Raw genomic sequence first — 60,948 nt, forward strand, 5'->3', positions numbered from 1 at the left:
AGTCCTGACGTCTGATTGAGGCATTTCCATCAGTTCGCAACAATATTGTCATTTTTCCCCAAATTGCACAGACACCTGGACACATCACTGTGGGCAGATTAGCTCCCTTGCATTAAGATGGAAGCTCCAGAATGAATCACTGCATAGGTGCTGAGTATCACATGGCCACATGCCTGGGCATAAAGATGTTCCAGCAAAAACCAGGGAAATGCAAATTGGCACATGTGATGTGTTCAGTGATGAATCATGGCTCAGTCTGCTCTGGCACAAACAGATTGGCTTAGAGTGCATGGCAGATGATGGCGGAGCACAGTGTACAGGTGGTCTGTTTCGGAGGTGGAGGTGTAATGGTACAGTATGGGCTGTAATACAGTAAGAATGCAGAATGCGATTATGGCTTATTGGTGGTTTCTTGACAGCGCAACATTACAGACACCAAGATTTTGACTCACACATTGCACCTCACAGTGTATAGTGAATAATATAGTGTACCTCTGGCATTACTGAATTGGTGTGTGCCTTGTCAGAATCCATTTAAGCCATGTAGATCTACTGAGCTGCGTGCAACACTACTCTCTGTCTGGTGTATGATTTTCCAGAGAGAACTAAATTCTCCCGCGATATTGATGCCACACTGGGTGCACGTTTTGCTAGCTCCAAATTGAGGACACACAAGATATTGAACTGGTTCATTTAAACTTCCCCCTGTTGGTTTTTGACCTCTTCTGCATTCAATTTTTTTCTTCGAAAACCCTTACATGCTAGGTGAAATGTGTTAAAGATGACAACGCATAAATGTTGTGTTTGTTTTGCTAGTTAATTCTGTTAAACTGGAAGGCTAAGAGCCACTTTTTAAAACGTTAAGGGCTATCAAATAGTGCGTTCCATGATTGGTTGGCTCCAATGCCTGTCAGCTTTAGCAAGGACCATAACACCTGCTGAACATGTGGAACCAGCAACACTACATGTAGAGCACCATTAATCAATATGGCTTAAAAACATACCCAGCTTGTCAGGAAATGTAAACGTTCTGTATATGCAGTACTGTAGTTTTATTAGATATAAATATTCAGAGCAGATACTAACACAATGTGCTTTCATAGAAGAAAGAGAATGATATGCATTTTTTGCATTATATTAATGTTTTGCCTAAGCGTGCTTTAGCAAATGACTAGCCAATGGTTAAACAAAAATCTTCCCATTCCCATTACAATTATTACAATAATCATAAATAATCACACAATCACCAAAAGTAAAATCCATGGTGAACAATTTACAGTATTGTTAGAGAGTGCTGTGAATGAATCCTAGTTTCCTGCACCAAAATATACTGTATGGTGCCAGTCTACATAATTTTATGTTCTAATTTTAAGTTTAAGTAGTTTAGTGATTCTAATTCGACATTAGCCAGCAATCAATGGATTAGAGAAGAAAGTGTTGTTTCAATACAGACAGAGATAATCTACAGGGATTACCTCAGGTACGCTCAAAGGCTGCCTGCTTTGACCCTTTAAGCATGTAGGACTATAAATCAAAGACACAATGTTTTTTTTTTCTGGTGAAACATCCTACAAGCATTTTCATTTTTACTGTAACCCCATTTGAAATTGAGTAGGACTTCATTTTTTAAAGTAACAGCTCAGCGGTTTTACTCTTTTTGTTCTTTTGACTTCATTTCAAATCAGTACATATATATATATATCCGGTGACCCCTATCTCAACCCTTCTCTTAAATTTTCTTGTCAGCTCTCCACATCTACCAATGGGAACCCTGACACTGGTTTCTGAGAGTCAGTGTTCGCAAGGAATGCCAGGAGAATGGTGCCAGTACAGCTAAAAGACCCCAGATTAGTCTATCTGATGCCAGAATACTCCTGGTGCATTACATAGATAATGCTTACAGTAGAACAGGCAGATGTCAATAGATATTACATCAGCACAATGCTGTCAAAATGCTGTTCTTCAAAGTGTTGTGCATGTGTATCTGTCCTAGATGCATGAAACTGTTCGCCTCCCAAAATGAAAGATTCTCTTCCTCGGCTCTTACAAAGATTTTGAGGAATGTTGTCTGTGAGAAGATCCAGCGAATGACCAATACAATTAATAAACTTGGAAAAAGTGCCTTCTGTGACTGCTCTGAGGCACTTGTTCTGTAACAGAATTAAAGCTGATACAGTTTGGAAGATAATAGAATAGGGAAGAATATGGAGTCAGATTTGGACTGGAAGAATGGCTGAAGAATGGAGATGAGTCTTTAAAATAATTTAGCTTTGTGTCTCTTTCCAGAGCATGATGCGGAATCTTTGACGTTTTTGTACAGTAGGGTCTCAACATCTGCGTGCTCCAACTTCGGGGAGCTCTGTCTCCTCTCACAGTCCAAAAACAAACTGGTAGGCCAATAGGCTTCTGGGAAAATTTTCCCTAGGTGTGAGTGTGTGTGTGTCCTGTGATAGAATAATAAGCATAAGCATAAGCATAAGAATATTCTACACCAGAAGATACAAAGGAGATTTAATGAAGGGAATCTTCATTTCTGCTGTGAAGGAGATGCCTGTCCATAGAAGATTGTGTTCTTATAGTATGTTCATATTCTATAGCAGAAAAACAAGTTACATGATAGTTGTGAAATTAACTGAATTACTGCTGAAATAAAGGAAACTGGGAACCAGCTGAAGATGTCTCATTTACGTTTTTCTCAAATAGATTTAAAGAGCAACAACTGACTCAGTTCTTAAATGTTTCAGGCAAGTTCTTTGACAAGTCACTGAGAGATGAGCAAAGGAGCCCAGGTTACGCTCAAATGGATTCAGACACTGGCAAGAAGTTATCATGAATCTGCAGAAGCAAAGCAGGCACACTAGCAAATTCTGTCATTCTGTTTCTTTTTTCACAATTATGCTGTCAGCCTAATGCCACTTGTGATTTTGAACAAAAAAATACATATCTTGATGTGCTCCACTAAAAAAAAGTATTGTAAACAGAAAGACTATAATAAGCCATTCTAGTTTTTTTTTTATCTTATTGTACATAGAATTACAGTAGGGAGTAGGGAGTCCCTTCTGAACTTTTCTGAGTTCTGAGTTCTGAGTTCTGAGGTAAAATTAGTCATCTTGGATTGAGACACTCTTCCCAAAATGATTGTTCATATGAGTTGTGGTTAATAACAGTGAACCTTGCATTTTACAGTTTGTGGTAAGGTGTTATTTTCTTTTGCTAAATTTAAATAGTGAAAACTACAAAAATGTACAAATTTGCGCACTGCTGTATTGGCTCTGTCTTACAAATTCTGTGCCTGGAATTACTGGCAATCTCAAAGACCAGGACTTGGTCTGATGTTTTCTACACAATGCATAAGTCTGATTTTTCATTGTGTGAGTCATGTATCATCCCCACTATGTATTAACCTCATCTTAGTGCCAGCGGTTCACCAGAACATTTTGTCGTAAAATATTTAACCTTTTTTCTAATCGGGCCAAATAATGATGTAAAAATAATAAAAAGTACCCCCATTTTGACAGACCTTTTGCTAACTATCCAAGCTATCAAGAAAAAAAAATTAGAAACACAGAAGACATGATCTGGTAACAAAGACGGTGTGGAAGTTTTTAAGGTGTCATCTTTTTCTTATTTTGAATGCTCCCACCATGAGCCCCATTTTGTGGACCAGTGTTGAAGAAACAGCATTATGCTCACATACCATTTTTCCAGTCTCAGAAAATGTGCTAAAAGTGCAAAAGAGAGAAGCAAACTATTTCAAAATTGTTTTTTCACATTTCCACTGGCTGGTATTTCTGAACATCACTTGAGCAGACATTATTGGATCTTCTCACCCACATCAGTTTTAGGTATCCAAAACAATGTTTTAAACCTTAATAAGAAATATATACATATTTACTGGAATAAATTCTTTCGCAGTTTGGATTTCCTTCTTTAACTCACACAAAACAAGCTCTGCAGTGATGTGCTTTGCTCCACTTATCTTAATCCTCTAAGAGTCAAGCAAGCTGGTAAGCTGTGATGCATTTTTTATTGTTCAGCAATAACTGTATAGGGCTTCAGCTTATGTCACTGTATTAATATCTACCAGCAAACACTAGAATGACACATTTGGGCAAGTGCACTGCTTTCAGCTTCATAGCTCAAAGGAGAGCATGATTTAGATTTCATTAAATGCTCAGTGTGTTCTTTCGCTTTATACTGTACTTTCTCAGTAAATTTGGCTTATGACACTTTATATTTCCATGTGATTGAGATGATCCAATCGAATGATTGAGATGACCACTAAAGTGGTTCACCAAGGTATGGCGTTAACTGCGAAGTGTGTGCAGTGTTCACAACCTGCTCAATGACCTACATTCATAAAATGGATGGATGGTTCTTTGGCAACTGTGTTTCACTGTCTGTTTTAGAAACAAATCAAAATCCAGGGTCTCAGTCATTGTGGCAGATCAGGTGCGGCCTCACCATTATTAGATACACATGGTTTACAGTGCGGTCACTAGTGAAGCTGTTTGGCTGGAGTTTTACGTCTACCTGTTTGTCACAGAAACCAGGAGAGAGTGTCTTGATAGATTCAGAGACAATACCTTTTCTCTGCATTAAGTTGTAATTTATGAATAATTAACTTCTGCTGTGAATTGTTTTTTGTTCTCTGTTCTTACATACGGAGACACAAGGGGGAAACACACACAGAGATAAATTATGCTGTAAAGTGGACGTAATGCTTGCCCAGTTATACATATTATGTCTGCAACTGAAACAAAAATATTTTTGGGAATATATATGAATTTCATGAAGGTAGACCTTTCAATTCAAACTCACTCACTAAGTTTTGAAACCATTCTGAGGTTGCACAAGGTTCAAAGAAAAATATGTCATTATTAATATATATATTAATATACAGTATATATTATGGATCCTTTTCTCTGTAGCTGCACATTATCTACAGACCTGTCACATTATATGAGTAGAAAACATCTGTGTATTACTTAGTTTGCAAGGCTTATGCATTTGAATACATTATTTCAAGACACCAAAGGACTGAAAATAATAATTTGATTTTTAAAAACATGTATTATATTTGTTGTATGTGGAAATGTCGTTGATATTTCTAGTAACCTCTTATGCAAAAACAGAAATCAAAACAAATTTAGAAAAGAACAAATAGGAGCAAATTGATTGTTAATGAGGTGAAGTCAGAACATCCACAGGCAATGCTTAGTTCTCACTGCCGGCTCTTCCTGCCTTTTTGCTGGATGTTGCCTTTCCTACAGAAATATTGGAATGAAAATTTCAACACATAGTGCAATTGTCAGTCATCTGAAGAGTCATTAATAATCATGTCGGGAAATGCATCACAGTATGACCTTTAAAGGAACGGATAGAGGTTAATTCCATGATTTCACAAGGAATGACAAACACCCAAGATGAAAGCATCATGGAGCGAAACTGTGGCTTAACCCACTTGGCTAAGGGCTGGCCTCCCGGCCAGAGGACAAGGAGACCAGGACCCCCATGTAGGGTGACCAAGGGGCAGCTGCAGAGGTGGAGGTGGGATGCAAGAGACGTGCAAGAGAGAGAGAGAGAGGGATCTCTTACAGTAGGTATTTATAGTGTTTGGGAGAGGAATGGATTGCCTGGAGCAATTGCTAATGACGGATGGCTGAGTCTGATTGAGCTTGGTTGTTGTCATCCCTCCCGAACTTTTGTTATAAACCCCATGAAATATAAAAAAACACTGCATTTCAACTGTGGAATCCTCTTCAGTTGTGTGACATAATTTTATGATATGCTTGAAAAAATACTTCCTCTTTTAACTTGAAATGGAACAAACGTTAGCATTCATTGTCATCAACAAGGTAATCTACCTGATATTTATTGTCTCAGTAGGAAAGGCTGAGCTACTTGCTTTTTTACAGATACTGTATCTGCTGCAAGATTCCTACTGCCAACTTCTTGTACCCTTCTTGTGGAGAGGGAATCCAAACGTCTCTATTATATACTCAAACAACTCCTGTTGCTAATCATCCAAAGTTTGTTTTCCTCAGGGTTCTCCAGTTTTCTCCCACCTTGCAAAGACACACTTGCTGGGTTAATTAGTGTCTTTAAATTGTTCCTTGAATGGACTGGTGTCCCATACAGGGTATATTCCCATCTTGCTATAGCAAGCATCTCTAACAGGTTTCCATGACCCTCATTAAAAAGTAGCTTCCAGATAATGGGTGATGATGATAATGAGGTTTTTTTTTTTTAAACAAAGAACAATATTCCACAGTTACAGTTAATTAAAGCATACTGGTGAACTCTGTAAATCGGAAAAATAAAAAGACAATGTTAGATTAGAAGGTGTATTTTTTTGTGATTTGAGAGAGTCGTATTTTTAAAATTGGTTCAGGCATTGGCTTGAACTTTTAAAGTTTCATTTTAGATAATACAACACCTCTTTAAATGGGCTTTGACCCAGTTCTATTTCTGTAAACTGTTCTCAGCTTTCTATCTAAATTTGAGGCTTTAATGCTGTTTCACCTTATTTTGAACCCAAATGCAGAGGTGACAAAAATGTTAATTGGTCTTCCCTAATCCTTTAATTTGCATCTAGTTCTTGAAGTTGCATAATTTATTTTCACAAAAAAAGATAAACTGGTGGAATCTAATTATTGTCCACACTAGGTTAAAAAGAAGTCTTCAAAAATGTTATATTTATTATTTCATAGTCAGAGTGTAGATTGATTGCACTGCAGTGACCTGCCTGATCATCTGCTTCTTCTGTGACATGAAATAAGATAATATCTAACAAACACATTGAGGTCTATCAAACTTTTTAGAAAGGGTTTCAGATTTTCAGGATGGAGTAATCCTGTTTAAGTGTGTTTATGTAACTGCACTTATACATTTTATAGGTATCCCTAAATAGGAAATTTAATTTAGAAGTGTCCTGTAAATGGAGGTTCTTAAGGTTAGAACAAAATCACTGAATATGGTCCAAGCAAACTTGATCTACTCCCCTGTTCATTACAAAAAGTACAGACACTATCTCGCAATTTAACTCGCATAACACAAGAAATGAACATTTTCTAAATAGAAAAAAAGGTTAAGTTTTTCATTTTCATTTTAATAATGACTTCAGCAGGCCCATCACATCTTGACTTAAATGCCCGTTTCTTCTCTGTCCTAAAACATTTGGAAATGAGTGTAGGGCCCTGAATTTTCTATGGCCCAAGGTCGATGTTGACTTTTAATAAGAGTTTAGTCCTAAATCCAAGATGACCATCTTCAATGAAATTCACTTAGTAAGTAGTAAGACAGCACATACTGTATTGAAGGCCCTTCAAATGATCTAAATAGCATTGTATCTAAGAAATGTTAAGTTATTTATACTTTGGCTTCCTCTCTTTTAAAAAAAAAAATACTTTCCCAAGAAAGCAGACCCTGGAGATGATGGTGTTTGAGGGTCTGGTACAGGTCATTAATGACTTCATGGTTCACAGTGTTGGATATTTGTCAAAATAATTACTGCATGTGAGAGACCTCCATGCATTTATACTGTACAGCATACCCTTAACAAGTAGTTTTACTACCAATCATGATCCCACACTGACAAAGCATAGAGCACCTTCTTTCTCCCATTCCACCTAAGCACTTATCTATGTAAATGAGCTAATCAGCCACATTCCTGATCCAGTTGAACTGGTAAGGGACTTTAGCACCCAGTGGATTGTAATCCATGAGGCTTCCAAGCATAAAATGTGCCTGTAGATAAATTCACTGTTTAACTTTCTATGTCCGTACCAATAATGACAAATGATAACTACAAATTATTCTGTAATTTAGTTTTAGCACTCTATATTACACATATTACTATATTACTTCACAGCAGGTTCATGCATTCTTACAGTTTTTTATAATTGCTTTGACACATTTCACGATGACTGTGCTGACTCTGTGTGACTATTCTTAACACAAAAGCTCAAACTACTTAATCCTGCCTCAAAATGTAAAATGCCAAAATGCATTTTTTTGAGTGAACTGAAAAAGAAAATTCCCTAAAATGTCAAATATTTTGATTTTAATAATATTGCAGTATGAAACAATGAGAAATTCAGGATACTGAACTTCTAAACTCAAAGTTATCTAAATGACTTTAAATAAATTTTAAAGACGATATAATGTTACTTTAATTATACAAAGTCAAGGATTATATACTGTATATGCATAATTTTTGCCCCATGTCAGTCATGATTAATTAGGTTTGTCTTTATCATTAAATTTTTATCACAGATTTTCATTGACATAGCATTGGAAGACTTCATTAGCAAGGCACTGTGGATACAAAATCTCTTTGAATGCCTTATCCACCCTTGGCACTGCTGCATGAATGCTCTGAGATTACTGATGCTTTAATCACTGAATCACTCACACCACTACTTTGTAGCAAACATCTCCTCACTTTGAAGCCCCTGAGACATGGTGCTTCAGAAATACTGACAGTAGCCAGGTGCTACCCACTGGATCTAGATTCTTAAAGACACGTCAATAGTCACAACAGCTCTAACAATACTTTCTATATAAATGTATATAACTGACCTAAGAGGCCCATTCTATCTAAAAAAATACTCTTAACCAAAAAAATCATGCATCATGAACACATGAGCACACTCTAATGATACAAGCTATGGAGAACATAAGAATAATTACAAACAAAAGGAGACCATTCAGCCAATCCAGCCAATTTCATAACTAATTGATCCAAGGATCTCATCCAGCGATTTCTTTAGAGGCCACTGTACTCGTTTGAAAACATGGCTGTGCTGCTTGTTCCATAGTCAAAAATAAATGCAGCATGTTTTTATAATAATAATAATATAATAATTGCTTACACTTATATAGCGCTTTTTCTGGACACTCCACTCAAAGCGCTTTTACAGGTAATGGGGACTCCCTTCCACCACCACCAATGTGCAGCATCCACCTGGATGATGCGACGGCAGCCATAGTGCGCCAGAACGCTCACCACACATCAGCTATCACTGGGGAGGAGAGCAGAGTAATGTAGCCAATTCATAGAGGGGGATTATTAGGAGGCCATGATTGGTAAGGGCCAATGGGAAATTTGGCCAGGACACCGGGGTTACACCCCTACTCTTTTCGAGAAGCGCCCTGGGGTTTTTAATGACCACAGAGAGTCAGGACCTCGGTTTTACGTCTCATCCGAAGGACGGCGCCTGTTTACAGTATAGTGTCCCCGTCACTATACTGGGGCATTAGGACCCACATGGACCACAGGGTGAGCGCCCCCTGCTGGCCCCACTAACACCTCTTCCTCTATACGAATGTAAGGAAGGCTTAAATGCACCTGTGTGCATTTAAGGAAGTGATACTAATGTTCTTATGAATGTCTGAATACACAGGCAGCTCTATATTAAGATTACTTTATTGTCCATATACAATTTCTTATATTAGGAATTTGTCTTTTCACATACCCAAACAGACAGGTAGAGAAGCTTGGGGTCAGAGGGCAGGGTCAGCCATTTATACAGCACCCCTGGAGCAGCTGGGGTTAAGGGCCTTGCTCAGGAGCCCAACGGAGTAGGATTCCTCTGCCGGCCGCGGGATATGAACTGGTAACCTTCCAACCACAGGCGCAGATCCTTAGCCACAGAGACACCGCACCGCCCGATTGCAGCTCTTGAGACATTTTGAATATTTCAAAATCCTTAGAATTCCCCGTCAGAATATAATATTTTACAAACAGATTATATGGTATTACCATAGGAAATATCGATATAGAATATCTGTTTGATATATACAATGCTAGTTTCTTAAAGGAAAACAATTTATAATCTCAGTAAAGCCTACACATACTCTATAGTAGTCTGAGATTAGTAAAGTTAACATTGGTACTGGTATGGGTATCTCTTCACATGAAAGATACTACTTAAGATGATTTCGGATTTCAACTATAGTACTCTTTCAAGGTTAAGTAATCATGTATCTCATTTGCAATATTGATATTTTAATGTTTTTTCTTCTCTCTTTGTTAGTTAAAAAATGTCTAATCCGTGAAAAACAATGTTCATTCAGAGTCTATTTTAACTACAGTATGTACTTGTAGCCAAAGGTAAAGTCTTCATGTTGATTTAATTGGGTTAAATCCTCTGTTGTGGGGAATCATCTGATATAATAATATTTGGTAGAGCCCTGAAAGAATAATTTGAAAATCTCTGCTTGCATATCCTATTAAGTACAGAGAGTTTTTTTTAAGTCTGAGCAGATGAAAGGTTTTAAATTCTTATCTGATTGATGGTGACAGCCCTTTCTCATCCTGTTTTCCAGAAGCATCAATGCAGAACTGTACAACATGTGAGAATGTACGACTTTGAACACTGCATCTCTCCCAAATGCGAGATGATCTGTAGGACATTTAATTTGCTTGTTTTGTCCTGAACTAATTATTCCTTACCTTTATATGGAGCTTTACTTCAGACAAAAAAACAAATGCTTTCATATGGGGGGTTCTCTGCGTCCACCGCTGCAGTGTATCACCCACTTGGGTGATGCACAACAGCCATTACATGCCAGCAGCCTCATCGCATCCACAGAGCAGGTGGAGAAAAGAGAAACTGCTTTGCCTGTTGAATTAGGGGAGAATTTTTTGGTGGGATAGATTGTTCAAGCCAAGAGAGGATTGTTCAACCAAAAGATCTATGACTTTTTGGCTGATCTTAACTAACCACATAACTGGGAACGAGCTTTCAAGGTAGATGGTACCTCATACTGCTCATAGTACTCATCTTAATGGGGCATTGCTTTAGAAATTCTGGCCCAGGGAGAACAGCACCACCTATTGATCTCTCAACTCCACCTACAGAAGGAGTGTCAGACAGACTTCCTGGAGGCCTTTGTCTTGGCTAGTTTTTCTTCCAACACGAGCAATTAAAGATTTAAGAAAACCTAATTATTTTGTAGTCGTGTATATTTTTCTTTTAAAAAGTACTGTATATTTTTTTTACAACATACCTGGTGTTATGTAAGTTTTCTTTTACAGTTGATTACTCAAAACATCCATTTCATTAGAGGTAAAGATACTTATGAAGTACTATGGAGCCAAGCTACAAATATTACACTTCCGCCATTGATTACTGTAAATACCTACTGTAGACCTTCTATATAACTGAGAGATCAAGCTGAACAAAAAAAAAAGAGGACACTTGCCTTTCAAAGAACTGAATCTGCCTCCGCTGACTCACAGCAACAACCTGATTTTTCTGGAGGTCTCCTGCTCAAGAACTGACCAGGCTTATCTTTCTAAAATCCCACCTTCACCAGCCTTACAGTATACAGTATATCAGGGGCCAACTTCAGTTCTTAAATTCCAGAATGCAGCAGGTTTTATTTGACATGAGGAAAACCTATTTAGTGTTCTGCACCCTTAACTGAAAGGTTGAAAAAAATGCTCAGCCATACAGATATTCAGTAAGTTGCTGTCAGCTGAATCAATTTGTAATTTCTCCTTAAATACTCAACACCTGGGAGATAGTTTAAATTGTTTATTGTTCTACTGGATCGGTTTATCCCTTATCCACAGCCTTAAGCTGTCGGCATTTGAAACAGACCACTCAAAGCCTGCTAGATATGCTACCAGTTTTGTACCAATAAACAAGCAAAGGGACATTAAATCTTTAATCTAATGTCCTGTATTTTCTTAAGAACGTTTTAAAATAATAATAATTCCTTGCACTTCTATAGCGCTTTCCTGGACACTCCACTCAAAGCGCTTTACAGGTAATGGGGACTCTCCTCCTCCACCACCAATGTGCCGCACCACCTGGATGTCTATGAAATTGTCTGTGGATGTCTATGAAATTCTTAAGGAGCTGGTAAATAATGTCTGAATAGGAAGAATAATATTCTAAATATCACAAAGTATTCTGGTAAACAAGCTCTCACTAACAGAAGATTGAAAAGATTGAAATTAGGAAGTTTTACAGTTCTTTTTACTGAAATTTTCCCCTTTAAAATGTTAGATGTTGCAGTTTCAATTCATCCTTTGGATGAGACGTAAAACTGAGGTCCTGACTCCCTGTGGTCATTAAAAATCCCAGGGCGTTTCTCAAAAAGAGTAGGGGTTTAACCCCGGTGTCTTGGCCAAATTTCCCATTGGCCCTTACGAATCATGGCCCCATCTATGAACTGGCTTCATTACTTTGTTCTCCTCCCCACTAATAGCTGATGTGTGGTGAGAGTACTGGTGCATCGTCCAGCTGGAGGGGAGTCCCCATTACCTGTAAAGCCCTTCAAGTGGAGTGTCCAGAAAAGTGCAATATAGATAGATAGATAATACTTTATTAATCCTGTAGGGAAATTGATTAAATATAAGTGTAAGCAATTATTATTTATTAATTATAATTATTATTATTAATTCACAAGAAGGGAAATGTCACTATTTATTTATCTTGTCCTTTCGGTAGTATGTTATATACTGTACAGTATATGTATATATGTACAGTATATATATATTATACAGTGTAAGAGGGTGGTAAGTTCAGACAAGATTCTCCAACTTATCTTATAAAACTACGGCAGTGTTTTTCCGTTTTTTTGACCTGATTGTACCATTATCTGGGATAGCTCTATATTAGGGAAAAGTGTTTGTGAATCAGATAATACAGTTCAGACCACAGGTAGGAAAGGCCTGAGAACCAGGCTGTCAGGTCTTTAACTGAAATAGGTGTATGTCTGCTTTAAAATAAAACCTCAGCTCCTTCAGCACATACAGTGTAGAGAAAAAGAAAATTATTACATTTCTATGTAGTATTTTTCAGTATGATCAGATACATCCTCTTGCAGGTTTTGACAAACACCATAAGCTATTACCATAATAAAAAGAAACTGGAGTGTCACATTGCTCGTGTAATCATTCCACTTAGCATGATATCTTATATGAGCTGGCAAGGTCTGTTTTAATTATGTTATTGTAATGCTAGGCAGTTATTATTTTACTAACTAATTTTGTGCAAATGTTATTAGTGAAAGCCAAAGTATTATTAAAGGCATTGCTTTAATTTTGCTTTGTGTCTGTATCAAAATGTAAAACATTTTAGCGTGTACTGTAACTACAGTAGGCCATCTACAATTGGTACAGCACCTTTAATGTTTGAAGTGAATACAATCTCGAGATTTAAGGTCCATGTTACACCTTTTGTTCCAGTTGAACAGCACTCACTTTCTAAGTAATCTTAATGTAACTGTATCTTGCAATGCTCATAACTACAGCAATTGTCTATATGGTAATTAATAATATGGTTTCTGCACCTTTACTTGTTGCAGTTTGAAATTGGCTTGGTATAGAACTGCCTTTCTCTTCATATGGACATAGCTTAATGCATTCCTCCTGGAAAATCAAAACCTTGTTTTAATAAGAGCTCAGACTTTTTTTTGCAGAAAACAGGGAAAATCTTTAAACATATCTGTCCATTTAAAGAACAGATACAGTCTATTTTTCTTTAACGTGAATATTATTACATTATGTATTACTTTAATCCAGGGAATCTCACATTGTTCTGTTTGGAAAGCTCATTCTCTAGCTATTTTTAATTGGACCTATCTAAATTCCACTGCAAAAAGCGTCATAACACGTTAATCACGCTTATGTGGATAATAAGAAATAGATCTGGTGCCAGAGATCTTCAGTAAACTCATTTAATCCAGATATAAACAGTAAATATAATTTCCTGAATGAAAACAGGTCAGGGAATTTGGCAATGATGTTGAAAAACATTATTTTTCCTTCCATTATCATTTATTGTTTTGGGGGAAGAAATACAACTTTCTCATATTTCCCCAAATATCCCCCTTTCCACAAAGGACCTCAAAGTTAGAGACAGTCCCAGTTAAAAAACAGAAGAAGATGAAGGTGAAGAATCTTAGAGCACTTCAACAGAGTCCTCCACAGTTCCCTGTTCTGTACAGTTCTCCCTGTGCTGTGGACAACCCCACATGGACCACACCCAGAGAGACTTTCTTGGAAGCAGTAACCAAACAAGCCACACTTGTCTCTGCTGCACAAACAGACCACAAGAAGAGTAGCTCTTCAACTACATCATTAGAGAGCAAGGAATGTTCCTGCAGTCATGAATGAGCAAACCACACCTTGACATACAGTACTGCACAATATAAGGAAAACAAGTTCTCTTTGCACCCATTGAAAAAAATCTGAAGAATAGGATGTCATTGAAACCCATTAATAATATAATATATTCAGTCAATAAAACTAATAAATCATCTGGTGGTTGCAGTTTCTTAAAGCACAACACAGATTAAAAACCCCATCAGTGTTCTTTAATAAAATAAATACCCTCTTCCCAATAGCACTAATCACCAGAGGATTATATAAATGTCTTAATAAATAGGTATAATGAGCAGACACCATAGCTGTTGTTCTTTACTTTCAGCATTTTGTGTAGGAGGTGAAGCGGGAGCTCTGTGTCCAGGGAACATCACCAGCACGCAATGCAGAGTGAAATAAAAGCACTGCCGGATACAGTGAATTATGCAAAGTGAAGCAGTAAATACAGAAAGAATTACCATGTGAATTGCATACATAAAATGCATTAAAGGTAGTTATCCTTTATGATATTTGTATAGGTGCAAATGTCTGTATTGGAAATACTGTATGAGGGGAAAGGAAGGGGCATCTGCCAGATAAAATACCTTCATTATGAATGCCACCTGGACCCAATTTTAGTGTGCTTTCCCATTTGATGCCATACTGTAATCGCGTAAGTACTAAAAGGGCAAAATCAAAGTTTCCAATGTCTCTGAGAAACACACCCCAGAAAACCAGGTCCTTTAGTTTGTAAGGAAGAACTTAATGTTTTGTGATTGTTGCATAGAAACAGGTGCCCCAGCCTTACAGTATACCTTGATATTGTATGAATGATCAGATATATGGTGAATTCGAAAATTTGATAGAAATAAATCTGAAGATTTCATGATGCGATATACAGTATGAAATGTAATACTCAGGGACTTCTGAATGAAATGAAACTGAGGCCAGATTGGTCCTATGTTCTGTAGGTGTAGAAAGTGAAAGAAAAAACTACTGAGATTTTCCTGGGACCACCTTGACGTGCTCCTGATTAATATTATTAATCTCACAACACATTTTACACATTTTCTGATATTAGATTCATTTTATATTCTCAGATATTATACATTGTGTTGTCATTTAAGATCAGTGTAGGTCAGTCCTTCCTGGGTTATTTTTTTGTTTGACTTTTTCTGCTTATTGGTATTATTGTTTAAAAAATATAATATATTTGCAAGCATAATGTTTATTGATAATTCCTTAAAAGACGTTGCCCATTTAAAAAAAACACCCATGGCTAAGGAACACAATTGTCTACATGACAGAAAAAACCCTGTATCGCAAAGAACCTGGCTTCCTTATCTTAAGCTGATGGAGACGCTAAAGTGTTAAGTTCATAAACATTTTTGGCACATTTCAAACATGTCTTTTGCAAATACAGTATATCAGAAAGTGCTGCTGCATTGCACCTGCTGTAAATAAACATTTTAAACCCTTTCTGTTGGGCTTTAAAGAATTACAGTACACAGCCCTAAAACTGCTCTTGTTAAAATTGCTAATGACTTCCTCATGGCAGTTGTTTTGGGTACATTATTTTAGTTCTCTTAGATCTCTACTGCATTCAATACTGCGAGTCATAACATTCTGCCTACAACATTACCTAGCTTAGCACTGGGGATTTGTTGCAGAGAATTGAATGCTGTAAGAATCAGTACTAAAAGAGGCAATTATACCATGTGTTCAAGGGGAATGCATTCCAAGGACTGTCTGCCAGGTACTGTACAGTATGTCTTCCATATAAGCGATATGTTGTATGAGGGCTTAATTGGGCTATCATCAATGGTATTACTGATCATTTTGCCACAGAGTGTAGTTACAAAATCAATGAGATATGTAGAGGAGTTTTCTTTTTAAATTGCCGTTTAGTTTAAAGAAGGCATATTTGGCTTATGCACCAAAGCATTCTGTCTGAGTTTGTATAGATAAACCATTGTCTGCCTTCACTCCTACATGTTAGGAAGAGGTAGGAAATGGATAAAATGAGCTAAAGTACTTCTGCTACAATGGCCAGGCTGTGGCTCACATGAACATTAATAAGGAAAAATAATCAAGATCACAGCAGAGCCCTGCACACACAGAGATACAGGAGAACGATTAAAATGACACTAGTCATACAATATACATACAGATCATGCCACACTGTCATTGGCTGAGAGCTCACATGCTGTTTTTCATTGCATTTTGCCTTTAGCACAAGTAAGAACACGATGCATAATTACAGCGTGTCCTGAGTGTGCTCTAGGTCACAGACGGACAAACAAGCATTCTCCTTTAAATCAAGTATATACAGTATGGAGTAATTAAAAAATGGCGAGGACATACAGTAGAGTGCTATGGTGAATCAGCACTAATAGAAACTGTGCTTAGTGAAGTATTGCTGTTTCATTGACGGTTTTATTTGTAATCCCTGTTATTGCCTTTAAATGATTATTAATCATACCTTGCTAAGTGCTTATTATTTATCTTGATGTTTTTTGTTCTGAGAGTGGGTGGGCTACACAGTCCTGGGTTACTCAGTACTTTACCATTTTACCATTTATCAAGTAACGATTACCATCACATAATTGTCATTTACTGTATATGCAGATAATACTGAGATCTATTTCCACAATAAATCCCTCACCAAGGTAACTGTTACAGTTCTCTTAGTTTGCATTTCTGAAATAAGACTTTGGATGACACAAAATTATCATTAATATCATTAATATAAAAGTCTTAATTGAGATGACAGAGATTTTAATGTAAACCTGCAGAAATTCATTATGATCCAAAAGAAGAATTTGGGAATGATTTTCAATCACTTTGCTTTTCTATGTTAGAAGTATTGCAAGGTTGTGTCCTATGGTGTCCGTGTCTTAAGTCTGGACTGTTTATAGCAATGCCTCACCTGCAAGAGTCTCATAAGCTATTCCTAACACAGTAAGTTACAAAAGTTTCTGATTTCAACTGTTATCCCAACTACAGTAGGTACAGCATCTCTCCTGTCTGGAAATCCTTCAATGGCTTTCTCTCAGGTTGGAAAGTTGATATTAACATATTTCTGCTTAGGTTTAAAGCTCTACATGTATCTAGCTGATATCCTGTATTTACTGTACTTCCCTGTGCATGACCTTTGCTGAATTGATTTTGTTTCACTATGTGTTTCCACGGTTAGTCCAAACTGTATAAGTGATAGGACTTTTTTTTTCTGTGCCCCAAAGTTTGTGAATGTCATTCGAAAAGAAATCAAAAATGCAAGTCACATTGCCTTACTAACCTTACTCATGTTACATTTGTATCTGCTTTATTGTAATGGCAATTTCCTTTAGTTTTATTTTTTGTGTTCTTTTATGCATTGTAAAAATGTTTTAGATGATTGGTTTTAAATGTGCTACCTGTATGTAAAATAAAGTTCAATATTATTCCATTAAGCAGCACAAAGATGATACAATACCTTAATCACATTCTGTTCATGTTTTACAATTTCCAGTTCCAATATTGAAGTGTCAGCAATCATTTTTAAGATATGACTAAAACACAGACACAAGCTTTAGGGCCTGACCTCCTTTTTGTTTGCCAGCAAAAGCACCACAAGCTAAGGAGTTTCTCCTGCAGTCTTTTGATGCTTTTTTTTCGGGATTTTGCAATACACTGCCCCACCAGAACAAAAATGATACCCCAGGAAGCAGCCACTAGAGGAACATTTACAAATTGTAGTGAATTGGTTGCCACGATATCCAGGTTTCTACAAGTCAAGATTGGAAGCATTTACTCCTTTAGATTAAGGAGGCAGCCTACTTGCCTAGATGAAATGCTGACAACCTGCCCCACTGCTGCCTGCAGTGGATACTAGTGTGAAGAGAGCAGCTCTGCTCTGCTCCTGGTGGGAAGCTGAAACTCATGAGCAGCTCCACTCCACTACTCAGAAAGACTGGGTTCTCTGCCACAGCAGAATTCCAGGCTCTGTTTCAGTGGGGTGACATGACTTCTATGGTAAGTTCTGTGCATATGACATAAAGTTTGGTTAAAACAAACAGCAGGGTGGGATGATGATAATCTGTTGAATTAAAGGGGTGGGAGTATGGGGCCATTACAGTAGCAGTGTTGAGCAAAATAACAAAAAGAATTTGCTGTCAGTGTTTGTCCAGTGAGCCTGAACCTGCCCACACTCACTCATAAGGGAGAGGAAAGGACAAGGGGACAGTGAGCTGGGTGTGTAGCCTTGAGGTGTCCCATAGTCAGGATGATACCAACATGGTCCAAGTGGCAGAAATACTGTATGTGTAACAGGGCTCATAATCTGTGAGATGTCACTCCCATCTGAAATCAAGGCACTGGAGAACCCTGCTGTGGCCGAAGACCTGGGCTTTTGGTGTGCTGGTATTATCCAATGTCGAGAGAAGTACTATGTGTACTCTAAGCTCACAACTGACTAAGAGCAAATCCTGTCAAGGGCAGGGAGAACAGCACTCACCACACAGGCAGTGACGTACAGTATTTGAGCAGTGGTACCTTTAGACAACAGAAGTCAACGTTTAAAAGAAGGTAATGAGATTTGTGACTCTTTTCGCATTATCACTGGGGCACACTTGGACTACGAATAATGAGCCACAAGGATTGTATCTGTGTTGGAGCTTGTGTGTATGAGATTGTATATACAATCCAAACATCTCTGTCATGTTAGCTCATAGAGATGGTTAGAGATATAAAGATATTTCTTAAAGACAGGGAGATAGTTGACTGTTTGCCAAAAGTCAATGATGTGCAATTTGAAAAGCAAATGAATGGCAGATAATCTACTGTAGACCATTGTATCTATGCAATAGGCACTCACATAAAGAAGCCTATAATATATCTACTGAATATAATGTACTGTATAAGCAATGATTCAATTTTAGTTGTAGTCGCGTTATAATGCAACAAGCTGAAATGAAAAGGCACTTAATAAAGCACACAAAACATTACTTTTTTGGAACATTCAACGTCTGAAATAAACTTGCCTTTGAAACTTTATTCTAGTCATGACATTGTGAACGATTCAGAAGACATGTATTGAAACAACTTTGAAACAACAGCTGTATTGGCTGAATGGAAAGACAGTGAATCGGTTTGTCTTCTGACCAGGGAGTCAGTCATTGACAGTGAACACGAAAGAGAATAGTATTGGTGAAAGTCTCAAGTGGAATGCAGTCTACGTGAAAGATTTTTTCTTTACACTTTTCGTCATAGCGAGGGCAATGTGCAAGCTGTTTTTACAAATATCAAAACATGCCACAGAAAAAAAGAAGACACTGTTAAAGGCCCCCGGAGATTTGATTGCACCTGTGTAATAAATGGCAAAAACACACCCAGTGCAACCCCGTGTTTGGTTTATGAGGTATAAAACTTCTATTCCTAGAATTCCTCCTTCTTCTGCGACGTACTGTACAACGCAGTTTACCTTCATGTGAACACATACTGTAACACATACGCTGAAATATACAATATATGTTTAGTCTGTTTAAAAATCACAGCCATTTATTCTCACTCTGAATAACATAAACATCAAGGCTTTTAGTTTAGTATCCGAGAAGGCGTTCAGGTTATTTTTCACTGGCATCCCTTTAAGAAGACCGAGAGAGAGGTTGTGCCTGAGGGGTGGGACAACATGAACTTATCAGTATCAGAGAGCGCTCCATCAGCCGCTCACCAAGCTTGCTACTGTACATCCCCGCCTGTATTCTCATCTGCTTCCAGCAAAATACTCTTTTGACTCATTCCACGCTAGATGAATTCTACGGGGAAATCAACTTTACTCCTTCTTTTTGTGTTTTTGATAACGAAAGGTAAGAAAACGGAATCGTTCGCCTTTTTTTTGTTTAAAGTGAGTCGTGAGCGCTGCAGTGCTTAACGATAATTGAAGTGAGAAGGTAAAAAAAAACAACAACTGGTAAAATATGGCCATTTTAACATCTTGTAAATTAAAAGGATTAAATATATAAAAGAAGTAAATGACGTCTTATTGTGTTACATTTATTTAAACCGAGCTGTAAGGTAGCATGCGCTTTGTGTCAAAACCTACGCCTCGTCAAATATTCTTACTGTCATTTCTTTACAACTTTTTTAACGAAATTAAAAATAATGAATTTGACATGCGTTGGACACACTGCGACCAAATACCGAGTTCCATTGTAAAAAACACTACTGGACCTGTTCATGTTGCATATTAATGGTAAATAAAATAAGGTAAATAAACAAAAAGTAATATCGCAACGAAATCAAAACATTCAATAAGAATTTGAAGTTGTACTGTATATTGATGTATCTTGCTGTATATCATGAGATGTTTACGTACATATTCAAATACAGTATGCCTTCGTTTTTTAGTTTACTGTTTATTGTTTGCTTTAGCAGTTTACTTATATTGAGCTCCGATTCTGGTTAAATATAGATCTGAATAATGTTTAACCAAACTTCTGATCCAAGATCCGCAACTAAGTTGCGTCTTGTTATTCTTACTTTTGATTTATCCACAATGTTTGGGGCTTTTACAGAATATTATTCGTTCACCTCGTGTGTGCTTTTCTCTCCTTTTATTATCCGTGAAAGATAATTGTTTAGAATTTAATATTAAATCGTCTTTAGGGCATCTTAACTTTTTTCAGAGGCCAAAAATATCGACGCTTAACAAGGCTCTATTCTCACTTCAGCAGGTATTTTATCAAAAGACAGAGTTCAAAAAGACTGGGGAAAGGACGAAGGTATTACAGTGACACCAGTGCATCTCTGTTTCTCTGTATATCATTGAATGCAGAGAGATGTTTTAAAGCATCGCATATTCACCTCACTACTGTATTTCATGGTGGAAACTTTTTTTTAATGAAACAACTATGCGTTTACTCTGTTCTCATTTCTCATACTACGACTATTTGTAATCTTACAATTACTACGGTTATCTTTACTCCTGTTTAAATACGGTATATTTGGTTTGGTGATATCGTAAGTTCAACTACTAGATAAAGCACAATTAAACATTGTTTATTGTCTGTGTTTTGTGATTATTGTTTTATGGATGAAAAAGCTTCTTCATTTTAGTCACAAAAATTTCATGCTTGAGGCAGTTAAACAGAAGAATTGTTAAGAGCATTTATGTTGACAAGGCGCATATGTGACATATTATGTTTCGCTGTGTATCAGTTGTTTTCTGTTTTTCTTGTCCTATTGTGTTAAACAAAAGCAGCCAAACCTTTTCTGGCTAAAAAAGTCACTGATCTGTTAAAATGCAGCTGCAAGCTCTACATCATAAATTACGTTTTAATTCAATGCATTAACAAACATAATTTTGGGCTTTTATCTGTTCCTCCAAATCTATGTTGTTCTTTGGGGAAAAAAAAGGTTTGGAGTAGCCACCTATTTTGAAATCTACAGTGTATGTCTTTAACCAGTAGTTTATTAGGTAACACGTTTCAAAATATGGCTGTGCTGCTCTTAAATTATTCCAACACTTGGCCTATTTTCAGTGCTATAATCACAACGTAAAGTATACCAAAATACTAAGACTAACTTTGAAAAATATAAAGTGTTGATCTCTACAATTATTTGCTGTTGCTTTTTTTAAAAAAATTGAAATGTGTTTGCTACAGTAACTTCAAATTGTGGCATAGATGTTTAGTGGAAAATATTATGCTGATTCTGTGTACTGTGGTGGCCTAAATTATTGGGTAACATGGAACTCCTGTTGAGGTACAACATTGAAGGGAGTAACCTGCATAAACTATTGATTTAAAATAAAAGTTATTTTCTGTGTTCTAAAGAGAGTGCAATATTATTCACTGGAATTATATTTTTCACTGAAAATATTGCTCCTCTTTGGTTGACTGGTGTCTTGTCCAGAGTATATCCTGCTTTGTGCCTGTAGCTTGCTGGGATGGGCTCTGGCCCGCGACCCTGTATTGAATAAAGTGGTTAGAAAATGGGTGGATGGAATATTACACCTTAATAGCAATCATAGGTACACATATTCAAGGCACTTTGACATATTTGTAACAGTACAGTATGTTAATGTCTATTTTGCTTCCCTCACCTGAATCTTCTCCTGAAGAATGTTCATGCTGCTTGTAAACATCATATTCATGGTGATGTTAAATGTATTCAGTATAATTTAAGTATGATGAAGATCTGTGAAGTGGCAAGAGCCCTTTAGGAGGAGTAGTCCATCTGTGTGTACAAGCGTTAAACTGTTGGCAATCTCTTGGTCCAAACATCATCGTTCTAAGTGTATTATGCGATGTTGAAGAATGAAATACTTTTTGCCCCTTAGAAATGCACTTTTTTTGTTTCTGATTATCTTCTGGTGATTTTACATCAGAAAACCTACAATCCTACACTTCACTTGCTTCATATTTTCCTGGTAGGTGCTTAAACTGTCTGTTTTTTATACAGTAGATGACTTCTTCTCAAAGCAGAGAAGTGAACAGTGTATCATCTAACTATACTTTCTTCACTTTCCTCCATTTACCTTTCTCACTTTTTCTCCTCTTTAGACCTTTGGTACTGATTTGTCCTATTCTAGTTGTTTTATGACAGCTCAACTTTTGAGGTATTTTTTCTTTTGAGATGTAACTTTCTATTATGTCAGTTTCTTACAAGTGTCATTTTCCTTTTTCTCTTTGATATGTAAATGAAATTATCAGCAAGTTGAGGGCTGATTAGGTGATCACTATGCCTGAAATTCTCTTCTAATTCCCCTCACAGAGCAGTCTTTCTTATGAGGGGTTATATTAAGACATGCCAGTCTCCTGACACGAGCCATGATAACATACAGTATTGCCTACATAAACCCAGCTCTCAATCTGACTCCCTGTTTTCACGAACTGGACAGTCATCTGCGGGTGTGTTACACATTTCTTTGCTTCTGTTCTCCTGTCTCAGACGAGCTGAAATTTGTCTCCTGGCTTCTGCCTGACAGTGGAATGCACACCCTTCTAGTTTCATTAGAGTGAAATTTAAATGACCAGTTAAACATATAAGCTTTTAAATATTTTTTTCATTTCAAATGGGGAATATAAGTTTGCATAAGACAACAAACATTAAACAGCATGTTCAGTATTAATTTTATAGTAGTACTTCTATGAAATGCACACATACTGTATACAGTACTATTTCTCCCTTGGTTAAAGTATATACCAATGAATGGGCACTATATAAAGGTGATTTGTTGAAATTTTACAATTTGTTACCAGTTTCAAGCTGTTTGATTTTTGTTGAGCCCTGTTTCCAATTGGATTCCCAGTTTATAGCCAGTTTAGAGCTAAAAAACAGTCCTGGAAAAATTAAATATAGTATACTCTCCAATGGTTTTAGATTTTGTCTTGAGTCTTTTGATTTATACTGTATGTTTATTTTCTGTTTTTAAATTTCAGGCCTGTAAATCATTTTCTTCTTCTGAGTGACAAAAAGTTTGTTAAAAAAACAGTTTTATAATTTGGGCAAATTATTTAATTAATATTTCCCTGATACATCTATAATAAATATGTTACGTTTATGGCTTCTCCGTTATATACTGTAGAATCATAGTGTGTTTTAGAGAAATGTGATGTTTAGAGAGAAAAGAGTTTAATTGTAGCTTCTTTTATATACCAAGTCACATTTTAACAGTGCTAAAAAGTCCTCCACCAAGATAATTTCTACCACGGAAATCCAGAGAAAGATTTTGGACAGTGATGGTCATGTTTAAAGTAATATTAAATGAAGTATTATTGGGACTTAAATTCTTAAAAGGAACAAACACTTTGTCGCTCAGTACTGGTCACTTGTGTCAGACTACAACAGTATATGGTTGTAAGACCCTACTGCATGTGAACCTCTTTAAAATCTGTAAGTTGTTTTCTGTTTTAGTTACCTGGCCTTCTCAGAAGAAAGTACAGGAGTTAGATATAATTAATAAAAACTGCCTGTTCCAAACTTGGCAACCTGTCTTAAATGAGGTGAGATATTACATAATCTGAAGGAAATAAAAGTGGGTTACAGTATTTGAATGTTGTTTTTTCTCAGTTCTGCTTCGATGGAACCTAACGAACTTAATGGCATGATACTGTGAAGATTTAAGTCCCAGACATTAGAGACTGTTTACAATCTCAATGACCTTATACTATTTCTATTATCTTTGTCCCGGCTTAGGTTACAGTTAGCTTGATACCAATTTTGAGGTCTTTGGTTGTGCTAGACAAAAATTTAATTTTTGTCAAAGCTAGGACTGTAAGCATGCATGCATTCACTAAGCAGAGCACTATGTAACATAAACACCATGTTAGCCTGTTAGATTATCTCAATTTTCCTACCACCATGAGGAGATGTCTCTCTAGATGTGTCCTTCAGAGGAGAAAGATAAAAGGCCTGTAGAATTGACTTATAATAATAATTAAAAATCGAATAAATTTGGCTTTTATGTTTTAAACACTCCTTCAATTTTGCTTTAATTTACCCTCATCCATGTAATCATTTTACATTATACAATACATTGCTGATAATACCATCACTCCAAGACCTTTGTCTACAATCTTTTGTAAAGCACACATGCAATTTTTTATTTTTACAGCCATCTGAAAAACCACGGTACACCACTTTTCCTAACACGCCCCAGCGTGACAGAAAGTGAATTTTCAGATTTTTCGAGTGAACTGTGAAAGTGTCCAGTTTGGGCTAGAATCCAAATTTGGTGTCTTTTACTCATAAGGAGTCAACGTGATCACAAACAGGGCTACGAAACTCTGCCTTTCTGGGTCTCATTGGTTTTCTTATTACTCTGGGAATTATAAATTGAGGGATATAGTTAAATATCTAAATACCTACGTAGTTCTTTCCTGCAAAGTAAAGTTGTTCTAATAATTTTTTTTTTTGCAGTTTAATTGTATGTATTACTCATGCATATTCCCTTTCATGAATTTTGTATGTATGTTTGCTAGGATTGTGTTCCAAAGTGTAATGGTTTATTCCCTAGCCAGAACTCACAGAAAGCACTTTGCCTTCAAAGCTTTGTTAGCCTTTTTGTTTTCATGCAGTTCTAAGGCATACGTACAGGCAATATCTCCCAACAGAATTCTCTCATACCTGCTTCTGGACAAAAACGTTTATATAAATAGAGCCTATATTTTTTTTATTTAATCATTTGACCAGGTATGTCAATTTAGAACAAATTCTCATTGACGAAGACGACCAAGAAACTCTTTTGTGTTTTACTGTATATTCACTGTACAGTATTCTAGTATTTAATCAATTTATTGACTGTGATATTTTAAAATGCCATAACAAATCACACATTCAGTGAGGAAACACAGTAACCAGATAAGGCGCTCCACAAAATAAACTGAGTTCTAGAGCCCAACTGGAGCTCTGCTTTGATGCTGTACCCTGTATGGGGCTTTATAATGAGGCTACACAGGCTATGCATCATTAGTTCACTGCCATTTGATGAATATGGTGCAGTGGTATTTGATCCTTACATGTGCTTTACAGATTGAGTGCAGTGACACCCATACTTCATATATTCTCCAAGTAGTATGCTCTGCCATATTGCATGTTTGTCACAGATGAAGGACCTAATTTCTTGTTTACCAACACGGAACATCTTGTTCATCACTCTGCATAATGCAAAATTGATTTAATCAACATTATATGTTAAATAAAACATATAAAAAGTTCCATTATATTTCATATACTGTATATTGAAATGATTAATCCATAAAAATATGCTATATAGCATTTACACAATAGCAATTAATTACTTATATTACCCAAGTGGATGCTACATTTCAGTTACAGTAAATATACAGTAGAATGGCACCATCCTTCAGATGAGACATAAATCCAAGGTCCTGACTCTCTGTGGTCTTTAAAAATCCCAGTGCGTTTCTTGAAAAAAGTAGGGGTTTTACCCTAGTCTCCTGGCCAAATTTCCCATTGGCCTTTACCAATCATGGCCTCCTAATAATCCCCATCTATGAGTTGGCCTCATCACTCTATTCTCCTCCCCAGTGATAGCTGGTTTGTGGTGAGTGTTCTGGAGCACCCTGGCTGCATCATCCAGGTGGGGCTGCACATTGGTGGTGGTGGAGGGGAGTCCCCATTACCTGTAAAGCGCTTTGAGTGGAGTGTCCAGAAAAGGGCTATATAAGTGTAAGGAATTCATTTTATTATTCTGGACTCCACACCAGGACTATGAATAAGATGAAGTTTATGCTTAAAAAGAATGCCATCCCCACTGTGAAGATTAGAAATGGATCAGTTCTGCTTAAGGATGGGTTTGCATCTTCTGGCCATGTTGTTCTAGTTAGAAATGAAATGGGTTGCAAAGCTTACCAGGATATGTAAGGCAAAAACTATTTCATCACAAAGCTCTCAGTAGTCAAATTTTCAGTAGGATAATACAAATCATGTTCTCCATGAGAAAGTGGTCAAATATCTCTCACCGGTTCTTTATCAACCTATTACAAATCTACTGGGAGCATCTCTTCGAGGCTATCAAAGGCAAAGTTGATCAAAACCAAAGCCACACAGTACTGATTAATGAGGTACAGGATGAATACATCTGAGCATCATGCATTCAGAAAACACATCCCACTTCTTTTGACAGGTATTCTATTTATACAGTACATACATGTCTCTATTTTTTTCCCATCAGGAATTGCTGAGTACACCTGGATTTTCATGCTAAATCAACTCTTAGTTCCAGCTCACCAAGAGTATGAATAAATTCAAAAGCTACTGTGTACAATATGTCATTATTCAGATCTCATTTTCCTCATGTTTTTCAAACCTGTATTCCCTGTGCATTACTTCAAATCCTGCAGTATGGCTGTGAATGCTGATGAAGTTGTACATCTAATTGTGTGCTAATGAGAAATATCAGCTTGGCTCTTAAGAATGACACTCTGACACTCTGGCCTTTTGTTTGTTTGGTGTGTGTACTGTGTGCACTTTGGCTGCTGTCGCATCATCTGGGGGGGGGGGTTGGGCTACACATTGGTGATGGTGGTGGAGGGGAGTCTCCATTACTTGTAAAGCACTTTGAGTGGAGTGTCCAGAACAGCACTATATAAGTGTAAGGAATTATTATTATAGATGTTCTATAATCATTATTAGATAGAGCACAACTAGCTAATTGGAAAATAAGTATCCAATGCAAAAAGCAGGAAGCCAGCTCTTTTCTTAGTTGAATGTGCACCTGCTAATGGATAAGTAGATCTAATTCCAAATCTACTAATCATTGGAAAACAAATCACAGTTGCCTGTACACGTATGTTTTTCTTTCTAATGTGGCCTGTGTGTGCCGATTTGAGCTTGAGAATTCAACTCAAATAAGCTGGGCACTCTCTTTTTTATGTGAAGAAATTGCAGGATTTTCTCCAGATTGTAAGTCATCGCAATGTGTTTCTCAGGGCCTGAAGCCTTCCACTAATGCAGTTCAGGTAAATGTTCTTGGTGAGATGCCACTGCTGTTAAATGCCATCTCAAAAAGCAGTCCCAGGTGATAACATGACTTTCAGAGGAGGCTGTAGAAAGTCAGTGATGACCTAGAACCATAAAATGGTTGTGCAACTTGCAAGTCAAGGATTCATTTTAATCCAATTTATAGAAAGATGTAATGAAAGACCTTTTTTCTTAACACATCTTACAGTTTCAAGGTAGCTGTAAGTAACAGATTGAGTCAGTTTGTTTGCTTTTCACTCTAAAGGTCCCGTAGGTGACACAGTATGGTGAAAACATATGCAGTATGCGATTCATCATTACAGATTCAGAAAAGCAGATCTGACCAGGATAAAGGTCATAATGAAGAATATCCCAAGGTATTAGACTAAAGTCCTCTTTCCGGGGTTTTCAAAATACTGTATGTACACAAGTCTGGTGTTTTGTTGATTCTATAATACATTCCTCCATTTCAAGGAGATGTTGAAATGAAAATGAAATTGAAGTGTGCTTTTCTGTGTGATTCTATTCTGTTGGATGAAGGGCTCATATGAGCATATTGAGCAGAATTCTGCTTGTGTAACAGGGCTCATGTGAGCCTGTTACAGTGACGTACTGTAATACCCAATAAACCTTGACAGGGGTGAACTGTCCCACAGAGGAGGATCCAGTCTAAATATGATGGATGCAGCTCTGCTCTGCCCTCAAATAAGCCCTATTACGCATGGAAAGGGAAGTCTTGAAATAAAGAGGGAACAAATTGGATACTGCTGGATTCCCACCAGATTCTACCATGGAATAATTTTAAATTAATTTCGTGTTACCCATGAGAAAATATTTAGGAGTATATCAGAATAGAATATTATTAAAACTGTTATATAGTACAATACAAATAATATCTCATAAAATTGTTTGTTGTGCTCAATATAATTGTAACCCAGGAAATGAATGAGGCCAGAAGCACGGTATTCTTAAAGCAAAGTTAGTCAAGTTACATGAGATCATAAGGATATTGCTTGGTCAGATCGGGATAGTGTGTAGTGTATACTTCTCTTCCAGGTAACTAGGAGAGTGCCAACGAGCTGTGTGGTTCTGACTGTACTTCATATAAAACTAATGAGCTCGGGGCTCAGTTTCTGTGGTGTGATTAATATAGACTAGGGTTAAGATAAGTCCCCCACAGGACTTTGTAAAGCCTAGTTTAACTGTCACAAAGGTTTCTTTGAAGAAGGCTCTAGAGATTCAGTTCATTATATGTTATAGTGTGCCTAACAGCCTGTGCACAGCTCCGGACTCTTTGTAGATGTATTTTGTGTTTCTCCAGTGGGAAGTAGTGTGGGCTGGTCATGGCAGGAGCAATCGGAAGTTTCGACTTCATGAACTTCCTGAAAAAACCCTGAATTTCACTTGACAAGGCCAAAAGAAAAACCTTTGTTTATGAAAATGGAATTGTCCATAATACCAATAATAATAATAATAATAATAATAATAATAATAATAATAATAACAACAACAACAACAACAACAACAACAACAACAACAACAACAACAATAATAATAATAATAATAATGTGGATTTGGATTAGACTCTCTTAATGTACATGCAGTTTACATTCTGTTAATACGGTGAGCCAGGAAGCTACAAAGCTCAGCTGAATGTGTACATCCAGTGGAATATTTTATATTAATGTGGATTGACCTAAATTTTATATTCATTTGCACAATTTAGGCAACTCAGCAACTACAGTTCTTCTCATTTACAAGGAGAACTTAGAATGTTCATACTGTATTTCGCATTTTGGGAACAATATAATGTTACTTTGAGAGAACTGAAGAGAAAATGTATTACTATATAACCTGAAAAGATCTATTTACATTATATTTCATCCAAGATATTATATTATTATTTATTTGGAGGGAGTAAACACTCATGATTCTTAGGAAAAATAACATTGTATGTTAAGGGTAAAGAAACTGGTCTTCTGAATGTCATTTCCAATCCTTTAGTACCAAACAAAACTCACATATCTACAGTGATTTCTTACTTTTTTCCAGTGCTTTGGTGCAGCACAGGTAAATGTTTACTGTTTAACTTTTAATACAAGACATTCTGCATATCTAGCATTACAAGTAAAATAAAAAAAACTATTATAGTGCTGGGCTATGCCCCCACAACAGCATGGTTATTCATTGCTTTGTATTAGTCCAATACTGTACAGACAAGCTGTGCTTTTAGTTTCCCCTGGGATGCAACTAAAAGCAAATAGAAAACAGTGTGGTCTGGCATCATCACTACACCAACAAACCCTTTCAGCTAGGATAGTATCAGGCACAATTAAATTTGGCAAAAGTTTTGACGCAGTGTCATCCGTGAAAAGGCTATTTATAGAACAATGTAGCCAATCAGAAACCATCAGAGTACCATATGTGTTCTATAGGTGAACAAAAATGTTTGATCGTGTCTCTGATGTATGATATGTTCTGGTACACTATCCTTGAAATGCTGTTTCATGCCATCAATACTTTTTTCTGAATACATTTGGGAACACAGGGCAGTTGAATTGATCCTTGGATACTGTTTTTTCACTTCTCAATACAGTACTAAGAAACCATGATTAAGATGTGTTTTTCTGTATTTCAAAAACAGTGGATTCTCTTGACCCCGTAAGGCAGTTACATATACGTCACACACAAGTAAATGTAATTTCAGGTTTTAAAATCCAGTTTGAAAGTTGTTTTTTAAATGTTGAAGACCTGGTTGAATTTACCTTTTACACTTAATGGGAAGAGGTTTGAGGAATAAAGTTATTCCTCTGGTTTATTAGAAATATAACAGTTTTTAATTTAAATAGCACAGCTTTAAAAAAAGTTTTTTCCCTGAGATCTTTTCCTTCCAATTTTTTATTTATTGTGATTTTACCACTTCTGGACTATTCATTCAGCACCTCACCACACAGTTGCTTAGGAAAGCACCAGGAGCTTCAGAGAGCAGACTCATTCAGATTTTTGGATGTCCAAGAGCAGAATAAGACCCAGCCTTGTCCTAGTTTTATGGTAGGAAATTACATCATCTTATAGCTTTCAGATTTTTTGTAGAGAATCATGAACTTTTGAAACTTGATAAAGTAGTCCAGTAATTAAATTAATTTTAATTTGCAAAAGAAAGTAAACTTAAAATGATTAATGGTGGCTGTGGAATGCATTGCAAGACAAGACTTTAATGTGCTAAATTCACACTTCATGCTTTGGACAGAGAGATATCTTGCAACTGCAATGCACAACCAGCGTTAAACATTATAAGTTTACTTCCTACATTCTGTTCTGAATGTAATTAATTATGTATCCCCCTGGAACATTGGTAAGTTTGGTCATGATGGTGGACAAAATAATTTGCAATCATTAAACTCATCCCATTATGTCGCACAGTTTAGTGAATTAAATGCCCTTAATTCAGAAGTAATTAAGGAGTGTGACGCTGTACACTGTACTGTTTTACATCTGTGTACATGTACAAAACCTTCAAAACTGATAAATTATCAATTCATACTATTCATAGATATTATTAAAAATGTATTTACTTTTTTAAGCGTATCTATCCATCCATTTTCTAAGCACTTTATCCAATACCAGGTTTCAGGGGAGTCAGAGCCTATCCCTGCAAGCACTGGGCACAGTTCAGGATGCACCCTGGATGGGACACCTACAGTATCCATCTCAGGGTGCATACACAGACAGAAAACAAATACACAATCACACAAGGACCAATTTTTCACCAGAAGCCAGTTAATACCAGGATATCTTTGGACTGTGGGTGGAAACATGCGTAGACATGGATCGAACATTCAAGCGTCACGGAGATAGCACCCCAGGAATTAGGTTCAGAGCCCCAGCATTGTGAAGCAGCAATGCAGATTACTGAACCACCGTGCTGCTCGTTGTTAAGCACCTCATTTTTGTAAATATATTACTGTATCACCTTGCTACAGTATGTGGGTCTCAGTGGGCACAGATAGTCTTAAGTTGCTAAGTACAGAGATAATATTGATTTTTTGTAAGTTTGTTTTTTGTTTAATGCTATGAAGTCTATATCCAGTGACTGATGTTCCATTAATTTTTCTTTTGCATGCAATATCCTGCCATCTCCAAACTATAGTACGTTTAAAGCACTCATTAAATCCTGCATTAGATTTTTACAGGAAGCTGTCTCTGCTGAGACTGGAAATGTCTTGTGGGCAGAAATATAATTTTAATCCATGTTGCAGTGCTGTTGTTCTTTTGGAAAATCCGTTAATATTGCTTATTTATTCTGAGTCCATTGTTTAATTTTCTAATTTTCTGTATGGCATCTCGTGCTGTCATGTCAAAAGTTTTCCAATATTATTCTGCTTTGTTAACATCTATTTACTGTCTTCCTCCTTTCATTTTACAAAACTGTCTGCTGTTTTCTAGACCAGATCAAGGAAACCTTTTTCCAGCTTTGAATTCAAGATCCCCACGTAATCACATTAGAATTGAGAGATACTGTAGTTGATGTGGAAGATATTTCTAAGCCGTATTTAAAATATATTACCAATAAAGAATATATTTACTACCTACTATATATGTTGTGTTGCAAAATAAGTATTCAAGACCACATCAAGCAATTTTGGATTTTTATATAGTATTTGTATTTTGATTTTTTTTATATTCAGGCTGTAAGAATATTTTAAGCATGGCATGGAATACGGAAGTTAGCGAAATTTTCCAAATAAACCACTTTTATGTTTACCACTCTTAGAAATACTGTTTCTTAGACGAAGCTACTTATAGCTATTAGTTTGAAAACAACTGGCAGTATTCTGTATTTTCTTCCTTGTAATCATAGAAAACTAAGAATAAGGGATGTACCAGTCTCCTTCCTTGCTATCATTTACAGTGCTTCATGCAAGATGGTGCACATCAGCAATTCTTGCAGAAGACTGTAAATAGTGAGCAACAATCTTAGCTTGAACACATCACCTGTCTGCTTATATTTATTATCCTGGCCTAAAAAAATAAAGACAATCCTTTGGAAGTGAAGTCTGCCTTTTGAGTTTTCAGCTCTGTATCTTTGAAAAAATATGATGACACACTCATTTTGGATGTTCTTAAGCATGCAGTCAAAGCAGATTATTAATTCATGAGGTTTCAGCCTCCATTAACTCCGGACAAGATCTGTAAAAAAATGTTCCGTACACACTGTGCATCTGAACATCGTTCCTGGAAAAATGGCACAGACCTTTTAAAATGAGTTAAGCATGCACAGGTAGCTTGGACAGGATTTCATGATGTTGTGGCATGGATGGAAAAGCAGTTGGAGATCTCAACCCTCCATTGTTGTTTTCAAGACGTAACTTTGTGATAAGGCCCACAGCACCTAAGAGGATAGGTAGTGCTGACTTGGAGGAGCAGCACTGACATCACAGGCAGCCTGCAGGTATCAGGTCAAGTCACAGAGGTCAAAGTCAAGAGAGCCAGCTAATACCAAGCATACTTTGGAGGTGCTCTCCTGATCAGATAGTACTCAGCTTGTGTTATGACCCGGCTTCGAACTCATGATTTCTGGATCATAGAGCTCAACCTCTACTTTGTTTGAAGCACTCAGGAGCTCACAATCACCCGATTTCTCTTCAAAACCTACACATTTTATTTTTAAATGACCAATTATTTCAGTTTTTAAATCCTTCCTCATTTGGAATCAGCATTGGCTAATCAGCTCGGTACAGCTCTGAGGCTTTTACCAGCATGGGGGAGAACGATCGAGAGTGCCCAGAAGAGACCTAACATTGATTACTTGATATTTCCAGGTCATAAATCACTGCTGCAGGACAGGCCAAGGATACTCAACCAACAGACTCAACCAACACCTACTGCTTTTCCAGTTGGTGGAAGTGCATCTGAATCTTGAGAACAGGAGACACCTTTTTACTCACAGGGCTGTCGGAATATGGAGCAAGTTACGCAGCCATGATACTGAATCCGAAACATTCAGATCCATTAGCTCCTAACTGCCGATTAGGCTAGATGGGTGGAATGGCCTTCTCTTATTTGGATCTGTGGCATTATGCGGGGGTGTGCTAAGTGTGTAGGCAGAGTCCTGGATAAAGGACGACGCGTTGCCTTAGCAACTACAACTGCCCGGGCTGATTAAGGACGAGCTGCAGCTGTTTAAAAACACACTTGTCTTGGAGGGACAAGCAGATCCCCGCAAGGGGAGAACCTTCCAGCAACAGCCCCAGAGGGGAGTGCGATGTGAGCGTAAGACTCGTTTCTTTTCTTCATTTCGTTTGCCCCACCCATCGTTTGCAGGCCGATCTTTTCCTCCCCCGTCCCGCCGTGGTGGACAGTTCTCTTTTTGTTTTGGCCTAGCGCTCCCTGTTCTTCCAGGCTGGACCACGTTACATAGGGTAAGTCCAGTCTGGACTCCGCGGTACACATCAGTGCGTTTTTCCTTTGCTTTTGTTTTTCCACTTTTCACTAACCTCACACCGGTGTTTGCTGTGGCTCCTCCCGCTACTGCACTGTTACAGTAACATTTTCTATGCTCTTTCACTGGAAGTGCCACTTCAACCAAAGTTCTTGAAGATGTAACATACTATAGCGTGACTAATTCAGGATTTATGCTGTCATAGCAGCAACATTTTAATAGTTACTGTATACACAAACACTGCCAATCATAATGTGCCAAACTAGAGCTCTTTATTTTGCTTGGTGAGGAAATAAATCAAATTCCTAAATCAATAGCGCAAAGTCTTCTTTGAGCTACTACTTCAAAGGTACCTAGACTTCAAGCCCCTTTCTATACACAGCAGGCAACTAAGCTGCTTACCTGTATCACAATTACAGTCGCTCTCCACCAATATCCTTCTGAAAACTAATTCTCTCTCTGAGACTTCCTCAGAACTCACAGTTCCACTCGGGTCTTCCCACTGTGTCATTCAGCAGGATGACTAATTATTATTGTTATTGTTGTATGGATGAGTTTTAATTGCCCTGAAATATATTAGTTTAATTACTGTACATTTAGGATAATTTTTTAAAAGGTTAAAGATTCTGAACATAATTATTTGGCACTTACAGTATACTGTATATACAGTATCTATATCAAATACAAACAGCCTTTGCTAATGCCAGCAAGACATTAAAAACCTGACACAGTCCACAAGTGCCCGTGTTTGCATGCACACGAGCACAAAATTGAAAACTTAATCGAAACAGTAATATTTGCTGTACAAGTGCAAACTATCATCGGAGGGACCTACTTTTTATGCCATTCAAAAAGAACAGCCTCCGGGGGTTGAGAAGAAGTGTAATGTCATCTAGGTCTAATGTCAAATCTACTGAACTGCTGTTATAATCCATAAATCTGGAAGTGCCATTAATTGAATAGTCTGTCAGTACCATGTTTGGCAAGTACTTTACAGTATCTTGCCCAGTCATGTTCAGTTTATGACATTTGTTGAGGTGGGGTATTAGGATGACAGGATGTTCATGATGCCAGAGCTTCTTGAGGGTTTTTACCAGAAGTGTCACCCTGGAATCCTTTCAGCGTTTATTACCTAAACCATCTCTTTTTCCGATGATTAAATTTGTGTTTTGTTTCTTCCTCCATCATGCATTACTTTGTTTTTCACTAGGGTCTTACAAAGCCTGGGTGTTTTACACACACGCCAAAGACTTAGAAACAGTTTGGTAAAAGAGGTTTAACTGAACGTGCTGTAAAGTGAGACTTTGCTGGGTGTTGATGATAGGTTGGACTGCAGCAGAGATTGATGAAGTTTCATGAAAGGCATTAGAAATCCCTGGCAGTCCATTGACAGCATCACCTGAAACAATCTTACATGGTAAGAATAAAGTGATTCTTGATTGAATCCCACAAAAGCATTCAGTAACGGTGTGCTGTAACATGGTGAGATCCATCATCAAATGCACTATTTTGGAATGCCCTTTGGATTGGGTGCCAGACAGATCTAAATTTTGTGTGATGCTAAACAGGTCAACCTTATTCAATAATGAGAGTGTCAAATATATCATTAAAATGACTGATATTCCTGTATTATGCCAAAACCCTAATCCCACTTTCTGGTTCCATTTAAAAAAAAACCCAACAAGATCATTCAACATGTCTTTCTCAGATAATAATTTTAAGGAGAGCATCTTTAGTCAACACATCAAAGTACTCTGACAATACTGTATACAGAAAAACTGCAATGTTACATAACATTTTTGAATTTATATTACTTTTGCTTAAATAAAATTAAGACAAATTACACAAGACATTATTATTTTATGCGTAGATGGCATGTGTCTTCTTTTATTTTTTTCTCTTCAACTACAGTTTTTTATAACAAGCTTTAAATATTCCATCTATATTCTAGCTCCATTTGGTCTATAAATAGGAACTGCATAAAGTGCTGTCAGATTAGTAGGGATTTGCACAGGAAAAAAAAAATCGATTTTGCTTGTGATTGGACAGGTGGAGTGGAATCAGGGCCACATGGTTCTTGTGTCTTGGGTTCAATTCTAGAGTGAGTCAAATTCTGTGTGGAGTTTGCATATTCTCCCTGCGTTTCCTCTTGTCTTCCGAAAACGTACTGGCTAGGGTAATTGATGTCTTTAAATTGTCTCTCAAGATGTGTGCCTTGTGAGGAATTGGCGTCCCATTGAGGGTGTAGCTTTGCCTTGTACCATATGCATCTGGGATGAGCTGAGAGTTGAAATAAACAGCTGTCTGATAATGGGTGTGTGAAACGAATCACTTTTAGCATCATGCTCTGGGTTGTCAAACACATTTGCTACGGTAGGCCAGATTTAATTTAAACACGCTTCAAATGGGCCAAATTTACCATAAATTAACAGAAGTCTGGGCACAGCCATTTCATAGTGTCATTTACATTGTTCCACATTTTGGGCGTTAGCAGGTAAGCATATTCACTTGATACCTATTTAACAAACTGACTCCTTGTCTTCTGAATAAGGGGATGTTTGTTTAGCATTATTAACTGTGATTATTTAAAGTCCCTAGGAATAAAAATAACGAATAATTAAGTGTACTGAAAGGAATATGGAGTGTTTAGTCTAAATTTGAATGAACCTGCTTGAGAGGTGGAGGAGGGATGCAAAATTATGTACAGTATGCAAAGGAGGGAAGGGGATTATGTACAGTATTTACTGTATAGTGTTTAGGAGAGGAAATGATGTCAGGAGTGATTGTTAATTACTGACAGTTAAATCTAATTGAACTTGGTTGTTGTTATCCATCCCGAACTTTCGTTATAAACTCATATATCATAAGTGTAATTTTTGCACACTATGATAAATCTCTGTCTGCGCATTTCATTCAATAACTGGTGAAAACTAGACACAGCCAATGTGTATATGCTTCATATATGTACAGTACATGCTCTGGGATTAGTGATCCACATAACCTGAAAAATGTAATACACAGAATTTGTGTGCATTTAAATGAAAAGCAGCTTGCATTTTTTATTTCTGCTAAACTGTTTTCTTTGTGTGCTGCTGTTTTTAACTGGAAAAGAATTTTAGCAATAGTTAAGGTTAAAGGGGCATCGTGTCACAAAAGCCACAAGGACACAAGTTGCTAGACATCCGTGATGTCAAAACAGCAATAAATTCCCTTCTATTCGATAGATTCACAACTACTGCTCTTGCCCTTGGGCAAAAGCCACCTGTTGCGTACAAATCAAACTTGTCATCTTTCCATTCATTTCAACATAGTAACAGAATTTTCTCCACGTCTCTTGAAACAGACAGCATTATTTTCAAGATTATGCTTTTGTCATTGTCAGGAAAAAGAAATATGTTTTGTTTCAGTAAGACCAGTAGTTAGTGGAGTCGCTGACATTGCTCCAAGCTTTGTCTCACTGTTGTGCACTTTTGTTTGTTCAAGGAAGACTAGACTTGCGACATCATTAAACACAGGCTTTGAGGTTGCACAGAAGTAGAGAGCCCTAACAACCCAGTATGTCATCACCTGACACAGCCTGAAGAATAGAGATTGAGTCTGTCTTACAATAATGTTTTATGTGATGTATGTAAATGTCCAATAGTGTGTTTGTACTGTAAATGTTGTGTTCATGGCATCTGCTTTGGCAACACGCTTAAGTCATCAGTCATGCCAATATACAGTAGCTCTTTGAATATGAAATTGAATTTGAATTTTAGAACCACAGGGACTGCTGTGTATGTGAGATTTAGCAACATCACCGATGGCGTCTGCAGACTCTGACATGGTGCCAGATGCATCCTGGCTGAGGCTTGGACCTCACCTGCTACACAAGCCCAACAAATGAGCTTGGCGCGCCAGACCTGGCCCACGGGCTGTATGTTTTGGCATTGGTCATATAGCTAGTGAAAAGCAAGAATAATCCTGTCACAGAAGTATAAAGCAAGGATACACAGGTGGGAGCTGTCAAAAAGGCAGCAGGCTTAGCTGTTTTTCCCAGCTCAGGTTCTAATTAACAGGTTGGTACTGAGCTACATTTTCCTAACCCAGTCACAGCAGTAGTCTCCAATAGGAGTAGAGTGGGAACGGTCACTTAACGATTGAATTTCATAGAATCCTTTCTTTGGTGGCACAATCAAGTAATGGGTCTTGAGAAACCACCTGGCTCGACAGTATTTAAGTTGTTAGCTTGGGCCTGTGCTGAGATGAGAAAATGTCGCCTTGGTCATATTAATTAGATGACCTTCCCTGAGGGATCTTGTCATGTGGCATACACAGTAATTGAAGTACTGTGTCAACCATGTTTATGGGTCTGTAAATGAGTACATGTCAGACATTATCAAGACATCTTTAGGGCAAATAATTTATGGGTACACTTCTCATGTATAAATCAGGCTTTGTTGTTTGTTTGTTCTTTATGGATATATATAATGCATCTCCTCAGTTTTGGTGAGATTTAGAAAGATGACACCAATCAGCCAGCGCTGATGTTACTTTTTTTTCCTTGAAAGATCCAGCTCCATATTGGCCATATCCAGGGAAACATAGTAAGTTCCAGAACTGATAGAGCTCCCATATTATTAAGAAAAACAGGTTTGTCGGAGAAGAATGGGAAAAAGATGAGGTCAAAGCTTGCCTATTATGTGGTCTTACGACAGGCCCTAGATAGACAGAAGTGAGGAATCCTTAGTTTGGCACAGCAGTAAAAGGCTTTTCCTTATTTCACTGGAGGAAAGGTCTATAAGGAAGTCTTGTGCTTGTCCTGAAGATGTTTCTCGATATTTAATATAATAAACATTTACTGTAAAGTACGTGCAGGTATCCCCTATACTGTCTGAAGAACATTTGCATTTTTCTGATATCGGGTATTTGTGAAATCTTTATTCACATCTCTGATTCTGATTCTGTATGGCATTCTCTTTACTCTTCGTAAGACCCATTCTGTTTCTCTTTCTAGAGGATGATCAGTTCTGCTTTAAAAGATTCCAACACTCAAATAACACTAGCTCCCTTCAAGCCTTTTAGATTTTGTGAGTGGTCTTTTAATATTTTACCAGCTACTGTATATCTGACATCATTTGCTTGTCTGCCTCTAACTGTAGCTGTGGCAGCCTACACATCTCTATGATGTTCTAGGGAATGGCTTATAGTGTGCATTGACTGGAAACGTCTTCTCTCCTGTGCGCACTGAGACAACATCTCCCGTGTGCTATGCACGTGACTAATCTGGAGATTTTCAGGCACTGACGGTGAGGTGGAAACACAGTTGGAAAATTTCATGTTAGACTTTGGCAAAAGTATTCTGGAAATATTTTATCAAGCTGAAAAACACCAACATTCTCAGTGGTCGGACTATTGAAAAAGTTGAAAGGGTTTTAAATGTACAATTATTGGATTTTCTGTTCCCTCTCTTTTTCTTGGAACACAGACTGCTTCTCATCCAAAGGTGAAGACAGGTTATTCAGGAGACTCTTCCGGCGCTACAACCAGTTCATAAGGCCAGTAGAAAATGTATCTGACCCAGTGACAGTGGAGTTCGAAGTATCCATTTCACAGCTGGTCAAAGTAGTAAGAACACATTTCTTACATACAAAATATATTGTAAACATGTTGCTTAATTATTATTCTAGTTTTAAATTGATAATGTGATTTATTGTAGTACATAAACTATGTACCTACAAGTGAAGAATGACAGTACAGTCATGGACATACAGTATAGTATAAAGCTAAAAAGTTATATAGCTCATAACATATCTTTTCGATTTAATTTGATATGATAACTTTTGTTATGTAAGGTTTTTGAGCAAAATTAAATGTGTATTACTAATTGACAATAATTATAGATAATATAATATATAGATAATTATAGATTATAGATAAGTCTGTAATGTTAATCCAAAAGATAAGGAAAGACCCTGAAAAAGACAATTTGTCTGCAAGCAATCTTGTAGAATTACAGTTTGAAGTCTCCTTGCATAATTTTCTTTGCATATCATTTTTTGTTTTTTAGGATGAAGTAAATCAGATAATGGAAACCAACCTATGGCTGCGACATGTAAGTTCTATTGATCTGCATCAATGTGAGGCACTTTGATTTCAAATAAATCAATGGGTCTTTGAGGATGCTGTCTAACCTAATTAACATTACAGCGATCAGTGCCAATATGCAGCTTTGGGAAATTCATTATATAAGGAAGATTGTAAGTGGGTGCTGTCATATATCAACAAGAATCTTAAGTCCTAAGAGAAGATAAGCTAATCTTCTCTTAGGAGTTGAAACTCACAAAATAAACTCTTACCCTAGATACTATATTCATGTCCTCCTCAACCTTTTGAAAACGAGTTGCCTCACTTTTTGAGACATTGGTGTTTTTCTTGTCTGTGTTATTTATCTTTGTGCAGAATCGGTTTGCAGCCTGATTGCAATAACAAGACTTCTATTTAAAAACAGTTGCGTCAAACATTGTTGGAGAACGTTGCTGCAGGCAAAATTGGTATTTTCTGCTCTTGGTTCATTCTGGTTGTTTGCATCGCTTGTCCACAACTTTAGAGCAATGTCTGTTAAAACTACCGCTTAACAAAGTAAAAAAGAGACCAGAAAATTATGGATTTTACTGACGACCAAGAGGAAAGGCAAAGATGGCAAGTATTTACTAGTTGTTTCGAAGTGTCCAGGGAAGATTAAGTCTATCATCTAGATGATTTGCACAAAGTGTGTTTAAGTTTTAAGGGTACCTATTGATATGTAGAAGTAGGTCAGCTTAAGGTCTAGGCACACACTAAACAGTGCAGAAAACATTAGTATGCTATTCAAGGACAAAGTCAGGGTGGCAGTGGACATATGATTGTCATTTTTTTGACAGCTGCCTCCAAAAGATGTTTTCATACTTGTGATTTTGCTGATAAGCAGATCTCCTTAACAGCTTGGAGGGAAGAAAGATTTAAAGGTTTTTAACAGAGCATTGTGGAGGCAACTTTGCTTTAGTCCTGCATCTCAAAACTACGCATATAACACAAGGACTGCACAAGAACAGGTTAAATGGCAAAAAAATCCTTAAAAATTATGTGTTTCACTGACGGCAGAATGTAACCACTAGGTGTCCATTATGAATGACATCAGAAATGCAAAATACCTTTGTGACAATTTCCCTTTATTGTTTATAATTTGGCATCATGCTGAAATAATGTTAAAAGAGATTCTTCCTAAAGGTGTTATATTTAAAAAAATGAAGCAATACTATATGTGACAGCAATAAGAAATGAGAGAACAATGTGTTCAGTGTTAATGATGAAGGTCAGTTTGTTTCTTGAAATAATGGTGTGGCTGTGCGTTTTCGAGACCTCTTTCAAACAGTAGCACCTGAATAGGGATAGTTGGGTAAATTAGTCCAATTAAGGCAATAATGAGGTGATTAAAGGCGTTAAGAGTTAAATTGTAATACAATCGTGCAGACACACTGGCACTGCAGGACCAGAGTGGGATCACCCTGAGGTAGGTCATTCTCAAAGTTCTCAAGGATGAAATTAGTGTCATTCAAAGGGTGATTCAAAGACTTTGGGACTATTTCCAAGAGACTGAATGTGTTAGTGAAGGTTGAGACCAAGTTCTTACTTGATCAGGCATGGCAAAAAGCAGGCAGGGTCCTTACACAGATGCAAAACCCTTCAGGGCCTTCTGCAGTATGTGTTCAACCTTAGACCAGCTAATGGAAGTGCTATTTCAAAACATACACCCTTTAGAAAAGTTTCATGTTGAACACCTGTTTGCAGGTATAAGCAGGGTAAAGTTGTGAAAATACCTTATCAGTGGGTGTTCTCATTCAGTTTGCTGATGACACAGCCCTGGTCAGCTAATTAAGGGACCCAGAAAACCCAGAGAGGGGTCACATGTGAGCTGAGTGCTATGCTGCCCCTTGGCCCTGGAGGAGGGTGGTGAAGGTCACAAGGTCAGCAGTGTCCCACTTATACATGGGGCAAACTACCAGGTGTGGCGTCAGTAGGAGGGGAATGGAACTGGAAAGGGGAGGGGTAGAGAAAAATACTTAAAGGGTCCTAGAAAGTTCTGGGCAGGGATGAGGGTAGCTGGGTTCCTCTGTAGTCCACAACCGGAGTGAAGCTGCCCGAGAGACAGCTTCAAAGTCTGTTTACTGTGTCTAAATAATTTACCTGTTTATGTTTGATGGGTTTATGCAGGAAAGTCCAACTGAGTTTTACCAAGGGCCATTTCTGATTTAATGGCTTATTCCAGGCCCATAGTATTGATTCTATATACACATGGGCTACAATGCATAAAGAATTTTCAAAGGTTACATATTTGCTTGGCCTCATCTTGGCCAACTTTTGCTGAGGCCATCTGACTATTTCAGTGAGACTAATGTGTGAATTTATGTAGGCAACCTTGTGAACAGAAGGTCATTGGCGCTGATCTTCCAGCCCTCTCCTCCATCTATCACTCACGTCAAGCAAAATCCATCGGCTATGATCCTTCACACCCCTTGTTTAATAATTTCCAGTTACTCCCATCAGAATGCAGATACCGACTCCCCAAGTTGTCATTTATACCTGTAGCCATATCGTTACTTAACTATTTTACCTTCAGTGTAAATATGTACAGTATATTGTTGTTCCATTTTTTTTTCTGTTTGAACACTGCTGCTATAAAAGAACTTGTCCCCCCCGGGGATAATAAAGACTCAGTAAAGAATGTAAATGTTCATCATGCTCCCAAGATATTGGTAGTGATGTATTGATCACAAGCGAGAACAGCTGTTCACACAATGTATCCTCCCAAACATTGACACAACCTGTGTAGACTGAAGGCAGAGCAGTGGAAATGTGACAGGGAGTTGGCAGTAAAACTATTCAATACTGACAAAGTCCAACTTGGTCTTCAGTGCACAACTGCCTGATAGCTCAATCAGAATGGTTTAGAAAAAAAGAGATGAAGTTGGAATTGCTGTTTGGTGAAAATCTCAAAAGCAGTTTTCAGATTTTCAGTGCAGCTTGTTTGATTTTGCAGCACTTGGTAAAGCTGCATTCATCATATAGTCGGAACTGGTTTGGCACACAGAAATATGTGTGACAGATTTCCTGCTAACATTTGCTTTTCTCAAATACATAATTTTTACACCTTTACACCCTCATACATTTCTGTAATGACCTATTTTCAGCTTTGTAGTTTAACATTCATAGTCTTGAGATATTCCAGTATACAGTATCACAGTTAAATCCAAAATTGCATAGCTATTTGATGTCTGATTTTCTCCTTTAACTGTGCATGAGCAGTTATATTTCTTTTTCCAGTTCAAAGGACCAATCGAGCAATGTCCCACAACTTAGTATACTGTACCTAGACAGTCACTAGATTGTTTGAGGTGCTATAGAAATACCTAAAATCACCTAAGATTCAGGCCTTTTTGTCAGTATGAACTTGATAAATTTCACAACCCATAGTCATAACATTTCCATTTTCAGGAATATTTCTCTCTCAGTACTTTTGGATGTATAATACAGGGGAAGGTTTTCCAGTATCATTCACCTTTCATAGTTTTTTTTGTGTCCTTTTACCACACAGGACTGGGCTCCATCAGCTGTTAAGACAACTGTCTTCTCCTCACTGTAGTGTCATGTTGTTGAAACCCATCTCCGACTCTTGCCATACAGTATGTTCATTCCTGTTGGGTTGCCATTTTGTAGGTGCGACATTCACAGATTTTTCTGTAATTTTAAGATCTGCTTCCACACCACAGAGGAAAAGTGGTAGCCGAGTTGCATCGGTAAAATCAAACCCATAATCTACAGAAAGACTAAATGCCACAAACAGAGATTGGTACAGTAGCTACAGTAGGTCATTCACGCTTTCAGCTACAGTGTTTTTGAAAAGACATGAGCAAGTCCCTGTATCTGAGACTTTGAGCTTACAATCTTTAACAAATGTCGCACGAGAAAACACCTTACGTGATTTGGCCGTTCATTTTGGAAATTGCCATAACTTGCCTTAACTGAGACAATGTTGTCTGTCACTGCTCATTAAACTTATCTTGCTGAATAGAAACATCCAATATTTTCCCACATACTGTATCTTGACCTTACAATTCCCTGTACTTTTTAAATAATAAAACCAAAGTATGAACATTTACATCACCAAAATGCTTTCTTTACAAACTAAGCAAATGGGTTTTTTCTTTGTGATAAAAAAAGACTGTTTTCCATATGTGTTGTTCCAACAGCATAGGACAGGGCCCATGTATTTTAGTTTCATTTAAGGTCCAAGTCATTGAGTCCTAATCATATTGTAGTTTAAGAACATGCTTGGATGCACCAGCTGTCACGATTATAGTCCCCCCTCCTTAAGGGTGCTCCAGCCCTTTCACTTTAGACTTTATTCTGTGCACCTGATCCCTATTCCCAGCCCACCTTAAAAGCCAGGCGCTGACGCTCATCCGGGCTCTGCATCTGGTTTCCGTACCGTGCGAGTCCGGGACCTGGAAGCGCCTGGTCCCGTTAAGGTTTTAACCTCTGTTCCTGTTCCTAGTCCGTCGGTTCCGACCCGGTTCGTGTTTTTAATTCTCTTGTTTGGATGGATCTCCTGGCTATGGACTTACTCTTGTGTTTTTGGATTCCCTCTATGGATTACTCTTGGATTGTTTGCCTCAGCCACACCTCCCCCGTGCACCAGCGCACTTTGGACACGCCCCCCTGTTTTCAGCCCCGTATTCCTACATGACGTTTTCCCAGTGTTTCCCCACTTCTTCGGATTGTGTCGTCCACATAGGGTCCGGAAAGAACTGTTCGTTACACCAGCATGTACTGCATTATGATAATCAATTCTGGGAAAATAATGCATGTATGAGCTTCTCTGCTTTTTGACTGGGAGAGACGTGAGATAAAAAGACATCTTGGCAACATTGCAAACATGAGCTTACTCTGGCCTGTGTACAAGGACAGATTTCATCACCATAATAGTCAAAGGGTGACAGCATGGCTTAAAAACAACAAAGAGGAGTGAAAAGTTTATGTATGGGTAATTGGACTGAATACAGAATTTCATCCAATGAAAAGAAAATATTCGACATGTGGACATTTTGAGTAGCTGTAACTGTTACATTTTATCCTGTTTCATGCTGGATCTTGTCACTGGGTGCAACTGAGCAGAATTCAGCAGAAATATGTGTTACTAGATTAAAGAAGATTTAAAGAACTGAATCCCACTGATGTCTTTCATCATGTTTGATGGATATCTGTGTGATTCCATATGCTCTCTAGTTCTCAAATGTGACCTGCTTTTCATAAGATTAATTAACTCCTTTTTATGGCACTGCATCATGAAGTGGTAGTTACACAGATTATGACAGATCTCACTTTCAAACACTGTGATGACAAGCCCGGGGGATTAATACATCTTTGAGAAGGACAATCTGGCCTGAGAAGTCAAAGGTTGCAGTTCTCCTACTTTTTCTTAGGCAAATTCATCTTGTATTTCAAATTATGTATTATACGTCTAATAAAAGGAAAAAAAATGCATCCAGTGTAATTTGTTTTTGGGGGAATCCCACATACAGGTAACGACTGGAGTGTTTGATTAAAATGATTAAACCAGCAGGTGGTTGACATCTTTTCTGTATAAAATACCCTTCCCCTTTTTAACAATTATTTAGTCTTCATAGGCACCTATTGAGAAAATACATTGTTCATTAGGATTGGGGCCAGTGTAGGTGCAACTGGTTGATGGGTTATCTCTTTGTGTGGGGCTCATATCCCTAGTTTGCAGTTGAGGGATGTCATTGTCTCCATGGCCGTTCTCTCAGCTAAATGATCACCTATCACAGTTTCAGTAGAGCGCACTGAATTATGTGGATACTCAGATTATATTTGAACAACTGTTGGAAATACAGTCTGCTTTTATCCAGTTTGAACTATACCAAGTTTATTATTTTAAGAGCTGATTACCACTCTTGATTAATTGCCTTTGTCACTCAGTCCATTTGTTTTGGTGTATTGTCTAAAATATAACATATCTTTTAGCATCTGTCTATAGAGTTTGCCGAGAGACAGGGTCATCACAGTCCCCTAATTAGGATACGACTGCATATACTGCTTTGGAAATCCCCATTATGACAACAGTGCTGATTCTGAGATTGCGTTTGAAAAGAGAATTCATATCATGTCCATAATAACATTGGTCGTTCAGATTGGAACCTTTTCTGCTTGTAACAAACTCACTGATGCCAGTGTTTTGATTATAAACTATTATTGATATGATTAAATTTCAATTATACTTAGCTTTTTCACATAGCAGTAAAACAAATGTATGCATATTGCTGAAAATGGTCACTTCTTTGTTTCAATAATATTCTTTATACGTTAGTTTGAATGATCTAATCTGGTTATTTCTTTCTGACTGTTAAGTGCACTTTCTATGAGAAAGTGTTGCTTTTTCAACATTTAAAAATGTATATTAAAAACAGATTTAGAAGAAATGATTACCAGCAGCATATCTGGGACATATTCTGCTTCTCGGATTGTAAGAGGCTCTCTCTCCTTTTTTCATCTTATTTTTGCTGTCTGATATTGTAAAAAATGTAAAAAATGATGCAGTTTTTTGCCCAAGAAAAAGCAACTTTCACTTTGCATGTTATGTTTCAAAGGAGAGTTAAGCCAGTTTGTGAAACCTGTGTATTTCAAACTGACAAGGTCACTAAGCTTATGCATAGATGTCGATGCATTCTATTTTAAAGCATGTTAGTCATCAACATTGTGGCTCAAATTGGTTTTAGCTTTGCTTGCCTGACATATGCACACAAAGTGCTTTCATTTCAAAAAGGCAGCTGTGATTGCATTAAAACATAATGTGCTGTATATGCAGCCGAGTCCATTTTCACACAGGGCAGTGTAAAAGTGTATTCTTTGTTCTGTTTACACATCCTCTGACATTTTCTTTCATTTATCTTTCATTCTGTTTTATATCAGCCTTTGATGTTAATGACTTATAAAAAATGTTTCAATTATACCATCTATTGCAAAATTATGTAAAGGGTAGCACATGGATTGCCGTGAATCTACTTATGATTATACGTATAGTACATACTGATGCACAATCACAGCCTTCTGAAAATATAAATATACCATATCGTATATGTATCAACATGTATTCATATGTGTATCCATTATTGACATTACTTGTTCGAAGAAGTCCAACAAATCTGTCAGCTGAGATCTACCTTTTCTAAATCCATGGTGACTATTCCCTGTGATATTACTTCCTTATAGGTGATCCTCTAGTTTTGATCTAGCAGTTGTTTCCTTAACTTTACATGTAATAGAACTCAGACTTTCAGTTTAGGCCTATTTGGACCAGTTTTGCCACTCTTCCCCAACACTGCTTGGGTGATATTTCCATCCATGGATTCTACCACCGTCTTTAGCTACTGTTGGAAGAGTTGCAAAATTGACTGTTATGTTAACTTCATGTTCAGATTCAAGACATTTAGACACCCTTTAAGAAACATCTTCACACATGATGTGTGCTTCAGAGATACTGAGACCTGTACAGGTAATGATTTCGATCTTCACTCCTACTGTATGTGCATTCACCTTTGTGAATGCAAACTTATTTTTTAAAATGTATTACGTGTCTGACAGAATAGTTCTTAAATGTGTCTTTTGTAGCCTTTTACTAAATCTCTATCAGTGAGGCCCACTGAATTTAAAGACACTCAGGTATACTACTATTTTCTTCTGTTTTCAGATTTGGAATGACTACAAGTTAAAATGGATTCCTGCAGAATTTGACGGAATTGAATACATACGTGTTCCATCCAATAAAATATGGAGGCCTGATATTGTGCTTTACAATAAGTAAGTAAAGAGAATTTTAGAGGCTGATACAAAAAATGTATGAGCAGTAACAGACTGAGACTTATATTACACTAACCTTTTACACTAACTACATATTACACTAACCATTTTTTTTGGAGGATCACAATATTTAATGAGTTGCTTATACTTCACCTCTTCCAAATAACATTTTGTTTTGCTCCTCTCTTATCAGTGCTGTTGGAGACTTTCTTGTAGAAGACAAAACAAAGGCTTTGTTGAAATATGATGGGACAGTGACCTGGGTGCCGCCCGCCATTTTTAAAAGTTCTTGCCCCATGGACATCACTTATTTCCCCTTTGACTACCAAAACTGCTCCATGAAATTTGGCTCCTGGACATACGACAAAGCTAAAATCGATTTGGTCTTGATTGGCTCTAAAGTCAACCTGAAAGATTTCTGGGAAAGCGGGGAGTGGGAGATTATCGATGCCCCGGGCTACAAACATGACATCAAGTACAACTGCTGTGAGGAAATCTACCCAGACATAACGTACTCCTTTTACATCCGGAGGCTGCCTCTCTTCTACACCATCAACCTGATCATCCCCTGCCTCCTCATCTCTTTCCTCACAGTGCTGGTCTTCTATCTTCCCTCAGACTGTGGCGAGAAAGTCACCTTGTGCATTTCCGTTCTGCTCTCCTTGACTGTGTTCCTACTTGTCATCACAGAAACCATCCCCTCCACGTCTTTGGTAATCCCACTCATAGGTGAATATCTGCTGTTCACCATGATATTTGTCACTCTTTCGATCGTGATCACCGTCTTCGTCCTGAACGTCCACTACAGGACACCCATGACGCACACCATGCCAGTCTGGGTGCGTTCGATTTTCCTCGGCATCCTGCCCAGGATAATGTTCATGAGACGACCCTTGGACCCGCAAACGCCAAAGGGCGTTTCTAAAAAGAGGAAAAACAGCGCATCTCAACAGGGGGCTATGAACTGCCTAGAATACGGAGAGAACAAACTGCCCAAAGATCAAAAGAAATGTCCGTGTCAGCATCCTAAAGAGCCCTCAGAGCCTGATACCAGTAAGCTGAGCCGACAGCTGAGCCCCCAGTCTATCAATACTGTGCTTGCGTTCTCTGTTGTCTCTCCAGAAATTAAACAGGCAATCGAAAGCGTCAAATACATTGCGGAGAACATGAGGAGCAGGAACAAAGCCAAAGAGGTAAGCTCTGTGCCGGCGCTGTTTTTACAGTACCTAACTGGCCTAATCGCTGCAATTGGTAAAATGATTTCTTTGAATGCACAGGTGAGAGTAAGAATTAAAAAAAATGCCGCACACATTCCCTGTAATGCTTTTATTTGAAAATCAGCCTGGCAATGTTTGTAGAATAAATTTTGTTTGCCTGGAACTACTCCACAATACTTCAGTATATATAACGATTGCTATTTTAATGCAGTCCCATTTCCGTAAAACTGTTCCCTACCAATTTTTATAAGACCATTGCTGGTTTTCTGAAATTAGGGAAAATGTTTAAATCAGTATATCTAACCCAACACAGAGTAACTTACAGCTAAAAACTAGTAGGAATATTAAAAAAGCACCAGCTTTACTTTGGGTCTTTTTTTTAGTACGTTTTCTAAGCTAAATTGTAGTAATTGGCCAAACACCAGTGGCTTTAAATGGTTTTTTCTCTCTTCCAAACCTCTTAAACACTTTATACTATCATAAAAAATCAAACATGAATAACTGTAGCTTTAACAATAAATGACACTTTAATGACATTTTAGTGTGATAATTTTGTATCTAGATGAACTGTGAGTTCACTTTACAATGCAGCATCTAATGAGGGTACCAGAGAGAGATCTATCTTTGTGGATAAATAGGTCTGACAGTCTTCTGCAAGCTGTCTTTATGTGATATGGAAGTCATATGCTTTGGCAGTATACTCTTAAGACTTAAAACTTGCTGATAACAGCTAAAACTTTGAGAGAAATCTACAAATGATAGGGTATCAGTCATACAGTTTCCACCCAGAGTACCTGTTACAGTGTACGTTTAAGAAAAAATAACGTAGTATACAATTTATATAATTTGTAATATTTGTGATTAAACTTCACATTTAAAAAGAAAAAAAATAGACTTTCAGGTATAAAATATTCACATTTATTTGGAATTTTCCTCACAAGCAAAAGGCAGTGACTTAATGAGATTAGACATATTATTAACGAGATATTAAATCAGTCAGAATTTCAAACATTTGTGTGAGTCTGTCCTTTATTTTGTGAATGTCTTTTGTCACTCCTAGGCAATATTTTTCAGAAGTGTGACAAATCCAATTTATTCCTGGGATATGTCATTTTACACTGTTTCCTGTAGTCAGTACAGTATGTACCAATCTGTACAGTCTCCTAATGTGACAGTGGTTTTTATCATCTGTCCTGTCTCAGATGTCCTGAGATTAGTGCCAAATTATACAGTACTTAACTGCATGAAAAACACAGCAAAAAATCTATCATCAGCAGAAAATAATTGTTTTCTAAATGTCTCTTACTAAATTGCCACAACCTCGTAGTCTGAAATAATACTTTCTAATGGGAATTCCATATGTAGAGAAGAGAAACAACCTTTCTGTTGTACATTTTACAGAAACATTAATGGAATTAGAACATAGCTCCATTCAAGAGCTTTAAAATAGCACCAAATTTCATTGCCAGTTTTTTTTTATAAACCTTGTGACCAGGTACAGTAAATGACAAGTGGGGGTCACTTAACTTAATGGTCTGTAGCTCAAGGGTGATTTATTTGAATGTTTACACTGTAGCCTTTTCTCACCATAGCTCTAATAACTGTTTCATATAATTCAAGGTGGACAGACAATGGGTGAAAGGTGGACAAACCATGTATAGGATACCAGTGTATCACAGGGCACAGACACGCTTACAGAGAGATTAGAGGTGCCAATTCCTAAACTGATTGTTTTTGGATTATGGAAGGAAACTAGAGCCATGTGATCACTTGAGATCATGCAAACTCTATGTAGAATGTGCGCAAAAGTGGACTCAAATCTAGGACCGAAAAACTGTGAAGGAGCAGAGCTCATTGACACTCCACAGTGACAGACGTTTTGGTTACTTATTTCATAAAAAGTGAGCCTGTTAGTTCCAGAATCCATAGGACAGCACCTAGCATTCGTGAGTCTTAATTCTAATTCATAATTAAGAAATTAGGAATATTTGAACATTTGGGATTACTCTGTGTAGTTTGTTACCCATCAGGATAAAGCAAGGATTGGATTTAGGAATAGAGTTTTACTATTAAAATGAATTTTTCTGTGAAATTAAATTACAAAAGCCATAGTTTGTTCCGAGTAATGAAAAAGCATCACCTCACTCACTTTACGTACCCTACTTTATTTAAAAGTCTTTATATTTAAAATGTTGAGACTTCCCAAGACTGCTATAAAGCCATTATTATCTGCACAAAAAACACAGCCAAAGCTTGTAATCAAGGTTCCTGTTATCCGACTTACAGTTTCCCCTGTATAATTTATTGTTGTGCTGAAGAAGACGTACTCAAATCAGTAGTTCTCAGTCCTGGTCCTTAGGTTTCTGGGTTTTTTTTTCTTCTTGATGAGCTCTTAATTAGTGAGGCTGATTTATCCTTTTAATCGAACTCCTTGCATGATGAGACCTTTTTAATGTGTTTCTGCAATCGGTCTGTTGCGAAAATACTCTGCAGTTTTTTGCCGTTAAGGAATTCAGCAGAACCATTCACCCCTGAGCTTTCTTGTTAAGTGCTTGCTGTATTATTTCTAAATAAGCAGCTCTTCACAGGCAGTCAGTTAATGATGTCCAGACACAGGTGGGACCTGCCAGAAGAAAGTTCTCTAAAGGTCCAATTACTGTACAGTCCACACACCTAAATGAATGCAGAAATTGGTTCAGGGTTTGTAGCAATTATCTTGCTACTTGATCAGCTGTAAATCAATAAACCTAAATGATCGAGTGTAGAACAAAACCAGAGGAGAGGAAAAGCTGTTATGCCATGTACCATTTCTGTTTCACAAACACGTTCTGTTTCCCTTTCAGGTGGAAGATGACTGGAAGTATGTGGCCATGGTTATTGACAGGATTTTCCTTTGGGTATTTGTATTGGTCTGTGTTTTGGGAACACTGGGCTTGTTCCTCCAGCCTCTTATTGGCTTCTTTAAATAATTCACCATTGTTTGTAGTACCAAACATTGCACGAGAACCACTGGATCAGTAAACCTGAATTTGTGTTGTACATTAAGTCACTTCAGAACATTTTAAAACAGATTTGTATATTGAGCTATTTTTTCCCCTTGAACAGATTTGAAGCCTTTAAACTGCTTAGCAGTAAGATGCATTTTAGAATAAAAAAAACAATCTACAAGATCTTTAAGAAATACAAGAAAGAAAAAAACAGATTACTCAGGGTGTTTTATTCAAGAGAAGTCTTGCACTGTAGTACAGTTTGTCACTTTTCTTAAAGGAAAACCACCTTCATTGAAGAGCTGTTAGTAATCAGAAAACCTAAACTAAAGTGTTTCATTTAAAAAATACAAACGATTCTTGTTTGCTGGTTTTGTGATTCCCACTGTGGATGCAAGTTACACACATTTCTTTGGTGTCCAGTCTGTTATATCCAGCCTGGCCATTGTATTGGATTATTTTTCAAGCAAAACCTTTTGATGTATCTGATCCAGCATGAAATTAGCTATTAGTAAGAAGCATCTCATTTTGCACTGTTTAAACACATTTAGTGTTAGACTCAAGTTCATGTTACAGGAACATCAAGCTGGACACCCTGAAGCTAATTCAACAGCCACGATCTTTGTCTGTCATTATCTTGGCATCATCCATAAAAGGCTCTGTGCAAACTAATTTCCTTGCTGCAGAGAAATCTGAAATTTGAGGCCTAATTTGTATACTCATGACATCTTTGTTTTATTTTCTTTTAAACAATATATATAATTATATTTATTTCTTATTAGTGGCTACGCTGTTCTTAAAGGTACCTTATAGGACACTCAAAGATAAAATATAGAATTCATTTTAAGATTAAGATTCTTATTTTCTTATTTCTTATTTTCTTCACATTCACAACTTCTCTCGCAATTTAGCTATACAATCTCAAAATATTTCATCAGTCTCATTCAAAACCCTATAGCATTCCGCTCCCCAGTTGTTTTTAAAATGGTTATTAATTACATTAATTAAATGAGTGTGTCTAGAAATATACAGTATCAAATACATTGATACTTCTAAATTGTGACCAAAAACATTTCTTTACGAAATGATGAAACCACATCATGTACAGCAAAACGTGCAATACATATTCAAGATTTAACATTTTTGATTAGATATTCATTGATCTTTAATGGGAAGAATTTCCAATTAATAATGCTGGAACTGCAGTTTTAAGTTTGTGAAATGTATAATGAACAAGCAGAGGTTAATTCCATTCTAAGTAGTGTAAAAAAGAAGAATAAATCATATTTTAGCTGTGGAGACTTCTACAGGCAGGTGAAAGCATATTCATTCCCAGCAGAAGTCTTCTCATGCCTGAAGGAGGCTTTGCAGCCAAAATATTGTGTTATTTTATTCTCATGCTGATGAAGGTCCCTAATCTAATAAGCAGAAATAGTTTCTCAGGAGACTGATTACTGTTTGCATTAGAGGAAAACAGCCACCCGACCAAACACTGTAGCTGCATGTACTGTAGCAAAAAGCACAAAAAGTTCATGTTGCAACTGACATGATAGGTCATTTAAAAAACTAATATAAATAATAGATTTTGGAACTTCCCAGGGAGCTTTTCACAGTGTAAATGTCGAGTTTTGTAACCAAAAAGTTGTTGGTTCCAAGTGCAATCCTTGCGCCACAAAGTAAAAAAGGCACTTCAGCACAGCACAGTAATGTGTACTAAAACTCTCCATTTATGGCTCAGTAAAATTTTTATTGCCAGTGAAGGCAGATTTGTTTTTCACATTCACATTCAAAAACACATTTATGTTTTTCAGAGTGGAAGAATAACTCTGGAGTCTCAGGTGATGAATGCATGTACAATTCGAATACTGTAATTTGTTTCTAGACAACATTGCTCTCACTGGAGCCCTCCATTCACCCTGTCACAAGAACAGCTCCTTTCCTTGGTAGCCTCTCTGTTCTGTTTCTGTTTTATTCTGGTTGGGTGGTTTCTCAAGAAACTAAAACCAGAAATGTTTAAGGGGAGTGAAGAGTGATTTGTAATCCAAGTACATAAAATAAATTGTATACAAAGGCATTTCTGATCAAGGATAAAGTATTTTTACTGGATATTAAATAGTACCTAAGAATTTGTTAAATACTACGGGGACATGGAGGCTGTCAGGAGAAAACAAAATTAATAACATTACATTTAACAATCTGACGTCTTTCTTACAAAACATAAAAACAGTTTGGATCACCAGATTTTTTGGATCTTTGACCTCAAGTCAGAGGCATGAGCCCTCGCCATAACATTTATTTGGGTAGCTCAACTGATTTTCAAGACTACTGTTCTCCCAGAAGAGACCACCGCAATCTTTATTGTGGCAGTCCATGTTCTTGTATTTACCGAACAGACATGACTTCTAATTTTCTGTCTGTTTTCAGTGACACATCTTCCTTCTGATGTTCAACTCTGTTTGTTTTGAGATCAAGCGCTACATGAGAAAAAGCATTTTCACTATCCCTTCACATAATCACAAAAAAACTCTTATTTTAAGACAGTCATACAGAAACAAAGAAAGGTGAAGAATTGACCTCTTGCGATGTTTGCATATCAAGATCATATAGTCACGAGCTCTCCTAGCTAGGTCCTACCTAGCGTTTAGGAGGTACATTCTCAAAGATAAGGTTTATATACTGGCATATTTGTTCTTGCATACTGTATATCCCATTTTATGTGATGTCACATCTTCCAGTTTAATAAAGAAAATTATATGGCTCCTTTACAGTTCTTTTTAGAGTTCTCTTTTAGACTCCATTCCTCCAAATTACTTCTCTGTGGGGTTGATTCCATGGGACTCTTTATTGTAAAAATATTTTTTCACACTTATCATTAATTGTTAGCCAAACTGCTGTTTATTACTACTTGTGTATTTAATAACGATTTAAGTGTTAGTTCTGTTGTGCAGTTAAAGCTTATCAGTGTCATTACACAGTTATTTTAATAAAAGTCTGTAATTGTACAATTGTAATTTTTTTCATATCAGTACATAATTCTTCTTTTTGTTTTATGTGTCTATGTGGAATATTTATCACATCAGGAAAGGCTGTCACAGAGTGCAATATATTCATTTTATTTATTTCTTAAGAAAATGGCCGTATGAAAGTCTTGAGATCATATTTCTTGTCTGAATTTTAAATAAACACCTTAAAACTATCTGGAGAATTATTTTTTTTTCCCAATATACAATTGTTCTACCTCACATCTTCTGTATCTACTGTACCTTTCTGTCTAATTAATTTTGCTATAAATTATCTAATGCTTCCATAAGTGTGAGAAGAAAACACACATTTACCCAAGGGTTGTACAGTATTTGAAACACAATTTCATTCTTATCTTTTGATAGATTAAATGTCCCAAGGCCAGAGTAGCTCACGGATTTTCAAATAAGTTTTGGAAACAAGACATAAAAGTAATGTCTAAAGTACGCAAGCAGCTGTAAAGAGTAATTGGAGAACATACTGTATAGTCATACCATCACAAACAGCTGTATCACCCTGCAACTCACACCTGGCAGCCCACTGAAGCTCAGCAGGTGTGAGCCTGGTTAGTATCCGGATGGGAAACCTGGGAATGGGGCACTTACCCTTGGTCCATGTGGGTCCTAATGCCCCAGTATAGTGACAGGAACACTATACTGAAAAAGGTGCTGTCCTTTGGCTGAGATGTAAAACAGGTCCTGACTCTCTGTGGTCATTAAAAATCCCAGGGTGTTTCTCTAAAAGAGTAGGGGTGGAACTCCAGCATCCTGGCCAAATTTCCCCCTGGCCTTAACCAATCATGGCTTCCTAATAACCCCCATCACTCTGTTCTCCTCCCTGCTGATAGCTCACGTGTGGTGAGCATACTGGCACTTTGGCCAGTGGGTGGAAGGTGGACAAAAAATGCTCAAAGTGGAGGCCCATGACCAAAAGACTATCTCGACTGGAGCTGAGACTCTAAGCACAGACTTCAAACATCACACACCTTAAAAAATGTAAAAATCAATCAGATAAAAGGAGAACCCAGCTTAGCTAGCAGGACTGTCAGTCAGCACTGACTCACCCAGTGACTAACACTATCCTTTCTTCCGCGATGTACATGATGGAATCATTAGTCTGAGGATGTGAGGAAAGCATGTGCATATTGTACTGCCAATCAACTAATTTGCTACTTTAGAAAGACATCAGGTACAGAATTCCTCGTGAATAAAACAGTGTGCATTTTTACCCCTTTACTTATTTATATCGGGTCTTGTGAAGCCCCTCCTTTAAAAATAGTTTAATTCTTCTAAAAGGATTGATTTTTTCCAAAGACATACAGTATTTTTGTCACTTCCAGAAACATGATAGCTGGAGAACTCTACACTAAACTCCATCTTCTCCAGTGACATAAATGACATACTGTATCGTAAGGTCCTGCTCTGCCATATGCTCAAGATATAAGCAGTACTGGCTATAGACTGCAGACATATACAGTATATAACCAAATTTTTTCAAAGAGCTAAATGGCCTCCTGTTACACATTGCTTTTATGGTAAATACGTCTGAAGTGAATTGATGGCATATCTCTGTCTTGACTGAAGCATTGCAACAGATTGCTAGGATATTCCAACCTGAAGTCTAGCCAATGCTGGATTTCACTCATCACTGGATAACTGTGGCATTACGTTTTGTGGAACAGAGAGTTTCTTGCTATAAATTTATGGTCGTATGACATGCCTTCATAAATACTGCACACATTCTTCACATGTGCCACTGATAAATAAATAAGGCCAAACTTCTGCATGTGGAATTCAATGCATCTGAGGAATACCAGACATGAATGTTTTCCTTTTATCTGTCTCCATATGAAAATGTGTTTGGCTGTAGCCCACTCAATCTGTGAAAAAAAACTTAGCAGGATGATAAGTTAATACATTTATCATATTTGTTGTACAGCTTTTTTGGGGGTGGAGGGGGGAGACTGTACGAGGAAGGTCTTTTGACCGTTTTTAGGAATCTTAGTTGTTTTTGTGCAGACACCACTGCTTACAGAAATTCAAAATTAGTGGAGCAGGTTGAAATGTATTATTTTGAAAGGTAAACTGACAAACAAATTTAAGCCAGTCAATGTTGTAATGACACCTAACACCATATTGTGAGAATTTTCTTTTTCTTTTTAGTTGACCTACAGTTTTCACTTCAGCTCGCAGGTCCTACAGTCCCCAAGTATCTTACTCTGCTCAGGCGTCAAACTGTAAGAGAGACAACTACAGCCTTTTAAAAACCTCTAAAACACTCAGTGATTATTCAGCAACCCTGTAGCTTGCTGGAAATTGGAATGGGTTTTACATTTATTTGCCTAGAACAAATTTCTTTGTGAGTAAAGGTTCATTTTTACTTATACATTACACACTGGCCAGCAGCTATATCACCCTGCAGCTCTCAACTGGCTACCCACTGAAGCCAAGCTGGGTTGAGCCTGGTCAGTACCTGGATGAGAGACCTCCTGGGAAGCTGTGGTTGCTGCTGGAAGAGGTGTTAGTGGGACCAGCCGGAGGCGCCCACCCTGCGGTCTGTGTGGGTCCTAATGCCCCAGTATAGTGGTGGGGACACTATACTGTAGTAGGCGCCATCTTTCAGATGAGACGTTAAACTAAGGTTCTGACTCTCAGTGGTCATTAAAGATCCCGGGTATTTCTCAATAAGTAGGGAGTTATCCCAGTGTCCGGTGTCGGCCTTTACTGTGGCCTCCAAATTGCCCCGATGTATGATTGGCTCGCACTTGCCCTGCAATGGACTGGCGTCCCGCCCAGCGTGTACAATGCCTTGCGCTTGTTGCTTGCCAGGTAGGCTCCGGCTTCCCGTCTGGTATAAAGCGGTTTGGCAAATGACATGACATGACATGACATTGCGCACTGATAAATGGAAGCACTAGAAATAGCACAAAATCCAAAACAGAAAACCCACTCCACATTAACTAATTAAAATTAGATGATCGCTTATTGTACAACAAATAAAAACAAAAACTACAGTATGTTTCCACGTTATCCTGAAAAATCTACCTAGAAGTTAATTTATTCACTAGAAAAAAAAAAAGAAAGGGAAAAAACTGCAGGGGAATCTCTTACCTAGACAAAACCTAAAGTCCTAGATTTTAGCAATAGGAAATAATTCCATCCTGTGTTCACACAGATTGAATAAAAAATAAAATTCTTGGTTTGTGAAAGTCTGACTCCAGGTCGAGAAAGGAACAACATTCTTAAACAACTAAATCAAACCAACAGGCAACAAGACCTCAAGAAACACAGAACACTGCCTTGCTTGTAGCATTCGATACTGTAAATAAAAAATAAAAGTATTGTCATATTTTTTTTTGTGTGATACAGTATATTTTGTACCTACAGTACCAGATTGGAATGTCCAAACATTAATTCAGGTCTCCACTAGAGTCTTCATAACAAAAAGGGGAAGATGAACACTTAATAAATTGTCCTCCAAAATGTATCAATGTATTCAGTCCTTTTTACACTTCAAGTCCACAGCACAAACAGTTAAGGACAGAGGTGAGAGAGCTCTGTGTGATAATACTGTGTGCGGAGAGGTTCCTGGCTATTTACCAGGACTAATTAGGCTAGTTACTCTGTTGCATGGGAAGCAGAGAAATCTAAGCCCAGCTTTGAGACCACCAAACCTAATGGCTATCCCGTGTCAAAGAGAAACTACGTAAATAAATGTGTAACAAAAGACAGTATAAGTGAGATAAACCAAGGAACTGAATAAAAATGCAGGAATAAGGCAATTTGTGCATAAAGAGTTAGATTAATTGATTACTTGATATGTAGAACTATTATCTCTGCTTGAAGATAAAACCAATAACCATTTTTATTTTAGATGACCTTACATTGTATAAATAATTAACATACAAAGCATTATTCTGGAAGTGCTTTGTGTAGATTTGACAAATGGTACCTGTGCATTAACAGTTCTTTTTTTTATGTAGTCAGCATATTTTTGTATGGCAAAATTGCACCGTGGGATTTTCACCCTTATCCTTCAGGGCTAGTGCTTCTGGGCAGTTTCCCTTTACTTTTCTGTTTTTAGAAAACAGGGGCAGAGCTCGGAGGATAGGAGGTCGATAAGATAATCAGTGAAGCATCATGGCTTTCAAACTTGCTTCCTTGAGCAAGCAAGCAGAAATTCACAATCATCATGGCCGAAAGCTCACAGTGTGGCAATTCTCACTTATTAGAGACAATTTACTGTATAGTTTAATAGCTTAGAGTACATAATGAGCTTAGTCGTTAATGTTAATATGAAAGTGATGAAAAATAAAGATGATTTTGTGATAGATGATAAAGTACTCCAAATGAACTGGGAGGAGTATGGATGTACAGTATGCATAATTTAAAATTGTTTTAAATCTTTCAAGGCTTTTGCCAGTTGAGTCATCATTGTACTTTCACCGGCTAGACAATCAGACTTCTAGCGCAGCAGTTTATCAAAATTTAAACTTCCCGAGTGTCTGTTAACACTGACATTTAGCATGAATCTTTTATGCTTTTATTTCAACGCATTCAGGCCAACTTAGACCAAACCATTTTGATGTCCATAGTTAATATCCTTACCTGCAAAAACTTAAGATTGAAAGATTGCATAAATTATCAAACACTTCAAAGCTTAAAATTCACTTGTATAATTTTTCACTTCCACTTGAACTTAGGCTTCATGTTAGAATTATACATTTACGAATAGGCCCACCTTTATTACAGGTTGTATTTTTTTACATTCATCCCATACAATTTTCCATGAATTGTAACACTCCATAACATTGGATTCGTTGCATTTTAACTGTGCATTTTAGGTATGTGTCCTGTAGCTGTTTCCTCCCAAGTCAAGTTAACTCATGATCCTCCATCCATTCATTATCAGAACGCCACTTGTCTTGATGATAGTTGCACAATCCCAAAGGTACAGGGCACAAGACCACTCTGTCCTTGAATGGGATGCTTGTCCATTGTAGGAACTCAGAGAAGGGAAAGTGTGGAATAGCCAATCAGTGCTAGCCTAGCCTACCTTTTAGACTATGGAGGTAAGTAGGGAACTCAGAGAAAATCTATGTGAACATGTCAAGAACATGCAAACACCACACAGAAGGTGCCCCCAAGTTAGAATCAAACCCAGGAACTAAGGGTAGTGAATCAGCAATGCTAAAACAACAAATTCGTTCACATTTATTATTTAGATGCCATCTCTAAAATAGGCATTTTTTGCATGCAAAACAATCAAGACAATATCTAACTGATTAGAGGTGCTGTCTGGAAGCATTTATTTGAAATGCCATTATGCGTATAATTTGTATGTGTATAAATAATGGATTTATTATCTATTTTTCTTTTGTAATAGGGCTGATTAGCTGTCATGTTTAGGTGTCAACCTGGATGGTTAATTAATACGTTTTGATTATTCACATAAAATATGTATATCTAAGCTTGAATTAATTTATCATCAATAAAACATGATACATTCATGCTTTTCAAAGACAGTTGGCATAATTATCCTCATTTACAGTGAGAACTATTAAACATTGCTTCAAAGCCACTTTCATAAATGACTAAATAAATTGAGTTGACAGTGTAGGAGTTCATAAACCACCTATCATGGTAAGTGATTCTGACTGCCTGCAAAACAAAGCATTGATACCTTTTATCTTCTCTAATAAGAGTGGTCATGTGTTATTTACATTTGCTCTCATTAAAGATATATGCCGTATACTGTACATATTACTCATCATGCAGAAAATGCATTGAAATAAACCTTTTAGCTATGAATGTA

General features: G+C 37.3%; 1 protein-coding gene across 1 annotated transcript; it reads left to right on the forward strand.

Moving 5' to 3' along the window:
- The first annotated feature begins 19,649 nt into the window (after positions 1-19,649).
- chrna6 (cholinergic receptor, nicotinic, alpha 6) lies at positions 19,650-55,309 on the forward strand. Its single transcript, XM_088624538.1, has 6 exons — positions 19,650-19,950; positions 39,481-39,620; positions 40,063-40,107; positions 47,800-47,909; positions 48,103-49,102; positions 51,970-55,309. The coding sequence occupies exons 1-6, from the start codon at positions 19,893-19,895 to the stop codon at positions 52,093-52,095; spliced, it is 1,479 nt and encodes a 492-aa protein (XP_088480664.1). The 5' UTR covers positions 19,650-19,892; the 3' UTR covers positions 52,096-55,309.
- The last annotated feature ends 5,639 nt before the right edge of the window (positions 55,310-60,948 follow it).

Source organism: Lepisosteus platostomus, chromosome 1, assembly GCF_059453375.1.
Source record: "Lepisosteus platostomus isolate fLepPlt1 chromosome 1, fLepPlt1.hap1, whole genome shotgun sequence".
Lineage (NCBI taxonomy): Eukaryota > Metazoa > Chordata > Actinopteri > Semionotiformes > Lepisosteidae > Lepisosteus > Lepisosteus platostomus.

Excerpts from the sequence above, each read along its gene's own strand:
- chrna6 (XM_088624538.1), top strand. The coding sequence starts at position 19,893 with ATGAATTCTACGGGGAAATCAACTTTACTCCTTCTTTTTGTGTTTTTG. Across the intron at positions 39,621-40,062 it reads TTTCACAGCTGGTCAAAGTA|GATGAAGTAAATCAGATAAT; the intron begins GTAAGAACACAT and ends TTTGTTTTTTAG. Across the intron at positions 40,108-47,799 it reads CCAACCTATGGCTGCGACAT|ATTTGGAATGACTACAAGTT; the intron begins GTAAGTTCTATT and ends TTCTGTTTTCAG.